The sequence below is a fragment of the Eublepharis macularius genome, chromosome 12 (assembly GCF_028583425.1).
Source record: "Eublepharis macularius isolate TG4126 chromosome 12, MPM_Emac_v1.0, whole genome shotgun sequence".
Lineage (NCBI taxonomy): Eukaryota > Metazoa > Chordata > Lepidosauria > Squamata > Eublepharidae > Eublepharis > Eublepharis macularius.
Genome location: NC_072801.1, coordinates 67,713,629 through 67,774,576, shown reverse-complemented (window position 1 = coordinate 67,774,576; position 60,948 = coordinate 67,713,629). Strand labels below are relative to the sequence as shown.

Below are 60,948 nucleotides of genomic sequence, written 5' to 3'. Positions count from 1 at the left end.
TTAATAAATTTAATTTAAAAAGGAAATGCATAAGACTGCAGATTTCATCCATTCCTGTTGCATGACATTCTATGTGAGGTGGATGTAGATAAAGACGCAGATGTACATCCCAGCGTACATTCTTCCCTAGTTTTTCATACCTAACTACAAATGACTCAAACCATCTTGCATGAAATCACCAGTGCAGGTGAAATGCATGAAATTGCATGAAATCACCAGTGCAGGTAAAATGCTTGAAATTGCATGAAATCACCAGTGCAGTTTAACAAGGAAGGGCATGATGTGGCCAACAAGTTCAGTACATGATCCTTGATTGGTTAGGATTATGCAGTGAAGAAATCCTGTAAAGTATGAAATAGCATCTAGAAAGCTATTGATGGGCAGATCAATATTTGAAAATTGTGGAACAGGTTGGAAGCTGTAAGTTTTTTAACTTACATTTTTACCACATCCATCCATACACAAATCAAATTTCAGGACCAAACTGAAACTTAATGGAAAGCAGTGTTATTGAAAAGGTAAATTTTGGAGATACTAAAATTAAAAGTATTATGTTTGTTAAAATATGATAGGTGTGGCAGAGAAAAATGGAAAATGAAACGTATTGTTTTTTGTTATTTTTAATTTGTCCTCCTTGGCTTTTTTGTATTTCTTTTTTCTTTACTTCTTATATTTCTTTGCCCTTTTTATTGGGCTTTTAATTCTATTAATGTGGGCATTCCATGTACTAACCTGAACAGCTGACCAATGCATTTCCCAGTAACAGCTTTTATCAAGGGAACACATGAAGTTGCCTTATATCACATCAGACCATTAATGCATCTAGATTAGCATTCTTTGCTCTGTCTGGCAGCATAATCCCAAAGCTCCAAGCAAACAAATGTGTTCCCCAACCCTTGTTCCTTGAGATCCTTGGACTGAAAATGCTGGTGATAGAACCAGGGTCATTTGCATTCAGATGGCATGCTCACTGAACCATGGAACATCCTTTTCCTAAATGGATGACCCCCCTCTGCACTGTCCATGGATTCATATAATTTCCACCTTAGGCAGGATGGGAGACCACCAAAGAAGACTCTGCCAAGAAAGGCAATGGCAAACCACCTTTGCTTCTCACTGGCCTTGAAAACCCCAGCAGGGGTCATTATAAGTCTTGATAGGGCCAGGGTACCCATTGAAACAACCCAAAGGATGGATAAGTCTTGGTAGGGTCAGGGTACCTACAGAAGCCACCCAAAGGATGGAGCCACCCAGCTCTAAAAGACTCCTTGGTAGGACTCTGACCTTTGAGTCCAGGTGAATATTCCTAAACCACACATTCTTCTCTCCCTAATTTTTCAAGCTAGTGCATTTGCAGAAGTGGGAAGAGCTTAAATTCCCTCAGAGCACTTGCGTTTCTGGTTGAGTGTTCTGAACCCAAGTCAGAGGGTCCACATGTGTCTAATGATACATGTGAAAGGGAGCATGTGTGGTAACAATTGGTGGCACTCCATTCTGGATGGCACCCATGCTGAGTGGGTTCGTAGCTCTCTGAGACCTAGAATGCCTCCTTCCCAGCTCTCACAGTTCCTGTGTACAGTTTTAGGTGGGTACTGGGTAGATATGTTGGTATGGAGTAGAACCGCAGGATTTGAGTCCAGTGGCACTTTAGAGACCAACAAAATTTTCAGAGTGTAAACTTTCATAAGCCCGAGCTGCCTTCTTCAGACATCGGAAGAAGGTGTCTGAAGAAGAGTTCTGACCCTCAAAAGCTTACTCTCGGAATATCTTGCTGGTCTCTAAGGTGCTACTGAACTCAAATCCTGCTGCAGAAAGCTTTTGCATTGACTCATTTTCAGCTGTCAGCCTTTAAGTCTGTGACCGCCATCTCCCAAGCAACTGCGCTGATGAATTTCAAAACAACACGCTGGAATTCTGGAGTGAAGAAACTCTGAGAGACACTGAGAGATCTCTGTCTTTTGGTGCTACACCTCTGAAGATGCCAGCCACAGCTGCTAGCGAAACGTCAGGAACTACAATGCCAAGACCACGGCAATACAGCCCGGAAAACCCTCAACAACCATCGTTCTCCGGCCGTGAAAGCCTTCGACAAAACATTGAAGAAACTCTATTTAGTAAAACCTAAGGAGCAGCTGGTTGGTGGATCAATAGCTATAAACATTCATGAAACACCTGTGGGAAAAATTAGAAAGGCAAGGACATTTTCATCACATACAAACCTACCAGATTTCATGAACCTTGTGAAAGGAGGGGTATTCTCTGTGCATACTGGAATTTCTGATAATAAATTGAACTGCTGGCCAGTTCCAGAGGCTCTCACAGTAGAAATGCTGGAATAGAGCATGACCTACCTGGAACCATAAAATGTCCAGATAGGAAAGAGTGAAAAAACAGTTAAGGGAAGAATATGAGTGACGCTAGAAGGATGTAGGGACTCGGGAGATTAATATTAGTAGTAAAGGGGGGCGTGGCGTCGGAGCCTTTGGGTATGGACACACATTGAAAGATCTCCATCTCCTTCCTCCCTGTAAACCCCGGAAAACAGCTGATATCGCTTACCCTGCATTATATATTTGAGAAAGCAGACGCAGAAGGAAAAGAAGATCTATCCAAAATCGGCAAGAAATTTGCAGCAGCTCTTTTACAGCACAACTCAAACTATGCCTCAGGAACGCAGCAAGGCCGAGCTATCCAAAATGGCGGACAGGAAACTTGTAGAAACAAACACAGCAGCAAAAACTAATAACCACTCCCTCGAGGCACAGTTTGCAAAATTTGAAGAAAACCTGCTCAAGCAAATGACGCTGCTCATCCAACCGCTATCTACACAATTAACAGAAACCAAATTAGAACTTCAAAAGACAAACAGCTGAAAGTGCTATGGAACTTAATATTAGTAGTAAAGGGTGGAGAGGAGAAATGGGGGGAAATGTGATCAATAATCCTGAGTCAGTTTCTCTCAGCAGAATATTCATTAGGCAAGCAAACAATAACATCCAGAAACAAATCAAACTAGGGCTGAAAAGCGGAAAGCTGCCCAACTAATTCTATAGTAGAAATGCATTATTTCCATCCATGCTACTTGGGGGCATCTTTATGTAGAAAAACAAACATGGAAATTACTGATTTTCCCAACTGAGACAATTAGTTTCTAAGGAGGTCTTTTTTTGATAGTAAGAAAAAGGACTACAGACTGTTAATAAATTCCCAAGATCCATTCATTTCCTGAAGGAGAGCTTCTGCAAATCTTTTAAAAATGGATTCATACTCCATAGAGAACCCACAACCAACCATCCTTCCCTCAACCTACAGTGCAATCTCTCTGATCTCCACCACCAAAACCAGTTTGCATCTTGAACCTGTGCATTGCTGAGATACATGGAAGCAAAAAGGGATTGAGACATCCTTTTTAGAAGGTTAATTTTTGATAAGATGGAGCCAAGGAAGAGCAGAATGAATCATTTGGGGTTGTTTGCCTACTTCTTGTTAAGACTATTGTTTGATCCAGACAAACAAATATTGCTGTTTTTTAATTACTTAACTAGCCATATATGTGAAGGGTGCGCAGAAGGAAGATCGCCATGTGCACATTCACCAATTTTCCGTGGACCCCTGTTGTCTGCTGAACAATGGGATCTTTGGAAATAATTTCAGAATAAGGTGACTGCACTCAGGTACAGCAAGGCGTGTGTTCAAGTAAGGCTGCATATTCCATACTGACCTTTCAATGGCCATCTTTACAAAACAGCAGTCTTTAGCTCAGTATTAGCAGTATCCTCTGAGTAGAGGAGGACTCATCTTCTCAAAAGATGTTCGACTATGCCAAGAGATGGAGTGGAAGTAAAGCTGAGTGGCTGGACATATCATTGCTGTTTAGGTTAAGTGGTAGATGAGAGATGATGGGGTAGGAGGATGGGACAGGAGGTAGAAGGCTGGTTGGGTGGTGGAATCACAGAGTCACTGAGCTGGAAGGGGCCATACAGACCTTCTAGTCCAACCCCCTACCCCATGCAGGATGAGCCTAAAGCATCTCTGACAAATATTCATCCAGCCTCTTCTTGAAAACTTCCAGTGAAGGGGAGCTTCGGGTCCTATCCTCTGCTGCCAACTGGAACAGCTCCTTGCCCTCCTCCACTCGGCCGTGGAGAGTGCGGCCAAGTCACAGCTGACTTATGCTGACCTGTGCTGGGTTTTTCAAGGCAAGAGACTAACAGAGGTGATTTGCCATTGCTTGCCTCTGTGAGGTCTTCTTGGGGGGTCTCCCATCCAATTATTAACCAAGGCTTAGCTTGGCTAAGCTTGGCTCTTCTTAGCTTCAGAGATCTGAAGAGATCAGGCTTGCTTGGACTAACCATGCAGAGGTTGAATTCCTCCATCTGCCCTTCTTTTCATATCTATGAAGGACAACATTTCCCAGACAGCCTATATAGCAGCAGCCAGTTTTTCCTATTTGAAATGCAGATTGGATCCAGACTTAATCTTCCAACAGCAGAATGGAATATCTTGCCTCGGCCTACCCACTGCAGCCCACCAATCCCCCTCCCTCCAAATGATGTTTCTGGGAGGATAGGGGACCCAGTTTGGTATGGATCCAGCTTTTTGTTTCTTACAGCTTTCTACTTCCGTCAGTGATCTTCCTCTCTGCTCAACTATAACAATGTGTTTTTCTCCCATCAAAAGTTTTGTTGTTGGTGGTGAGGAGTTATTTCTCAAGCTTTCCTTCTATGATGGTTCCTTAAACCTAGACTGAAGTATCTTGGTTACGGAGGGATGAAAACGCTTCTTTGGGTAAAATTGAAAAATGCATGTGTATGTTATGAGGTCGTAGATTATATAGGTTTTGATTCTTTTTTTCAAAACAATAAATCAGTTCTGCATTATTTGAACTGACATGTCACGTCAACATTCAGCAGCAAGGAGGGAGACGAGAAAAATTGGAGCAAAGGAGAGTAGATTCCTGGATATATTCGAAATGTTTTTTTATCATATTTACATTCAACACTTTGTGGTTTAGCAGCATCAGTTTGGATGCTATTTTGCAGAATTAAAAGGTTCACGTTGTGAGATGCTCGCTGTTAGAGAATTTTGGATAGCCTCTATACAATTCAATCTCATTGATCAGGGCTGCTCAAAGTCTTTTGATAAAATTCTTCTTTATTCCCTGTGTTTTGTATTTCTGTTTTTGCAGTAATTATCATGATATTCTACTATGGTGGCCATGAAAAGAGCACAACGAGGTACTTCCACTGTGTGCTGAAAGTTAAAACGTGTTTATATCCGGAGATATTCAGTCCCAGCCTTGCGGATTCTTTCCCAGTTACATTTTGAAATTAATGGCACCAGCCAGAAATGTTATTCTTACTATATTCTTTTAATTGCTGACTGTGACCTGTCACTCTCCACTGTCCAGAAGATCATGTAATTTGAGTTGTTTGTCTACAGAACTCCATGAGATCTTATGAACTGTATACAATCTTTTCTATGGGGATTGAAAGGTATAAAATGCAGGTGATGTTGCTTCTCTGTATGCGTTCAGATACCAAACCCTGATTGCATAAAGGCTTATTGCAAATAAACATTTTTTTTCCTGAATTTATACCTTGAGTAGTGAAGTGGGGAAATCAACAACTGGCTGAGTGTTGGTTTAAAATCCTCCGTCACTCACAATATGCAATTTAAGAGAAATGAATCACCCAAGGGAGGTGAGGATACCTGGGAAGATTTACTTCAGTTCAGTATGATTCATCTTGGCTTCAGGAAGGAAGAGGTGGGGACTTATTTCATAGGCTTCATGGAAACTGTGTTTTGTATAACTGATCGGAAACGTAGTCACATGGGACCTCAAAACGGAGTGTAGTAGGAGACTTGGTGAATGATCCTTCTTAGCATTTTAGGAGAGGCAATCAACATTTGCTCCTGCTATGTGATGATGACCGTATCATCTGATTCCAGATGGAGTTGGGTGAATTGATCAACGGGACCACAGTGAAGGAATTCATTTTGCTGGGATTTGGCATCGGGCAACAGGAACGGTTCCTGCTCCTCATCTTTTTTACTGTTCTCTATGTGATCACATTGGCTGAAAACTTCATCATCATTGCGCTGGTACTTCTAGATGCCCACCTGTCCCGGCTTCCCATGTACATCCTGCTGAGCAACTTCTCCTGGCTGGAGATCTGTTACGTGACCATCACTGTGCCTCGTATGATCTTTGACCTGGCATCTCCTCAGGGGATCATCTCTTTCAGGGACTGCTTCCTCCAGTTCTACCTATTATTTTCTCTTGGCACTAGTGAAGATCTCTTCCTCTCAGCCATGGCCTTGGATCGGTACTTGGCTATCTGCCACCCACTGCGCTACCCACAAATCATGTCCATAAATTTCTGCTGTGCTCTGGTGGCTGCTTGTTGGGTCCTTGGCTTCATGGCCTATGTTGTTCCAATGACTATGATCTTGAAGTTGTCGTTCTGTGGCCCCAACATCATTGACCATTTTTTGTGTGATGCTGGGCCCCTCTTGTCCCTGGCCTGCCCACCACTTGGAGCTACTCCCTTTGTCTGTCAGATGTTTGTCAATACTTTTGTTTTAAGCAATGTCTTATTTGTTGTGCTTTCCTACGGCACTGTGATTTTCACCCTGATGAAACCCTCTTACCAAGGTAGTCGTAAGAAGGCCTTCTCCACCATATCCTTCCATCTGATTGTAGTGACACTTTTCTATGGCTCTGTGGCAGGAATGTACATATGTCCAGAGGGTGAAAATCAGTCTGAGGTCTCAAAGGCTGTAACGCTCTTCTACACTTCCATTACACCTTTTCTCAACCCCATGATTTACTGCTTGAGGAATGATCAGGTGAAGGAGGCTCTGAGCAGGCTACGGAGAAGAAAGGTGTCATTATTGGGGAGAAATATGACAGTATAAAGGTGGGAGGGGGAGAGGAAAGAAGAAATCCTAAACAAACTAAACTCCCACTGTGAAATTAATGACATGGAACTAATGCATTGTCTTTACTATACAATCATACTAGCTTGATACCCATGCATTGCTACAGTATTTAACCACTTTAAATCCAGTTATAATACTTATGGGTATGTAACATTTTTTGGTTTGGTTTCTTCAACTGTCTGCAGTTTCCTTTAGCTGATTTTTACCTCAGAACAAAGAGTTCCACAACTGACCATTTGCATGTGCGGGCTGATTCGGGCTTACAACACTGTACACCTCATCCACCCCCTAGAGACAGTGGGAACACAGAGGTCATTGGTATATGTGGCCTGATTCTAAAAAAACCATTCAAAATGCTATACAGTTGCTATTGGGAGTCATTGAAACCCCCAAACAAACCCACAAACCAAAAAATGTTACATACTCATAAGTATTATAAGTGAATTTAAAGTAGTTAAATACTGTAGCGAAGCACGTGTATCAAGCTAGTTATATATATAGACTAGCTTGATACTTGTGGTTCGCCATGGTATTTAACTACTTTAAATACAGTAATAATACTTACGGGTATGGTCGTGCATCATCTCCCCATGAACATTTAAAAACTCAGTTGCCATACTGACTTTTATATAAAATCCCTATTCAGAAGTCTTGTAATATCTTTCTTCAACTGTCTGCAGTTTCCGTTACCTGATTTTTACCTCAGAACACAGAGTTCCACAGCTGACCAATCAGAGAGAGGGTGGTGCAAGCAGGCAGGAGCCTGCCAGCCACATACAAAACCAGGCCCCACAGGGAGATTGGCAACCCTAGTGAACTTTTAGGGGAAGACTGGGAGGTGCATTTTACCTCAGGACACATTCAATGACTCCCAATAGCAACTACAGACTGTTTAGAATGTGGGAGGTGAGGACTAAGCAGGCCGCATACACAAATAACTTCTGTGTTTCAACTGTCTCGGGGGGGGTGGAGGGCATACTATTTCCTTAAAATTTACCAATCAAATCTAAATTATTTTTTTTTAAGGAGAACCCCTCAAAAATCAGATTTCTAAAGTGGAAGCTGCAGTCTAAACACTGAATTTCTGAACTTCTCACACAATTTTGAGTATGTCCAAAATTCCCTTTCAAAGAGCAGGAATAATGATAATATTGTCTCTAGTAGATTAGAAACAGACTGACTCACGTTAGAGGATATAGTATGTGTTTGGCAAGAGGCACTGAATGAACCCATAATGGCTGGCCTCTGATTATCTGTGTAGAATTAACGGATGGTATTAATCAGTGTTAATAGCTACAATTTCATAAAGAATAAAATGGAGCCCAGATTATCTAAGAGTATCGACTTGTATATAATACTCAGAGTGAACCAAACATGTTGATGGGTTTACCTCTTGGCAGAAGATTAATGAGCGGATATAGGAAAGCTAACCAAAACCCCCAATTAAGTGGGTGGCCATGTTGGTCTGCAGTAGAACAGTAGGATTTTAGTCCAGTGGCACATTAGAGACTGACAAGATTTTCAGAGGGTAAGCTTTTGAGAGCCAGGGCTCCTTCATCAGACAGCCCTAGGCTTCTTAAGAAGATGTCTATACCCAAATCATGTCTAACAAGGGCCATCTGAAACAGTGGCCAGGGATTGTACCTGGATAGTTTCTAGGCTGCAGCTGTGATAGTTTCTAAGCCATTCCACTGTGTGACAGCTTCATAGACCGCCCCCCTCGTAGTTCTGGGGTCTATGGATAAGATCGGTGGGTTTTGCACATGGCACACTCCCAAGCAGTATCGTCTGTGCTGTTGGGATTCCAATTATTCTTTTCATTTTTCATGTTTGGGTGTGTAGAGAAAAATGCTTAACTATTTTTGAATTTAGCTTTTCAGAAGTAGAATGGTTTCTTAAAACTTTGGTCAAGAGGCCCTGTTTTCCTAAGACATTCTTTAGCCCATAAACTCCCCCTTTTCTGCTGCTAGCCACTTCTCTTGAGAACGGAGCTGCCTTTCGCTTCCTGAATGCTCTGACCTTGCAGGTTAGATAAGACATTCTGAGGGAGAGAGCCTCCATGGCCAGACAGTTTACCAATTAACATTCTTGCTTTATGAAACTAATTGCACCTGCAAGATAGGACGTGGGTGTCTCGGACTGCAGCCTTGCACCTAACTCCTTTTTCTACACAGTCACTTTTGACTATGATATCACTTTCTCGCTAGTTGATTGGAGAATGGGCCCTCCCCTCTCGGGTGGCAAGAATGGCATAAAAACCTATTATCCATAATGGAGACTTCAGACCTGTGTGGGTTATAGTAACTACTATTGTAACTTGCTCAGTATCTCAAAATCTGTCTCTGCCTGGGGATGGATGTTCCTGAACCCATCCATTTTGCTATGCTATGAAGCCTGACTGATTTGCCTCTGTGACCAGAGATTTTGCCTTTTGCCTTCTTGACCATTTTGAAAATCAACTTCTGCTTTGATATTGGTATGTACAGGGCTTTTTTTCTGGGAAAAGAGGTGGTGGAACTCAGTGGATTTCCCTCGGTGAAAATGGTTGCATGGTTGGTGGCCCCGCCCCCTGATCTCCAGACAGAGGGGAGTTTAGGTTGCCCTCCACGCTGCTCAGCGGCGCGGAGGGCAATCTAAACTCCCCTCTGTCTGGAGATCAGGGGGCGGGGCCACCAGCCATGTGACCATTTTCAAGAGGTTCCGGAACTCCGTTCCCCCGCGTTCCCCCTGAAAAAAAAGCCCTGGGTATGTATAAGTTAGAGCAAATAAAGCTATAGGTATTTTTGTTTTAATCCTCACAGTCTGTCTTGTACATTTTGATGTGACCTTGTACCTTAATAAATAATTATATTATATTCTGTGTTTGGGTGTGTGACTTTGGAGTCTCAAAACTCAAGGTACTTTGCTGAACCCATTTTTGCAGTTCTCGTGAACCACCTACCTTATAACTATCTTTGGCTATGAACTCTGTCTGCAACCCTATTCTTGCAAGGTAGACTTTGCTACATTTAGCTCCCTTATAGGCCAAGAGTGGTGTCCCTCTCCTCCTAAAGCTTTGGGAACCTTGAGGGACTGGTGGCAGAATTTGAGGGCATTTGAGGGACTTTCCTTCTCTTGCCACTTTGGTAATTTTGTTTAGCCCAGCTGATAGACCTTTGCTGGCTATTCCCCTTAGCTGGGTCGAGGCACCAGGGGCCTGTAGCTGTGACAGGGTGGTCTCTGGTTTTTGCTCTGTCTCTATAAAAAGGTTTGTTTGGAAGCTGCTGAAATCTGGAATTGGGCTGTGTAGGGCTATAAATTACTGTTTTATTTGACTCCTACAGTCATTTATGGTCCTGCAACCAAGTCCCATCATCAAGGGCTCCATTGACAAAGACTCTGTAGGTTCATCCTGGGAATACGGTACAATTACCATTCATAATTTTCTGCTCGACATGACTTGATGTTAAAACAGAACTGTCATAACATACTTTACAACCTTGAGTTCAGTTCACACATATTCCCATTTTTCCAATTCGTGCATGTAAAGATATCTCGAGCCAAAACAAGGAGTAGGAGAACTCCAAAGATATGTGCGCAGGAAGAAGCATGAAAGATCTTGGGAGCTGCTAGTTATCCCAGCTGAGGCACTTACTCCCCAAGGTGATTTGGAAATAGAACCACTTTTCTCAGAAAACTCCCCAAGCAAATTCCCACATGAAAGCATCAGGAAAAGTCCTTTTAAAAGGTTGTAGTCCTCATATACACAACCCATAATCAACCTGCTTGCAGTCAATTTTCAGTGCAGTCGCTTCTCCGTCCTCTACTGAAATAATATAATAAGTCATTATAAAAAGAATAATATGTGCCCTCTAAATGCGACCAGCTTCTCTAAATCATGGCTATTGCTGGTGCGCGAAGTGATCTTACACTACTGAGGTATGAAGACGTGGGCTCTTCCTAAAAGGAAAGGAAGTCTGGAATGTGACTCCCAGAAGGCTCGATTTCCTAAGGCGGCATCTAACAAGATTGGTATGAAATTTTTTGTTACTTTCTTCTTCCCATTAACAACATTAATTGATACAAGTGAACTAATACTGGGGTTTATTTTAGTTTGTGCCATATAAACAGTGGATGGGCAGAAGGGAAAACCAATCTCTAGCGGATCACTTATTCTTTGCGAGATGAGGAGATTTTTGCAAATAATTCTGGACTAATTTGAATCAGGAAATGGATCCAGGTAGATCCAGGAAAGCACTTCTCACACTTCCATGCAGGGCAGTGTATTTCACGCAACCAAATTATGCCAGGAACTGTTCAGAAAAGTTGAATATGTATTACTGCTTTATAAATTTAAAATATTAGTGGGCTGTTGGGGTAATAAAACAATTACTGAACTCAGCACAGCCCTTCTATAAGATTTTGATGAAGACTCTTATTTTTTTCTAAGGATCAGTTTTCCTCCAGTTCTGGTTTCCTTCCAGAAATTAGCACTGACCTATCCCTTGGCCATAGTTACAAACAGCTCGGTATCAATGGCATCCTCTGGGTGGAAGATCACCCACCTTGTTAAGAGATGATTCAATACAACACCTTCGTTTCCCCATGAACAATGTGATGGTTTTATGTTTCCCATGGAACTGAGTACACAGATTCATTGAGCTGTAAAGTTAGGAAACGGGGTGGCTCCTTCCTCCCAAATTCTAATGCAGCATCCAAACACCTCAAAGTGGAAGTCCTGAGTTCAACTCTCAGCTCATTTATCAGGCCTCTAAGCAGTGGCAGGCAAGCTTCCAAAGACCCTTCCTCACCTTCTGGCAGCTCAGGCTCTAAAGCTGGGAGGAAGATGGACACAGCAGTCTGCCAGCTACCCATTTTCTCTCCTGGCTTCAGGCACATGGATGGAGACGCCAGAGATGAGTAGGACTGGAAGTAAGGCTGGGTGAGCGGTCATGCTGTTGCCGTTTAGACTGAACAGTGGGAGAGAGATGGTAGAGAGAGGGAATGATCGAACATGAGGCAGAAGTCTGGTGTGCAGAGCTTGAACTCCACCCTTCCCATGGACATCCATGTACCCTTGGATCTATGGATCTATGGTGCATGCAGGACTGCATCTCCCAGCAAGTTCCAGACAATCTAACAGCAACCAGTTTTCCCATTTGAAGTGCAGACTTTTAAAAAAATCTTTTGTTTCCTATACCTTTTCACTTCTCCCAGAGCAGTTTCCTCTTCGCGTAACCGTTACAAAGTGTTTTTCTCCCCTCAAAAGGGCTTTTTTCCTTGCTGAACTGTAGGTGAAGAGTTGCTCCTCAAGGTTTAATTTTGTCTAAGCGGCTTCCTTAAAGCTAACCTGATGTGTTACTGTTTGAGGGGGAAAGAACAGTCGTGAGTTCTTGAGCTCATGTTTGGGTGTAGGTCTCCGTCTCTCTGGGCACATGCCTAAAACACCAGCTGAACACTTGAGGAAAAATTATTTATTTTATTTTATTTATGTCATTTATAGTCTGCCTTTCTCACTGAGACTCAAGGTGGATTACACAGTATGAGATCAGTACAGTCAATGGAGGAGCATAGGGAGGGATTCAGTCCCATAAGTATGGCAGACCAAGGCCGTGAAGTGAACTGAGCATGGTAACTGATAGGTAGCCAATGGAGTGACTGAAGGATGAGAGTGATGTTCATGCTCCTGCTCGCTCCAGATAACAGTTGAGCCACAGCATTTTGCACCAATTGGAGTCTCCTAATTTGTTTAGATGGGAGATGTATGTATACTTCTGTATGCTCACCAGAGCAGCTGACATTCAACCAGGATAATGCTTCCTATCTGGGGTGATCCCAGAAGGAGAGAAACTAGAGTTCTGTGTGAGTCCAAGAAGGCAAATATTGATACAATTATTTGTTGTTCAGTTTACCTATCTTTATTTATATCATGCTTTAAATGCTTTAGTTAGGGAACTATTGCACCCTATATTATACTTTAATTAAGGGGAGAAATGACTTTACTCGGTCAAAACGGAAATACATATCTGAGTTTTTAGGTGAGGTAGTTTACTTAGCTTTTATTTGATTTTTTTAAAATAATAAGTTTGTTCTGTCTTACTTGAATTGGCATCATGTCAGCATCCAGCAGCAAGCAAGAGGAAACTGATATGATTGGATTGGGGAGGGCAGATTCCTGAGACACTTAAAGTGTTTTTGTCATGTTTAAGTTCTATACTTTGTGGTACAGCAGCCTCAATGTGGGTGGTGTTTTACAGAATTAAAAGGCCCCTGCCCTGAGGATCTCACAATATACAATTTGACATAAAAGAGACATCAATGGGAGGAGGAGGTGGAGATAAACAGGAGAAGATTTGTGTTTATTTCAAGCAGGAAGAGGTGGGGAGTTGTTCCAAAGGCTTCCCCTTAAAAAGTGTTTTTTTATGTTAATATGGATCAGAAACGTGGTTGAATGGGATTTCCAAATACAGCGTGGTGGGAGACCTGGAGAAGGATCCTTCTTAACATTTTAGGGCAGGCAGACAATGCTTAATTCTGCTATTATCTGGTTCCAGATGGAGCTGGCCAATGGGAGCGCAGTTCAAGAATTCATTTTGCTGGGGTTTGGAGTCGGACAACAAGAACGGTTCCTGCTCCTCATTTTCTTTACCATTCTCTACATGCTCACATTGGCCGAGAACTGCATCATCATTGCATTGGTGGGACTAGACACCCACTTGGCCCGGCTTCCCATGTACATCCTGCTGAGCAACTTCTCCTGGCTGGAGATCTGTTACGTGAGCACCACGGTGCCCCGGATGCTGTTTGACCTGGCTTCCCCTCAAGGGATCATCTCGTTCAGGGACTGCTTCCTTCAGTTCTACCTCTTATTCTCTTTTGGCACCACTGAGGACTGCTTCCTCTCAGCCATGGCCTTGGATCGGTACATGGCCATCTGCCACCCGCTACGCTACTCACAAACCATGTCTATACATTTTTGCTATGTTCTGGTGGCTGCTTGTTGGGTCCTTGGTTTCATGGCCTTTGTTGTCCCAGTGGTTATGATGTCCAAGCTGTCCTTCTGTGGCTCCAACATCATTGATCATTTTTTGTGTGATGCTGGGCCCATCCTGTCCCTGGCCTGTCCGCCATTGGGCATTGCTCCCATTCTTTGTCAGATTTTAGTAAATATTTTCCTTTTAGGTAATATATTCTTTGTTGTACTATCTTATAGCGTTGTAATTCTTACCCTGATGAAACCCTCTTTCGAAGGCAGTCGAAGAAAAGCTTTCTCTACCATTTCTTTCCATCTAGTGGTGGTGACCCTTTTCTATGGCTCTGTTGCAGCAATGTATGTAATTCCAGATGGAGAAAATCAGTCAGAAGTTGCAAAGGCCGTAACACTCTTCTACACTTCCATTACACCCTTTTTGAACCCCATGATTTATTGCCTGAGGAATGATCAGGTAAAGGAGGCACTAGGCAGGTTGCAGAGAAGAAATGTGAGATTCCTGGGAAGAAAGACAAATGTATAAAAAAATTATGCCGTTACCTGTAATGAAACTAGTAAGAGTAACCTTCATTAGTATCTTAAAGTAATTTCTTCTTTAGTATTTTAAACTGCCCAGTCGTTATGCTGAAAAACTCAGGCAAGGCAAAAGTAAGGGAGGAATTTAATGGGTGCCCACCAACCATTTTTCATCACAAGGCTGTCTATTCCTCATTTTAGGAACCAGAGCACAAAACTTGAAATGGCATTTTTAAATGGCTCATGTTAGACTCTGAAATGGCAGTAGTATCTCTGCAGAACCCTGTCATACCTAGTTTGGCCCTCAGACATATGATTTTTTTTTTTGGTGCATGATCCATTAAATTCAATAAAAATAGATGCAAACTTCAGTGATGTTTGTTTATATTCTCTGGTTGTGGATAACTGCAATGCCTGTGTAGACAGATAAATAGAAAGATGTGTGGATATTTTTGTAGGGGATTAGTGACAAACTGCCCTCTTCACTCTCTCCAAGTCTAAATGCTCATGGATTCTGTCTCCTCTCTCTTTCTTTTTTGTTGTAGAAATTGATCTTATTGGGAGTTTTAAATTGTATTTGTGGTCCCAAAAATCTGGGGTCTTTTCACACTGCTTACCTTCAGTCGCAATGAGCCGGAACATCATTCAAACAACACAAAAGATCGCATTTTCTCATGCGAGATTTGCGCGATGTCACACAAATCTCGCATGAAAAAACGCGCTTCCATGTTTTTTTGCGCGATGTTCTGGCTCATTGCGGCTGAAGGTAAGCAGTGTGAAAAGGCCTCTGCTTTCAGGCTGTGAGCAAAGGTGGGACATAAACAAGGAACTAAATACGTAAATAAAATACAGGCAGCAAGTCCAGTTAAAAATGGCATGGCAGGAGCAGCAGATTTGGGGAGAAACAACTCCAAAGAGGCATGGGAGAAATGTATGGAAGAAAGGAGAGGAGGTTATTTTTCACAAGTGTCTCCCCCTCCCCAACATACACAACTGCAACTGTACTGTGGAAACTGAACTTCACAAAAACTCCATTCAGCACTCAGGGGCATAAAAATGGTCCTGGAGCAAGACAAGTCATTTGGCCAGTGCAATGCTGGCAACATCCCAGAGGCCAGTCAGCTCAGGTGACTATTAACTACTAATGGATCTCGAGGTCAGAAGCCCACCTGAATGTTCCCACTAAGTATCTGCTCTTGACAACACTGATTCTCATTAAGATTCCCGGTCTTAAACTGAACTGATAGATGCTCGGTTTATTGTTACCAGCTTACCACAAAGGGGCAGCGGTAGAGCATCATGTAGCTCTGTTGATGCAACATAGCATGTGAAGCCAATGGAATGGACCCAGTCAACTTTTCTGCTAGTGAAAAGGGGTGGAAAATCCAAATAGGCAATGCTAGCAAACATAGGATCTACATGAATAAAACCCGTCTGGAGCTGGGGTTTTAATAAAGAGGGGATCTGACAGAGACTAAGCAGAAAGATGGTTGGATCCAACCCAATCTGTGATTTGGGGAAGGTGGCGTAGCATTGCAGGGTCAGCTGCCAACCCACATGTGTAGTTTATGTGTGAACAGTCCTTGCCAATGTAGCAACCACATAGGCACAGGCTTGTCTGTATTGCTGACAAGCTTACATACTCAAAACCTGAGCTTTGGAACTGTACACATTAGGGTTCCCCAACCAAACCTGGCTACCAGCGGAAGGATGGGGGGTACACGGGGGGCAGCATCAGAAGTGTGATGATGTCACTTCTGGAAAACACCTGGAAGAAATGGCAATAGTTCTAGAAATCATCAGAATCTCCATGATAATCATGCTCACAACAGCAGTGAGTTTTTTTTTTTAAATCTTCACTGTCACTTGAAGTGGTGGTGGGCAACAGAAGCTCAGAATGGGGCTGCCTCAAATGGGGGCTTGGCAGCCCTAGTATACATGACTCGGGGTGCCGCAACAGTTATTGCAGCATTCTAGGTCATGTGCCGATTCCCCAAGCATTAATTGTTTGTGGGTACGTATAGTCTCTTCGGAATGTCTGCTGAATGCATCTAGGCAGACCAGCAAGTGCAATATCTCTCTCCGCAAGTGTTCATTAAGCATATCATGTGGTGTAAACAGAGATTCTTTCATCATCCATAAGAAGCCATCATATCCATTTATTTTACCCATTTGTATAGGGTGGGGAAGGGAAGGCAGCATGATATAACCCAGTCTTGTCAGATCTCAGATGCTAAGCAGGGTCATGGGAGACCACCAAGGAAGACTCTGCAGAGGAAGGCAATGGCAAACCACCTCTGCTTCTCACTTGCCTTGAAAGCCCCAGAGGGCGGTGCCATCAGTCAGTTGTGACTTGACAGCACTTAGGCAGGGGGAAATAGCTGGAAGGATAATAGTTAAGCAGCCCCCATTCCATTTCTCCATTGAATACTGGAGAAAACAAAGACCTAATAAGTTACTGGTTCTCTAGTGAGGAAGTAATTGGTCTCCAAAGAAATCTTGTTCTGATGGAAATCTATCCTGGGTAGACCAGGACCCAATGGGCCAGTTCATTTCTTGAAAGAAACTTCAGCAAACCATTTCAACCAGAATAAAAGCACTTCAGCCACACAGCCATCCTGCCAAAAGAAAGCCGTCAGCGTAATCTCTGCTCTTTCCACCAAAAAGACCATATGCAGTCCCAGAGTAATACAAGGAATGAGGCCACAATGTTAGGTTGACTGCACGTTCCTGGCTGGTTTTAGGAGAATGCTGTGAACAATTGAGGAACAAAACTTTGGAGTACTACACAAAAGGAGCTGACATGTGAATCCAAGGAGAAGAGGTTTGCCGAGGCATCCTATCCGAAAAAAGATTTGTGAGATTGTGAAACTTTTGGCATTCCCAGCAGACCAAAGATGTTTGCTGGGTTAGTCTAGCAATGCACTTCTTTCTTTATTAGGAAGAAGTGGGAACTCAGATTTCATGGACACAGATTGGCTACGTCAGATCATCTAAGCCTGCATTCTTGCTTTGACCCACCAGTTAGAGACTTTAGTGCACTGAATTGTGTACTGAATTAAAGGATACACCCTACCATCCGCCCTGAGCCCCCCTGTTTGGGGAGGGCGGACTCTAAATTTAAGACAATAAATAAATAAATATTATCACCACCATCCACACCAAGAATCAGATAAAGAAGTTTTGCTTCCCACAGTTTGCCTTGTTGCCAATAAGATCTGTCCTCCAGAAGAAGTTGTACAGTGGGGCCACAGTGCAGAAGTTCTTGCTACTGATCTTCAGTGCTGAACCACAGGGATTCCTGCTTCCTCCCCAAATTTTGACAAAGCCCTGAGTCTGAGGCCTCTGCTAGACGGAGCAGCACTTTGAAAGAAATGGAAAGGTAAAGAAATGGGGGATAAAATCAAGAAGACTGAAGTGGGGAAGGTACGGGGAGGGGGTTGAACGGATCCAAGAGAAAGGATTTGGGTTTCTTCAATGAAATCTGGATAGATTATTATAGACTGTTGACCCAAAGGGGGAGCAGATAACAAGAAAATTATTTCTGATAGCACGTCCCTGTCCTATACTGGATTCTGGGCAGTTTGTGTTAACAGCAGAATAGAATAGTTTCCTTGTTGAACAGAAGTTTTGATTAATACATATGAACGCATGAAGTTGCCTTATACTGAATCAGCCCGTTTGTCCATTAAATCAGTATCATCCACTCAGACAGGCAGCAGCTCTCCAGGATCTCAGGAAGAGATCTTTCACATCAGCTACTGTGATCCTATCCACTGGAGGTGCCGGGGATTGAACCTGGGGCCATCTGCATGCCAAGCAGAGGCTCTTCTACTGAGCCACAGCCCCTCCCCATCTTCAGATCGGGAAATTTCTGGAGATTTGGAAGGGGAGGGAGCTCAGAAGATACCTGATAGTATAAAGTCCGCTTTCCAAAGTTGTCACTTCCTCCAGGGGATCTGAGCTCTGAAGTCTGAAGATCAGTTGCAATTGCAGGAAATCCCCAGTCCCCACCTGGAGGTTGGCAACACTACTAAACAGTGGTTCTAATTGGCACTTATTGTAGGAGAGTGAAATCCCAGGGTTCAGCTATGCAGGATGACTTCTTGAATTTTCAAACACCCTTCTTTTCTTTAGCCTCAGCAATTGCATAATCAAGGAGGGAAACAGGATATTCATGAGCTTTTACTTGATGAATTTAAAGCATTTGGTGGGGGAGTTTTTTTCCAGTGTGAAAATGCTGGGGGGGGGGGAGAGGATAAAAGTATTTTAAAAAGAAAGCATTGGTTAAAACATAGGTTAGCTAGATAGGCTAACAAGTCAAACTAATGTTTTTTTTTTAATACTTCCATCTAAGCAGGTCTATTCACAATCCTTTTAAAGTCCACTCAATGGGGCTTACTCCCAGGAAAGCATAGGGTTGAAAGTAAAAGGTATCCCCATTTCTCCCCAAAGGACAAAATCAGGACAAAATAACAATTGTGTTTTCCCAGGAACAGATAATCGAAAATAAACTGGAACTTAGAGGCAATCTGAGTTTTAAAACCTTCTATCATTAACAGACTTGCTCAGATCCTGCAAACTGGAGGATGTGGCTACTTTTATTGAGTCAAGCCATCTCATTTTAGGTCTTCCCCTTTTCCTACTGCCTTCCACTTTTCCTAGCATTATTGACTTTTCCAGCAAATCTTGTCTTCTCATAATGTGACCAAAGTACAATAGCCTCAGTTTTGTCATTTTAGCTTCTAGCGAGAATTCAGGCTAGATTTGATCCAGTTCCGACTTACCTGTCTCTATAATATAATATGACCTGACTGGATCTCTGTGGGGTAAGGGAGCGAGAAAAGGCCCATGGGGATGACAGGAAAGATGGCTCCCTGGGAGAGCTATGCTACTTCTGTTGCATAATATTGCCATTTTCTGAGGAGCAATTCTCATGTGTGACCCAATCAGATCATAGACCACAGGAATTTTGTTTCTAAGCACCACTGTGAAACCATCCTCTGCCCCCGATCAAGGTTATCAAGCTCCAGATGGGGCCTGGATTTCTCCCAAAATGACAGTCTCCAGACTAGAGTATTTAGTCCCCTTGGAGAAAATGGCAGCTTCAGAAAGTGTGCTGTATGGCATCCCATTCCTGCTAAGCATCCTTTCCTCTTCAAATTCTACCACAAAATCTCTAGGAATTTTCCAACCTGGAGTTGCCTCAAATGCCTGAGGGAGAAAGATCTTGGTACACCCCACAAGGCTCTTTTGAGGCACAAGCAACTGCTTAGGAGAGCATGTCCATCAAGGAACATGCATCACAAAATGTGCTCAAGCCCTCCTGATTTTAAAGCTACTGTTTTGTCTTTCTCTACAGCAGTTAAAGCCAAGAGATATATGTGCTGTGCATCTATATCTCCCTCTCCATTTGAGACATACACTGAAGATATGGTTGGTGGCACCCAAATTAAATGTTGATGTCATGCCTATTTGATCCCATTCCTGGAGAAACTGATATAGTAGGTAACTTTTCCTCACTGAATTCCACCCCCCCCCCAATATTATTATGACATGTAAATTAGTTCACTCTGCCAGGCTACTGAGAATCCAGGCCGAGCTACATTGTGTAGGAGAAATAGAGTTTCCTTAGTCTCACAGATCCAAAGGAGTTAGCCAGGTTAGTCTGTAGTTGTAAAATAGTAGAGTCCAGTAGCACCTTAGAGACTAACCAACTTTATTGTGGCATAAGCTTTTGAGAACCACAGCTCTCTTCTACAGATGCATCTGATGAAAAGAGCTGTGGTTCTTGAAAGCTTATGCTACAATAAAATTGGTTAGTCTTGAAGGAGCCACTAGACTCTTTACTATTTAACCGCACACTTTTTTATCAATAACAACGAATGTTTTAAATATGGTACCGGCAGGAAGGAAAGGGGGCAGCTTGTGAGGATGAAGGGTAGAGACAGAAACAACCAGCAGTGAGATGTCGTGATTCTCACTCTGATGAAACCCTCTTTCGAAGGCAGTCGTAGGAAGGCCTTCTCCACTATTTCCTTCCACATAGTGGTGGTGACCCTTTTCTATGGCTCTGTGGCAGGCATGTACTTAGCTCCTGACGGAGAAAATCAGAGAGAGATTGCTAAGGCGATAACACTTTTCTACGCTTCTGCTACACCATTTCTGGACCCCATGATTTATTGTTTGAGGAATGATCAGGTAAAGGAGGCATTACGAAGGTTGTCCATAGGAATTTGAAGGAACATTTTAAAAATAAATCAAAAAGCTTTGTACGATCTTTAAAAAATCGTTGCAGTACATATATATAAAGTCTTTAAAATACAAAAGAACATGTCAGAAAAATAGAATTCATTACACCAAGGAGAACCTTTGCATCTTCCTTGTTAACGTTTAAAACCACCTCCATCCTTCTCAGAATCCTACTATATAATTCCCTTAGTGTCTTCTCGACGACGCACGTTTAAGCTGGTGCGCGTGCATAAAAGGGCGCACCAGCATAAAAGGGCGCTGGGGAAGGCTGCCAATGGAGGGTGCGGGCTAGGTAGCCCAGCTGGAGGAAGAGGGCGGCGCAGGAAGAACGACACGCTGAAGTCCCGGTGGAGCCCGGGTGACGGCGAAATGCCTGTCCCCCTCAGAGCCCCGCCAAGCCACGCCGTGGCGCACTTGGCAGGGCCCAGGCAGGAGAAATACCCATCCCCCTTGGAGCCCTGCCACGCAGTGCCGCGCTGCTCTCGGCGGGGCCTGGGCAGGCAAAATGTCCATCACCTTCGGATCCCTGCCCAAACGCTACTGCCTCCTTACCTGCCATTCCTCCCCACACCCCCACCTGCCTCTGAGCCCTCCCCAAACCCCCATTGCCACCCTACCTGCCATTCCTCCCCACAACCCCACCTGCTTCTGAGCCCTCCCCAACCCCCCACTGCCACCCTACCTGCCATTCCTCCCCACACCCCCACCTGCCTCTGAGTCCTCCCCAAACCCCACTGCCTCCTTATCTGCCATTCCTTCCCACACCCCCACCTGCCTCTGAGCCCTCCCCAAACCCCCACTGCCACCCTACCTGCCATTCCTCCCCACACCCCACCTGCCTCTGAGCCCTCCCCAAACCCCCACTGCCACCCTACCTGCCATTCCTCCCCACACCCCACCTGCCTCTGAGCCCTCCCCAAACCCCCACTGCCACCCTACCTGCCATTCCTTCCCACACCCCCACTTGCTTCTGAGCCCTCCCCAAACTCCCAATGCCTCCCTACCTGCCATTTCTCCCCACACCCCACCTGCTTCTGAGCCCTCCCCAAACCCCCAATTCCTCCCTACCTGCCATTCCTCCCCACACCCCCACCTGCCTCTGAGCCCTCCCCAACCCCCACTGCCTCCTTACCTGCCATTCCTCCCCACACCCCCACCTGCCTCTGAGCCCTCCCCAACCCCCACTGCCTCCTTACCTGCCATTCCTTCCAACACCCCCACCTGCCTCTGAGCCCTCCCCAACCCCCACTGCCTCCTTACCTGCCATTCCTCCCCAAACCCCCACCTGCCTCTGAGCCCTCCCCAACCCCCACTGCCTCCTTACCTGCCATTCCTCCCCACACCCCCACCTGCCTCTGAGCCCTCCCCAACCCCCACTGCCTCCTTACCTGCCATTCCTCCCCACACCCCCACCTGCCTCTGAGCCCTCCCAACCCCCACTGCCTCCTTACCTACCATTCCTCCCCACACCCCCACCTGCCTCTGAGCCCTCCCCAAACCCCCATTGCCACCCTACCTGCCATTCCTCCCCAAACCCCCACCTGCTTCTGAGCCCTCCCCAACCCCCACTGCCTCCTTACCTGCCATTCCTCCCCACACCCCCCACCTGCCTCTGAGCCCTCCCCAACCCCCACTGCCTCCTTACCTGCCATTCCTCCCCACACCCCCACCTGCCTCTGAGCCCTCCCCAACCCCCACTGCCTCCTTACCTGCCATTCCTCCCCAAACCCCCACCTGCCTAGAAGCCCTCCCCAAACCCCACTGCCTCCTTATCTGCCATTCCTCCCCACACCCCCACCTGCCTCTGAGCCCTCCGCAAACCCCCATTGCCACCCTACCTGCCATTCCTCCCAACACCCCACCTGCCTCTGAGCCCTCCCCAAACCCCCACTGCCACCCTACCTGCCATTCCTCCCCACACCCCACCTGCCTCTGAGCCCTCCCCAAACCCCCAATGCCTCCCTACCTGCCATTCCTCCCCACACCCCCACCTGCCTCTGAGCCCTCCCCAACCCCCACTGCCTCCTTACCTGCCATTCCTCCCCACACCCCCACCTGCCTCTGAGCCCTCCCCAACCCCCCATTGCCACCCTAACTGCCATTCCTCCCCAAACCCCCACCTGCTTCTGAGCCCTCCCCAACCCCCACTGCCTCCTTACCTGCCATTCCTCCCCAAACCCCCACCTGCCTAGAAGCCCTCCCCAAACCCCACTGCCTCCTTATCTGCCATTCCTCCCCACACCCCCACCTGCCTCTGAGCCCTCCGCAAACCCCCATTGCCACCCTACCTGCCATTCCTCCCAACACCCCACCTGCCTCTGAGCCCTCCCCAAACCCCCACTGCCACCCTACCTGCCATTCCTCCCCACACCCCACCTGCCTCTGAGCCCTCCCCAAACCCCCAATGCCTCCCTACCTGCCATTCCTCCCCACACCCCCACCTGCCTCTGAGCCCTCCCCAACCCCCACTGCCTCCTTACCTGCCATTCCTCCCCACACCCCCACCTGCCTCTGAGCCCTCCCCAACCCCCCCTTGCCACCCTACCTGCCATTCCTCCCAACACCCCCACCTGCCTCTGAGCCCTCCCCAACCCCCACTGCCTCCTTACCTGCCATTCCTTCCAACACCCCCACCTGCCTCTGAGCCCTCCCCAACCCCCACTGCCTCCTTACCTGCCATTCCTCCCCACACCCCCACCTGCTTCTGAGCCCTCCCCAACCCCCACTGCCTCCTTACCTGCCATTCCTCCCCACACCCCCACCTGCCTCTGAGCCCTCCCCAAACCCCCCTTGCCACCCTACCTGCCATTCCTCCCAACACCCACCTACGTCTGAACCCTCCCCAACCCCCACTGCCTCCTTACCTGCCATTCCTCCCCACACCCCCTCCTGCCTCTGAGCCCTCCCCAACCCCCACTGCCTCCTTACCTGCCATTCCTCCCCACACCCCCACCTGCCTCTGAGCCCTCCCCAACCCCCACTGCCTCCTTACCTGCCATTCCTCCCCAAACCCCCACCTGCCTCTGAGCCCTCCCCAAACCCCCACTGCCTCCCTACCTGCCATTCCTCCCCAAACCCCCACCTGCCTCTGAGCCCTCCCCAACCCCTTCTGCCTCCTTACCTGCCATTCCTCCCCACACCCCACCTGCCTCTGAGCCCTCCCCAACCCCCCATTGCCACCCTACCTGCCATTCCTTCCCACACCCCTCCTGCCTCTCAGACCTCCCCAGACCCCCTTGCCCCTCTACCTGCCAATCCTCCCCAGACCCCTTCTGCCTCTCCACCCTTCCCAAACCCCCATTGCCTCCCTACCTGCCATCCCTCCCCAGTCCCCTCCTTCTTTTCAACTCTCCCCAGACCCCCCTTTCCCCCCACCTGCCAGTCCTTCCTAACCACCCCCTTCCACCAGCCCTCCCCAGCCCCAATTTTCTAGAGCCCGTTGTATTTATTTGCACAACGGGCTCTGTTTCCAGTAATAAATAGTTCTGAAGCATTCAGGGAGGAGAAAGAACTGCTCCCAGCCTTCCCTAAATGGCCTGCCTTCTTAGCATATGATGAGTCAAGAGAATGCTAGACAATGGTTGTTGTGGGTTTTCCAGGCTGTATTGCCGTGGTCTTGGCATTGTAGTTCCTGACGTTTCGCCAGCAGCTGTGGCTGGCATCTTCAGAGGTGTAGCACCAAAAGACAGAGATCTCTCAGTGTCACAGTGTGGAAAAGTTGTTGGCAGGTCATTTGTATCTACTCAGGAGGGGTGGGGTTGAGCTGAGTCATCCTGTAAGAGTTTCCCAGGGTGTGGAATGCTAATGGCGGGAGGCTTCACTGTATCCTGAGGAGGTTCTTTTGCATATGGATTGGTGCTTGATGTGCTAATCTTCTCTGCAGGGCTATTGTCGAGTATAGAGTGTTTTGTTAGCCTGGTGTTTTTCAGAACTGGAAACCATGCTCTGTTCATTCTTAAGGTTTCTTCTTTCCTGTTGAAGTTTTGCTTATGCTTGTGAATTTCAATGGCTTCCCTGTGCAGTCTGACAAAGTAGTTGGAAGTGTTGTCCAGTATTTTGGTGTCCTGGAATAAGATACTGTGCCCTGTTTGAGTTAGGCTATGTTCAGCCACTGCTGATTTTTCAGGTTGTCCAAGTCTGCAGTGTCTGTCATGTTCTTTTATTCTTGTCTGGATGCTACGCTTTGTGGTCCCGATGTAAACTTGTCCACAGCTGCAGGGTATATGGTATACTCCTGCAGAGGTGAGGGGATCTCTACTGTCTTTTGCTGATCGTAGCATCTGTTGTATTTTTCGGGTGGGTCTGAATACTGCTTGAAGGTTATGCTTTTTCATAAGCTTTCCCATCTGATCAGTAATTCCTTTGATATATGGCAAAAACACTTTTCCTGTAGGAGACTGTTTTTCCTTGCTTGTTTGATTCATCCTGGGTTTGATTGCTCTTCGGATTTCATTTCTGGAGTAGCCATTTGCCTGAAGTGCGTGGTTTAGATGATTAATTTCATCATTGAGAAAGTGCGGCTCACATATCCGTCTTGCACGATCCACTAATATTTTCATTATGCCTCTTTTCCGTCGGGGGTGGTGATTGGAGTTTTTGTGTAAGTACCGATCAGTGTGAGTTGGTTTCCTGTAGACCTTGTGACCTAACTGAAAGTTTGCTTTGCGGATGACCAAGGTATCCAGAAATGGGAGTTTTCCCTCGATTTCTTTCTCCATTGTGAATTGTATGTTCAGGTGGATGTTGTTGAGATGATTCAAAAACCCCATCAATTCTTCCTCCCCATGGCTCCAAATGATAAATGTATCATCCACAAAGCGCAACCATACACTGGGTTTGTGGAGTGCTGATTATAGAGCTGTTTTTTCAAAATGTTCCATGTAGAAGTTTGCTATAACTGGGCTGAGAGGGCTCCCCATGGCCACCCCATCCATCTGTTCATAGAATTCGTTATCCCATTGGAAGTAACTGGTTGTCAGACCATGATGGAATAACCTTCAAGCAGTATTCAGACCCACCCGAAAATACAACAGATGCTATGATCAACAAAAGACAGTAGAGACCCCCTCACCTCACCTCCACACTGTGACACTGAGAGATCTCTGTCTTTTGGTGCTACACCTCTGAAGATGCCAGCCACAGCTGCTGGCGAAACGTCAGGAACTACAATGCCAAGACCACGGCAATACAGCCCAGAAAACCCACAACAACCATTGTTCTCCGGCCGTGAAAGCCTTCGACAATACAATGCTAGACAATGTTTGCTTATGGTATATGTTTTTTCTGTTATTATATTCCAGATGGAACTGGCCAATGAGACCAGAGTTCAGGAATTCGTTTTGCTGGGGTTTGGAGTCGGGCAACAGGGACGGCTTCTGCTCCTCATCTTCTTTGGCATTCTCTATGTGATCACGTTGGCTGAGAACTTCACCATCATTGCACTGGTAGTTCTAGACTCCCACTTGTCCCGGCTTCCCATGTACATCCTGCTGGGCAACTTCGCCTGGCTGGAGATCTGTTTTGTGAGCAATACTGCCCCCCGGATGCTCTTTGACTTGGCATCCCCTTATGGGATCATTTCCTTCCGTGACTGCTTCCTGCAGTTCTACTTCTTCTTCTCCTTCGGTGTCACTGAAAATTTCTTTCTCTCAGCCATGGCCTTGGACCGATACTTGGCCATCTGTCATCCCCTCTACTACCCACAAATTATGACTCCAGAGACCTGCCACAATCTGGTGGTTGCTTGCTGGATCTGTGGGTTCTTGGGATATCTTGTTCCAGTGCTTGTGGTCTCGAAGCTGACCTTCTGTGGTGCCAATGTCATTGACCATTTTATGTGTGACACTGGGCCACTTCTTTCCCTGGCCTGCCCTCCACTCGGAATTGCCCCCCTTGTTTGCCAGATTTTTGGGAGTTTTCTAATTATAGTCAATGTGTTGTTCGCTCTATTATCCTATGGCAGTGTGATTTTCACCCTGATGAGGCCCTCTTTTGAAGGCAGTCGTAGGAAGGCCTTCTCAACCATTTCATTCCACCTGGTAGTGGTGACACTTTTCTATGGCCCTGTGGGAGGGATGTACTTACTTCCAGATGGAAAACATCAGTCAAATGTTACAAAGATTGTAACACTCTTTTACACTTCTCTCACACCCTTCCTGAACCCTATGATTTACTGTCTGAGGAATGATCAGGTAAAGGAAGCAGTGGGCAGGTTGCAGAGGAGAAAGGCGAGATGCTGGAGAAGAAAGGTGTTGATGTAAAAAGGGGCAAGGAGTTAAGCAAGCAAAGGGAAAATAACTTTGCTGTGGAAAAGATAACATTTTTATCTTTTGAATGTTGATGGAGTCTGGCTTTTGCTCTTTCTTATCACAATGTTCCGATATGAAGCTGAAAGGTGAGTTGGGGAAGAATTTTTCAACATAAGTTGAAAATCAGAAGATAAGACAGAATTCCTAGGGTGAATGGTCCAACCAGATGCACTTTTGGTTTAACATTTGGTAAAGGATGGTTGTGCATGCAAATGGAACCATATGCTCCACATATAGAATTGCCCATTCCATTTGAAACTGATAGTTTTTGCTCATATGGGATATGATAAACAGATTGCTCATGACTCTTGTGATTTTCTTTCTGCATATTAATAAAATCCCTTTATTGTGTTTTTGCTCCTGTTGTCAATCCTTTCAGTATGCTTTTAACATTTATTATTATTGTTTTGCTGGGTATTAAAAAAAAATTATGTATACCTAGCTTTTCTCCTCCAAAGGGTTTGGAAGCATCTTGCAACAATACAGCTATATGACATAAATAAACCAATCCAACAAACAAAGCAAGAATGAATATCTTCAGCCAGCCATGGATGCAATGTACCACCAAAGAGCCATGGTCAAAGAATCAATGACCGTGAGCCTTTGTCTCTTACTCTTCAGCTGCAAGAAAGCCTTATGCTTCTTTATACCTGGAACAGGAAGGGAAAGCAAAAGCTCAGCAAGTATGTTCCTCTCCACCTTCCTCTCTCTGCAGATATATATATAATTTGCTTATAATCAGGGCTTTTTTTCTGGGAAAAAGAAGTGGTGGAACTCAGTGGGTTGCCAGCACAGTGGGCAGCTCCTGGAGGGAGGTGGTGCCCCTGGTACCAGATGCATACACACAAAGTGCATGCATGCTCCCAGGCCCACACAATGATGTCACTTTGAGTCCGCTGGAACAAGGGGGGAGTTTTTTAAAGTTTAAATCACCCTCAGTGAAAATGGTCACACGGCTGGTGGCACCGCCCCTGATCTCCAGACAGAGGGAAGTTTAGATCGCCCTCCATGCCATGGAGCGGAGAGCAATCTAAACTCCCCTCTGTCTGGAGATCAGGGGGCAGGGCCACCAGCCATGTGACCATTTTCAAGAGGTGCCGGAACTCCATTCCATCACGTTCCTGCTGAAAAAATGCCCTGCTAATAATACAATTTATCATATTATTTTAGGATAAATTGGAAAGCCAAAAAAGAAAATATGTATTTATTTATGTTATTTAGTGTTTCAGCATGGAAAGTTGTGACTTTGGTGATGTTCATTTTTTGAACTGTTTAGTTATTTTCCCTTCATCCCTTAAGGCCAAAAGCCTGAGCCGTAGTTTCAGTTTCACTTCCTTTTCTCGTTGTTGGCTGTTTGTTTCTACTCAGCGGAGGCCAGGAAGGCTCTGCTTTTGTTCTAATAAAAATTTCAATATTCCTGGCATGGTGCACTTATGGAATTATTACATTTAGAGTCCGTCTTTCTTACTGGGACTCGAGGCAAATTTTGGGTTTGACATAGGCTGATTCTGCACACATTGGATAATGCACTTTCAATGTACTTTATCAATCGTTTGAGGTGGATTTTTTGTTCCGCACACAAAAAAATCCATTCCAGATGATCTATAAAGAGGGTTGGAAGTGCATTATCCAACATGTCATATAGTCAATTTCAAACACAGTTCAATACATGTGTAATAGTGTATATCTTACATACCAAAAGCCAAATGGTCTTGACCTGCCGATGCTTAAATCCAGAGACTGGAACCATGAATGGACAAGACAGATCTTCCTACATGCCTCAAAAAAGCCCCAGGTTTGTATAAAAATCTGAAATGAGGTATCAGTGGGTTATCTGTGTGTAAAGTTTCATCAAGTCACGACTGACTTGCGGTGACTCCAGGAAGGGGTCTCAAGGCAAATGAGAAGTAGAAGTAAAAAATCCAAAATTATAAAGGGAGCCTCTACAGCTTTAAAAAGCGTAGGCACTTGTCTGTATTGCTGACAACCTTACATACACAAAAACTGTGCTTAGGGACTGTACACTTTAGGGTGTTAAACATCGTACACTCCCAAGCAGTTTCGTCTGTGCTGTTGGGATTCCAATATTTTTTTTCTGTTTTTGGCTCTGTCTCTATCAAAAAGTTTGTTTGGAAGCTGCTGCAGTCTGGAATTGGGCTGTGTGGGGCTATAAATTGCTACTTTATTTGACTCCTACAGTCATTCATGGTCCTGCAACCAAGTCCCATCATCAAAGGCTCCATTGACAAAGACTCTGTAGGTTCATCCTGGGAATACAGTGCAATTACCATTCATAATTTTCTGCTCGACATGACTTGATGTTAAAACAGAACATCATAACATATTTTACAACCTCGAGTTCAGTTCACACATATTCCCATTTTTCCAATTTGTGCATGTAAAGATATCTCGAGCCAAAACAAGGAGTAGGAGAACTCCAAAGATATGTGTGCAGGAAGAAGCATGAAAGATCTTGGGAGCTGCTAGTTATCCCAGCTGAGGCACTTACTCCCCAAGGTGATTTGGAAATAGAGCCACTTTTCTCAGAAAACTCCCCAAGCAAATTTCCCAGATGAAAGCATCAGGAAAGGTCCTTTTAAAAGGTTGTAGTCCTCATATACACAACCCACAATCAACCTGCCTGTAGTCAATTTTCAGTGCAGTCGCTTCTCCGTCCTCTACTGAAATAATATAATAAGTCATTATAGAAGGAATAATATGTGCCCTCTAAATGTGACCATCTTCTCTAAATCATGGCTATTGCTGGTGGGAGAAGTGATCTTACACTACTGAGGTATGAAGACGTGGGCTCTTCCTAAAAGGAAAGGAAGTCTGGAATGTGACTCCCAGAAGGCTCGATTTCCTAAGGTGGCATCTAACAAGATTGGTATGAATTTTTCATGACTTTCTTCTTCCCATTAACAACATTATTTGATACAAGTAAACTAATATTGGGGTTTATTTTAGTTTGTACCGTATAAACAGTGGATGTGCAGAAGGGAAAACCAATCTCTAGCAGATCACTTATTCTTTGCTGGATGAGGAGATTTTTGCAAATAATTCTAGACTAATTTGCACCAGGAAATGGATCCAGGTAGATCCAGGAAAGCACTTCTCACACTTCCATTCAGGGCAGTGTATTTCACACAACCAAATTATGCCAGGAACTGTTCAGAAAAATTGAATATGTATTACTGCTTTATAAATTTAAAACGTTAGTGGGCTGTTGAGGTAATAAAAAAATTACTGAACTCAGTCCAGCCCTTCTATAAGCTTGTGATGAAGACTCTTATTTTTTGTAAGGATCAGTTTTCCTCCAGTTCTGGCTTCCTTCCACAAATTAGCACTGACCTAGTTTTTAATTTCTTTCAAGTCCGCTCCTTCCTTTGGTATTAGTGAAATCATGGCTTCTTTCCAAGTCTCTGGTAAGGATTCTGTATCCCATATTTTTTCCATCAAGCACTTGAATGGGGCTATTAGGGTCTCTTCAAAACATTGGTAGAATTCAGCTGGAATGCCATCTGGTCCTGGAGATTTCCCCTTATTTTGTCTTTTAATTGCCTGTGCTGTTTTGCTCATTTAAAATTTTTCTCTGTTCTTCCTTAAATTTCTTCAGTCCCATGTTCTTTAAATATGCTTCTTGTTGCTCTGGATGGACAGTCATTTTCCCGTAAAGCTTCTTATAAAAGAATTCTACCACCTTCTTTATTTCCTCCTGGAGTATTTTCTCTTCTCCTTTTCCATCCCTTAATGATATCATTTGTCTTTTACAGTTTTCTCTTCTTAATTTGTAAGCTAGCCTCCTTGTGGGTTCATTTGCATTTTCAAAGTAATCTAATTTTGCAAATTTAATTTTTTTCTCCATCTCCTCCGTCAATATCAAGTTAAGTTTATGTTGCAGTATCTTTATCTTCAGTTTTACTGTATCTTTTCCAGAGGTGTCTTTTAGGTTATCTTCCTCTTCTTTTAAATTCCTTTCCAATTTCTGGTAGTCTTTGTTTCTCTTTCTTTTTCTGTGCTGCGTATCTGATTGCCGAGTCCTCTAAAAAAAGCTTGACTTACATCCCACACTATATCCACAGTTGTTTCATTTTTTAGATTTTGTTTAAAACACTATTCCATTTCTTTGGAAACCGTTTCTTTAAATTTTCTGTCCTTTAATAGGCCTATATTCAGCCTCCACCTAAATTGTCTTCTTTTTTCTTTTATCCTTATTGTCAGAGGGTTGTGATCTCCAATCACTTGCAGTAAAGTATCTATTTCTTCCATGTCCGCCACTGCTGATGTGGAGGCCCAGCACATATCTATTCGTGACCAAGATTTGTGTCTATCAGATTAGAAGGTATAATCGGTTGAATTCGGGTTTCGTATTCTCCATAAATCCACAAGGGCCATTTCCTCTGCAAATTCAAAAAATTCCTTGAGGAAGGTTTCCCCGCCCCCCTTTTTCCTGTTCTTCACCTGTTTCCTATGCAAACTTTTGTCTACCACCACATTAAAGTCTCCCATTATATATATGTCATTGTAATTCAAGTGGGATATACGCTCTGAGAGTTTTGGGTAGAATTTTTCTTTTTGTTCATTTGGGGCATAAATGTTCACAACTAAAGTTTTTCTTTGGCCTTTCTGGAATTCAGTCATTAAGATTCTTCCTTGGTAACAAGCATAAATTAGTTTTGGATTCAATCTTTCCTGTATATATGTTACTAATCCTCTTTTCTTTACTTGTTCTGCCGCGATAAATGGGGATCCCAAATTCTTGCAGTTCAGCAACCTTCTTTCTTTATCCTTAATATGCCTTTCTTGAAGACATATTATCTCTACCTTAATTTTTTTCAAATATGCAAATGTTCTTCTTCTTTTTTGAGGGGAGTTCCATCCATTAACATTCATTGAAAATATTTCTAGAGAGTTTTTGGGCATTCTTTCTTGTCTCTCTTACTACTTGGTTTGTTTTCCTCCTTGCTTTACTTTCTAGTCTTCACACCACCCCTTGCTTCATCTTTTTTTTCCGATTCTGACAATGAGCTTGCATCTTCTCCTCCTTTATTCTCCTCCAATTTCTGGTTCTGCAACAAGTTCTTTTGGATGAATGATTGAGCTTTATGTATCGAGTTAATATTGAATCTTTGACCTTTAAAGTTGAAAAGTAGTCCCTCTGGTATCAGCCATCTGTATTGTATACCATTTGTGCATAACAGGTCTGTCAAAAATCCATATTCCCGTCTCTTAATCCGTACCTCCCATGGGATGTCTCTTAGAACTGTTATCTCTTCATCTTGGTACTTCAGTGGAGTTTCTCGTGTTGCTTTAAGGATTTCATCTCTAATTCTGCACCTAACAAATCTTACGTGAATTTCCCTTGGCTTTTTGTTCTTCCTTGCAAAGGATGAGTTTACTCTGTAGGCCACGTCTATCTCTGTTTCCATTTCTTCTGACTGTGTATTTAGTGCCACTGCCAACATTCCCGCTGCCAACTCTAAAGTGTTTTCTCCTTTTCCCTTAACATTCTGCAATTGCAACAACGTTGCCGACTTCTCCATCTGAAGAGCTATCAATTTAGCTTCCATCGTCATTTGACTTTTTGTTATTCCCACTACCTTATCTTTTGTTTGTTGATTCTTCTCTTCTATATTTTGAACTTTACTAGTTAGTTCAGCTGCCTCTTTTTTAGCTTCTCTCATCTCAGTCTGGAACCCCTCAAATTTCTCATTCATGGTCTTTATTTGGTCCAATATTTGGGCCATACATACTTCAGTTGTCTGAACTGATGTTTGTGAGAATAATAATAATAATAATAATAATAATAATAATAATAATAATTATTATTATTATATTTTTTCCTTCTGGATATGTGCATGTATTTTTTTTCTTTCTCTCTCTTTGTTTTTCAATTTTTAACTATTGCTGGTCATTACATTGTTAACATCTGATTGGATTATAAAGCTGAGAAAATTTGGGACTGGATTAAACTCTTCAGTGAATTCTAAAGTGATTAACCCCCCCCTTCCCCCCCCTTCTCTTTCTTTCTCTTTTTTCTCATTTTGGCTGGTATGTGTGCTTTGAGCTTTCAAAATGGAATGCAGCCTGATTTAAACTGCGTAGTGATTTTTTTGTTGGCTACAGCTTCAAAGAAGGGAAGACCTTTATGGTAACAACTTCTGGGACATAATTGGGTGGATGAGTCCATGTTGGTTGTCTCTTTTAGAATGATACCTAAACACTGGCTGGGTGTTTAGATTTGATGTGAATATTTGGGAACATTGTGGTCTGTGAAATAATATTTTCTTTGCTCTTTAAGCTAGTAGAAACAGAGGAATGGAATAACTTCTGCGACTGAGTTGAGGGAAGATAGTAAAATAAAGAAGGGGATCTTCTAATTAAAGATGATGCCAGCTAAGGAAAAGAAAAAGACCATTTCAATTCACTCCTTTCCTCATTTAATCTACTTAAATAGAGATAGTAATCAGTTAGTTTCCTCCACTCAGGTCATCAAACACCAAATTTTCTGTGGAATCACAGAATTACTGAGCTGGAAGGGGTCATAAAGACCTTCTAGTCCAACCCCCTGCCCCAAGCAGGATGAGCCTAAAGCATCTCTGACAAATATTCATCCAGCCTCTTCTTGAAAACTGCCAGTGAAGGGGAGCTTCGGGTCCTATCCTCTGCTGCCAACTGGAATGGCTCCTTGCCCTCCTCCACTCGGCCGTGGAGAGTGCAGCCAAGTCACAGCTGACTTATGCTGACCTGTGCTAGGTTTTTCAAGGCAAGAGACTAACAGAGGTGGTTTGCCACTGCCTACCTCTGGGGCGGGGAGGGGGTTACACAGGGGTCAGCATCAGGAGTGTGATGATGTCACTTCTGGGGAACACCTGGAAGCAATGGCAAAAGTTCTAGAAATCATCAGAATCTCCATGATAATCATGCTCACAACAGCAGTGAGGTTTTTAAAAAAAATCTCCACCCTCACTTGAAGTGGTGGTGGGCCACAGAAGCTCAGAATGGGGCTGCCCCAAATGGGGGCTTGGCAGCCCTAGTATACATGACCTGGGGTGCCGCAACAGTTATTGCAGCATTCTAGGTCATGCGCACATTCCCCAAGCATTAGTTGTTTGTGGGTACGTATAGTCTCCCAGCAAATGCAATATCTCTCTCCCCAAGTGTCCATTAAGCATATCATGTGGTGTAAACAGAGATACTTTCATCATCCATAAGAAGCCATCATATCCATTTATTTTACCCTTTTGTATAGGGTGGGGAAGGGAAGGCAGCATGATATAACCCAGTCTTGTCAGATCTCAGATGCTAAAGCCAAACCAACAAGGGAACCACCCGGATAGTAATTGCAAACCAAACAGGTCTGGGAATACACAATAAGCCAACAATTCCGTTTGGAAATTATGGAGGTATGGTTGGCAGCAGCAGCAGCAGCAAATAGGAAGAGCGGTTCTATTTCTTCCTTTCTGCCATGGCCTTGGACCGGTACTTGGCTATCTGCCACCCCCTTCACTACCCACAACTCATGACTCAAGAGTCCTGCTACAACCTTGTCATTGCTAGTTGGATCTGCGGTTTTATGGGATACGTCATCCCAGTGATTATGATGTCCAAGATGTCTTTCTGCGGCCCCAACATCATCGATCATTTTTTGTGTGATCCAGGTCCTATTCTGTCCCTGGCCTGTCCCCCATTAGGAATGGCCCCCATTGTTTTCCAAATTAGTGCAAATGTTCTTATTATGAGCAATGTGGTTTGCCATTTGTGTTACTAAATACGGATCAGAAACATGGTTGAATCGGATTTCAAACCACAGTGAGGTGGGAGACCTGGAGAAGGATCCTTCTTAACATTTTAGGACAGGCAGACAATGCTTAATTCTGCTATTATCTGGTTCCAGATGGAGCTGGCCAATGGGAGCGCAGTTCAAGAATTCACTTTGCTGGAGTTTGGAGTCGGACAACAAGAACGGTTCCTGCTCCTCATTTTCTTTACCATTCTCTACATGCTCACATTGGCCGAGAACTGCATCATCATTGCATTGGTGGGACTAGACACCCACTTGGCCCGGCTTCCCATGTACATCCTGCTGAGCAACTTCTCCTGGCTGGAGATCTGTTACGTGAGCACCACGGTGCCCCGGATGCTGTTTGACCTGGCTTCCGCTCAAGGGATCATCTCATTCAGGGACTGCTTCCTTCAATTCTACCTCTTATTCTCTTTTGGCACCACTGAAGGCTGCTTCCTCTCAGCCATGGCCTTGGATCGGTACTTGGCCATCTGCCACCCACGACGCTACTCACAAACCATGTCTGTAAATTTTTGCTATGTTCTGGTGGCTGCTTGTTGGGTCCTTGGTTTCATGGCCTTTGTTGTCCCAGTGGTCATGATGTCCAAGCTGTCCTTCTGTGGCTCCAACACCATTGATCATTTACTGTGTGATACTGGGCCTATCCTGTTCCTGGCTTGTCCACCATTGGGCATTGCTCCTCTTTTCTTTCAGTTTCAGTGAATATTTTCCTTTTAGGTAATATTTTCTTTGTTATGCTATTTTATAGTATTGTAATTCTTACCCTGATGAAACCCTCTTTCAAAGGCAGTCGAAGAAAAGCTTTCTCTACCATTTCTTTCCATCTAGTAGTGGTAACTCTTTTCTATGGCTCTGTTGCAGCAATGTATGTAATTCCAGATGGAGAATATCAGTCAGAAGTCGCAAAGGCTGTAACACTCTTCTACACTTCCATTACACCCTTTTTGAACCCCATGATTTATTGCCTGAGGAACGATCAGGTAAAGGAGGCACTAGGCAGGTTGCAAAGAAGAAAAGTGAGATTTCTGGGAATAACTGTATAAAAAAAATTATGCAGTCACCTGTAATGAAAGTAGTAAAAGTAACCTTAATTAGTGCCAACTGTTCGCCAACAGGGCTGGATCAGCCCGCTGTTGGGTGCAGGATCCCTCCAGGGCACCTGGTGCCACCCCTGGCAGCTCCTCCTGCCTGTGGCTGCCTGATCTGTCCCCAAGGAGGCCAGAATGGGCCACTGCTGGTCGCAGGCACCAGCCATAGCACCTGCCCCCCCATCAGAGTGCTGGGGAGAAGCCAATGCCTGGCCCACCTGCCCTGCACTTTCTAGAGCCTGTTGTATTTTTTCCCACAACAGGCTTTGTTACGATTGTTCAATAAAAATAGATGCATACGTCAGTGCTGTTTGTTTATATTCTCTGGTTGTGGATAACTGCAATGCCTGTGTAGACAGATAAATAGAAAGATGTGTGGATATTTTTGTAGGGGATTAGTGACAAACTGCCCTCTTCACTCTCTCCAAGTCTAAATGCTCATGGAGTCTGTCTCCTCTCTCTTTCTTTTTGTTGTAGAAATGGATCTTATGGGGTTTTTTTTTATTGAATTTGAGGTCCCAAAAATCTGCTTTCAGGCTGTGAGAAAAGGTGGGAGTGGGACATAAAAAAGGAGCTAAATAAGTAAATAAAATACAGGCAGCCATTCCAGTTAAAAATGGCATGGCAGGAGCAGCTGATTTAGGAGGAAACAACTCTAAAGAGGCATTGGGAAAATGTATGGAAGAAAGGAAAGGAAGTTATTTTTCACGAGTGTCCCCCCCCCCTTACCAACATACACATAAGATTGCAAATGTACTGTGGAAAGTGAACTTCATAAAAACTCCATTTAGCACTCAGGGGCATAAAAATGGCCCAGGAGCAAGACAAGCCATTTGGCTAGTGCGATGCTGGCAACATCCCAGAGGCCACTCAGCTCAGGTGACTCTTGGCCACCAATGAGTCTCTAGGTCCGAAGCCCACCTGAACATTCCCACTAAGTATCTGCTCTTGACAACACTGATTCTCATTAAGATTCCTGGTCTTAATCTGAACTGATAGACACTCGGTTTATTGTTACCACTCCAGCTTATCACAGAGATGTAGAGATAGAACATCCCCTAGTATTGCTGATACAACATGGCAAATAAAACCAATGGGCTGGACTGAATCAGCATTTCTGCTAGCGAAAAAGGGAGGCCCATCCAAAAAGGGCATGCTAGCAATCATGGGAATGGCATGAACAAAACCCGTGTGGGGTGGATGCTTTAATGAAGAGGGGACTGACAGAGACTAAGCAGAAAGATGGCTGGATCCAACCCAATCTGTGGTTTGGGGAAGGTGGTGTAGCATTGCAGGCTCAGCTGCCAACCCACATGTGTAGTTTATGTGTGAACAGTCCCTGCCAATTTACCAACTCTATGCATAGGCTTATCTGTATTGCTGACAACTTTATATACACAAAAACTGAGCTTAGGAACTGTACACATTAGGGTTCCCCAACCAAATCTGGCCACCAGTAGAAGGAGGGATGGGACATGAGGTAGAAGGCTGGTTGGGTGGTGGAATCACAGAATCACTGAGCTGGAAGGCCATTCAGACCTTCTAGTTCAACCCCCTGTCCCTTGCAGGAGGAACCTAAAGGATCTCTGTCAAATATTCATCCCCCCTCTTCCTGAAAACTACCAGTGAAGGGGAACTTCGGGTCCTATCCTTTGCTGCCAACTGGAACAGCTCCTTGCCCTCCTCTACTTGGCTGTGGAGAGTGCGGCCGAGCCTCAGTTGACTTATGCTGACCTGTGCTAGGTTTTTCAAGGCAAGAGACTAACAGAGGTGGTTTGCCACTGCCTACCTCTGGGGCGGGGAGGGGGTTACACAGGGGTCAGCATCAGGAGTGTGATGATGTCACTTCTGGGGAACACCTGGAAGCAATGGCAAAAGTTCTAGAAATCATCAGAATCTCCATGATAATCATGCTCACAACAGCAGTGAGGTTTTTTAAAAAAATCTCCACCATCACTTGAAGTGGTGGTGGGCCACAGAAGCTCAGAATGGGGCTGCCCCAAATGGGGGCTTGGCAGCCCTAGTATACATGACCTGGGGTGCCGCAACAGTTATTGCAGCATTCTAGGTCATGTGCCGATTCCCCAAGCATTAATTGTTTGTGGGTACGTATAGTCTCTTCGGAATGTCTGCTGAATGCATCTAGGCAGACCAGCAAGTGCAATATCTCTCTCCCCAAGTGTCCATTAAGCATATCATGTGGTGTAAACAGAGATACTTTCATCATCCATAAGAAGCCATCATATCCATTTATTTTACCCATTTGTATAGGGTGGGGAAGGGAAGGCAGCATGATATAACCCAGTCTTGTCAGATCTCAGATGCTAAAGCCAAACCAACAAGGGAACCACCCGGATAGTAATTGCAAACCAAACAGGTCTGGGAATACACAATAAGCCAACAATTCCGTTTGGAAATTATGGAGGTATGGTTGGCAGCAGCAGCAGCAGCAAATAGGAAGAGCGGTTCTATTTCTCTCTTTCGGCTTCATCCTAGTCACCAGCATTGTCATTGGCCGGCGACAATTCAGGGATTCCCCTCCGCCCTCTTCCCTTCAGGAGTCCAGTTAGAATTGTGCCCGGAGGAAGTGTGATACGAAACGGGAATTGTATAATATGCCCGCATAATCCCGTCGGCACGTTTTGAATTTTCCAGATCTGGACTGGAGTCACCCCCCTTTTGACATCGTGACTTCTTGGAGACCTATCAATGAGCAACTTGCTCTATTCAGGACATTGTTCTTACCATAACGACTTGGACACAAGACAAAGAAATTTGACTGTATTTATTGTATTCTATACATATATATATTTATTTGCACTTTACACACTTGCACTTTTGTATGTATAAATAATTTCCAAACGGAATTGTTGGCTTATTGTGTATTCCCGGACCTGTTTGGTTTGCAATTACTATCCGGGTGGTTCCCTTGTTGGTCTGGCTTTGGACTTTATAGTAGGGAAGTATGTCGGAATTGGCAGAATGTTTCACCTACTCGGCGGAGGAAAGGGACTCCATTTTGGCTATGAATAAATCCCTGTTTGGCAGTGAAACCCCTATACCGATGGAGGATTGGACCACCCTTGAGTAGCTAGAAATGAAAAAATGCCGCATGCTGCTTAATGCAGCATCTCTGACAGATTATTCGATTAATAAATTCATTCCGAGAGGCTTACGCATGCATAAGCCCCCAGGAATGTTCAAGGACAATGAATAATTTACACAACGCTGGGCAGCTATACTGAATAAGTGCTCTTTCGACCTAATGTTATTGTTGATTAGAACGTCTAACTCAGAAGCAGACAAAATTACGGTAGAAATCACCAGGATGGAGGACCAGCTCAAAGCTAAGGTGACGCTGGAGGAGTTTGAGGCTCATAGGGCTGAACTCGACCGCACTATTGCGGAGAGCAAGGAGAAGCTGAAAGAACTAAAACTGAGAAAGTTTGAGAGGGACAGGAAGGATTACACCTCCGGGAGAATCTATACATGGAAGGAAGACTTCAATGCTAGACCTCGCAAGAGAGTCTCCTGGGCATGAAATCTCCAAACAGGTTCAGATTTTGAAACAACAGAACCCTCGGAAACAGATACTTCTGGTGACGAGGGCACCAGCACCAAAAGTCTGCGCAATCGCAATGTTTCTTACTCATTTAGGGGCACCCGGAATTTTTTAGGGAAGGGTCCACCACGTCCCAAGAAATCATACAAACCGAGGACTTAGTTTTTAACTTGTCCTCAAGGCAACTTACTGAGGTTGAGAGAAGGGTATTAAATAGGGGTTTTGGCTTTGTGCCTACACCCAGTTATAAACCTTTCAACATGAGACTGGATATTTATAAATTGTTTAGGCTTATAAAATTAAAGATTTTTTTTGGAAATTCTACCAATTTGACACCAGATACTAGTATCAGACCAAGATCTACTTTTTGCCCTTCTATTTCGGACTCTTCCATAGATTGTTTCGAGAGAGTTGTTCTCAGGGATATTGAGAATCTAGAAAGCCAGCGGAGATCTCACAGATATAATTTAGATCGTGGTGAATGGGAAGCTTTAAATTCTTTGAAGAATGACCCCAATATCGTCATTAAGTTGGCTGATAAGGGCAGGGGCATAGTTGTCCAGGATACTGACCATTATCGGCAGGAAGCGATTAGATAACTCTCGGTTACCTCCAACTACATGGTAATCGGGAGGGATCCGCTGCCCCAGATACAAAAAATAATTAGGATAGTGTTGAATGAGGGCCTGACACATAATGAAATTGATGGAAAGACTTATGATGGGCTGCAAAACAGGAGCCCTCGGAACCCCCTTGTTTTATCTCCTTCCGAAAATACACAAAGGGGGTATACCACCACCTGGAAGGCCAATCATCTCTGGCAGTAATTCAGTACTTGAACCTCTCTCGATATACTTGGATCGTTTTTTACAGCCGCTGGTGGGTCAGACGGAGGCATATCTATGTGATACCATGCAACTTATTGCTTCTGTGGAACAGTTACAGCTCCCCAATTCGGCTTATTTAATGACACTCGATGTTGTATCCTTATACACATCTATCCCCCATGAAGGGGGCAGGACAGTGGTGGAAACAGCTTTATTGACAAGAACATCACAGAGCCCGTCTACCCCTTTTCTACTTAACATCTTAGATGTGATTTTGGAACGTAACTATTTCAAGTTTGATGGGATTTTTTACTACCAAACTAAAGGGGTAGCTATGGGGTGTGCTGCTGCCCCTTCCATCGCCAACCTTTTTATGGCCCAATTAGAAAGGGATTTCATTTTAAATGGTGAGAATAGTCCTTACAGGGATTCCATCTTATATTATTGGCGGTATGTAGATGATGTCATAGCCCTGATTACTACTCAGGTGGTGGCGGAACAATTTGGCCACTGGATCAACACCATTAGCCACGATATAAAATTTACCTGGCAAGGGAGCACGGAATGCATTAACTATTTGGATGTCACCATTTTTAAGCTAAATGATAGGAAATTGGGGGTATGACCCTTTAAGAAGACTACGGATAGGTGCTCTTATCTCCATTTTTCCTCCTTCCACCCGCAGCGGCTGAAATATAATATTCCAGTAGGACAGTTTTTGCACCTCAAACATAATTCTTCATATATTGGTGATTTTAGTTCTAATTGCACTCGGATGGAAAGGGCATTTCTTAGTAGAGGCTATCCCCCGTCGTCTATCATTTCGGCAAGAAATAGGCACTCCCGGTGCGTGCGCGTGCGCGCGCTTACCCGGGTGCCTGGCTTTGCCCTCATGCACGGAGGGAGAGCGGCTGGCTTTCCCGGGCATCCGGGAGCCTGACGTGGGCGGGGCTTTAGAGCCATTATTGGCTCTGCCCGCCTTCCCCCTCCGTGCAGTTGCGGGCTGGCTCGTGAGGGGAGAGGACGTGCGGCCGCGTCTGTTGCTGGCGCTTGGGCCGCACGCCGAGACGCTCTTGGGCCAACGAGGCTTTGGGGCGGTTTGCCCTCCCGGTTCTGGGGACGGCTGTCGGCCGCGAATTCAGGCTTGCCGCTTGGGCGTTCGTCGCTCCAGCCCCCTCCCCCCTCCTTTTTCCTACCTGGGCACTGGGTTCTGGGTGGGTTGGAGGCGGCGGGGTGGTTGTGCGCCCCCCCTTGCCCGGTTCCGTTTTTTCGGCGTTTCGTCGCCGTTCGCCCCTCGGGGCCTGTCTCTGGGGTCCGTTAGGGAAGGGCCGGTCCCGTCGCCCATCTTGCCGGGCCGCTGCAGCTGGGCGGCGGCGCCTCGCCCTATAGGGTAGCCGCCCTCTGTGGGGTCTTGTGGGCACCCCCCCTCTTGCCACCCCCCCTTATTTCCCTCTGGTGGCTGTAGGGTGGCCTTTGCCTTTTTCCTCTCTCAAAAAAACAAAACAAAACCACTACATAAAATAAAAGAGAGAGGGAAGGGGACAGAGAGAGGGGGAGAGAGTGTGGGGGAAAGACTGGGTTAGGAAGAGGCTCACATTGGCTGTTCTAGTCACGTCTGCTGGGAGTTTTCGGCCGTGACCTTAGGGCACGATCTGCATTACTGGCCCGGGTATTATTGGTACTTTGAGTGGGGGCCTAGTGCCAGGTGTGTTGGTGGGCAATTGCCCCCCCCCGATTGTCATCATGCCTCCAAAAAAAGGGGTAGGCAACAGCAAAGGCAAGCAGCCTGCTAAGCGCCCCAGAGTGAGTGGGCCTCCCCCTGCGTCGTCCTCTGATGAGGAGGATTCAGGGTTGCTCCGGCAGGAGATTTTGGCCAAGTTAGCCTTATTGGAACGGGCCAAGGGGGTTTCTCCCGGTCAGGTAGTTCCCAACAGGGCCGGTAGGGCTTCTAAGAAGGTTTCCCGGGCCACTTTTCAGCGTGACGTCCTCACGCGTCTTTCTGTTCTGGAAAGTTCTACAGATGGTGAGATGAGCGGCGCGGATGTGCTTCAGGAGGACCTGGACCGAGTGGGACCTTCGGCACAGTCAGAGGATGACACAGCCGAGGTGTCGGAGGTTCCTCATGTAGCGGTGGCCGTGGAACAGGTGGAGCCCGAGGGTAAGTCCGCTTTGCCACAGACATCTCAGACATGGCCCTGGGGGCCTATAGGGACATCATGTGGTCCCACCAGCTGGGGATCTCAGTTGCCACATTCTTCTTATTCTAATCATCCGGCTTGGCCAGGAATTCCTGGGCAGCTGCAACCTTTTGGTGTTGGGCCATGGCAGCCTTGGGGTCACGCGCCTGTCCCGGCTCAACAGGGACTGGGGGGACTTGGTCCAGCCCCTGTTACGCCTGTTTCTGTACCCACAGCGCCTGCTTCTTCAGCCGCTGTGGGGGGTGGCTTGCAACCATTTGGGCAACCGGCGGCCTTATGGCCCCCCTATCTAGGGGGTCCTTATTATCAGCCCACTGCCTTGGGGTTGTTGCCCTACCGGGCCATGCCGTTTGGGGACGCGGCCCTCCCATTGGGAGACCACCTGACCCCTGCCACCAGGGACAAGATACTGCGTGGTGAGTTCGTCAACGTCTTTACTCTTCTTTTCCGGGAATTGGAAAAGAAGGATAAGGAGGACATGGATGAACGCGATAAGGAGAGGATGAAGAGGCGTAAGGTGGACCGATCTTGGTCCAATTGGCTGCCGGGTATGTTGATCTACGCCGGGGTTATTGCCCATGCGCAGCCTCACAGGGCTGCCCCCCTGTTTCAATATATTGACATAATATACAGGGGATATACGGATTTCGTTGGTGCTGCTTAGATGCAGTACGACGAAGAGTTCCGTATGCGTGCAGTCTCTGACCCTACCTTGCCGTGGGACCGCATACATCAGCAGCTTTGGCTGCAGTTGATGGCCCTGGCCAAGCCCAATTTGGGCGATAGAGCCGATAGTGGGCATTTGTTGCATAGGCCTGCCTCCACCTCTGGTACCCGTGCCTCAGCGGGGCAGTCGGTTCAGCCCCGGCTGCTTTGTTGGGACTTTGCCTATCAGGGCGTGTGTTCCAGAAAAGGGTGCGGGTTTAAGCATGAGTGCCCACGATGCAGGGGCCCCCATTCATTTCCGGCCTGCCCCCACCCCAAGCCTCGGGGTGGCGGGTACAGGCGCCCAGGTGGCGGCTCCGGACAAGTTGCTCCTGACAAAGGGTCCTTCTCCCATAAAACTGAAGGTTCTGGCTGAGGCCTTGCGGTCTTATCCTGACCGAGTTTCATCACGGTTTTTGTTAGACGGTTTCATTTATGGTTTTAGAATTCCGTTTCAGGGCCCGCGGGCCCCTTTCATGTCTCAGAATTTGTGTTCAGTTAAGGGTTTGGAGGACGTAGTTAGGCGTAAGATAGATAAGGAATGCAGGGAAGGGCGCGTCTTGGGCCCATTTGCCGCCCCTCCGGTGCCCAATTTGCGGGTTTCCCCACTGGGAGTTGTGCCTAAGAAGGCAGCTGGTGAGTATCGGCTGATACATCACTTGTCTTTTCCCAAGGGAGATTCAGTTAATGACGCCATTCCGGAGCATTTGTGTTCCGTCCGGTATACGTCATTTGATGAGGCGGTTAGTATGGTTAAGAAGAATGGTTGGGGTGCGGAAATGGCGAAATGCAACATAAAGTCAGCATTTTGTCTCCTCCCTGTGCACCCGGAGGACTTTGAGTTGTTGGGGTTCTCCTTTGAGGGCCAGTTTTACATGGACAGGGCGCTCCCAATGGGGTGCTCTGTGTCCTGTTCGGCCTTTGAGAAGTTTAGTTCCTTTTTGGAGTGGGCCTTGCGTCAGAGGCTGCGAAGCCGTGACTCCGCCCACTACCTTGATGATTTTATTTTTTGTGGGCCCCAGGGGTCTGGTCAATGTGCCCGTCTATTGGCGGGTTTTATGGCGTTGGCGGATGAACTGGGTGTTCCGCTGGCGCACGAGAAGACCGAGGGGCCCACGCAGGTGTTGACTTACCTAGGGATCGAGATCGACACGGTGGCGCAGACCTTTCGTCTCCCAGCAGCCAAAGTGGCTGATTTGCGTGAGAGGTTGTTTGCCATGCGCAGTAAACACAAGGTGACGCTTCGTGAGCTACAACAGCTCGTGGGTCACCTGAATTTCACTTGTAAAGCTGTGGCACCTGGGCACGCCTTTTTGCGACGCCTGTGTGAGGTCATGGTGGGATTGCGTTTGCCCCATCATAAGGTTAGGTTGTCTATAGGTGTTAGGGAGGACCTTCGGGTGTGGGAGGATTTTCTTGCCTCATTCAATGGAGTGACTTTATGGCGGGAAGAATTGCTACTGGAAGTTGAATTGCGGGTGGCTTCCGACGCTTCCGGGGCTTGGGGCTTCGGTGTCTTTTTTAGGGGACACTGGTGTGCTGAGCCTTGGCCAGCTGTTTGGCACGCTACGGGAGTCACTAGGGATCTCACGTTTTTGGAATTCTTTCCAATCCTGGTTGCGCTTTGGTTGTGGGGGGATGAGCTCGCCAACCATGTTGTCCACTTTTGGTGTGACAACATGGCAGTGGTGCACGTGATCAATTCCCTTTCTGCCAGGTCTCCCAGGGTCATGGGGTTGGTCAGGCCATTCACGCTCCGCTGCCTTCGCCTGAACATTTTGTTCAAGGCTAGGCACGTCCCTGGTATTGACAACGGGGTGGCGGACGCTCTGTCTCGCCAGCAGATGGAGCGCTTTCGCCTGCTTGCACCCGGCGCAGATCCCTCGCTGTCTCCAATGCCTGTGGAGTTGTGGAGTCTTGGAGGGAAGAAGTGCACAGAGCCATCCGTCTAGCCATCGCACCCAGCACGAGAAGAGCGTATGATCGCGCTGTGCGTCAGTTCATGAGCTTTCGTATCGAGGCTGGTTTGGAGCAGAGCTGGCCCATTCCGGCTGAGCACCTTATGCAATTCTGCGTTGCAAGGAGGGCTGGCGGCCTATCTGTTAGGTCCATTCGGGGGCTCTTGGCTGCCCTTGCCTTTATTAGTAAGGCTAGGGGAGTTCCGGATATGACCGGTGACTTCAAGATTCGTAAGATGCTTGAGGGTTGGTCCCGGGAGGGTGGTGCGCGGCAGGATGCCAGGCAACCTATTTCACCAGCCATACTGAAAGGCTTGGTGGGTGCCTGGCAGTCGGTTTGCCGATTGGGCTATGCAGCGGTGTTCTTCCATGCTGCGGCGCTTACGGCCTTCTTTGGGGCTCTCAGGGTCGGTGAGTTGGTGGCTCAGTCTCGCTTGGACCTCTCTCAGCGGGCGCTGCTACTTCAGGATGTACAGTTCGTGGGAGAGAAAGTCTCCTTAAGGATCCGGTCGTCCAAGACTGACCAGCATCGTAAAGGGTCGACCGTTTGGTTGGGCTCTTGCGCTGATGCCGAGTTGTGCCCGGTTAAGGGATTGCGTGCGTATCTCAAGAAAAGGGGAGAGGGCGAGGGTCTTCTCTTTCGCCATTGCGATCAGTCACCTCTTACCAGGTATCAGTTCTGGTCTGTCACTGGGCGGGCCTTAGCTAAGTTGGGCCTGGAGGGTTTGGTACCCATTCTTTCAGAATTGGGGCGGCTTCTACCGCCGCTGCTATGGGTTACACTGATGCGGCTATTCGCAGAGTGGGGCGGTGGCGTTCGGCGGCTTACCGGGGGTATGTCCGCCCTCTGCCTGCCCCGAGGTGAACTGTGTTTGACTGTTCTTTCTTTTAGGTGCTGTGGTTCGCCATGGGAGGTGTCGGATCCTCATCTGCGGGCACAGCATGGTCTTCTGGGCTGCCCATCAGGCCAAGAGGACCCACCTCGGATCCCAGCTTGGCCTCAGCCGTTGGGCCCAGATCGAGTGGCAGAGCCGTCGGGGCCTACGTTGTCCGGGCCTGTTGCCTCTCCTGTTTGAGGGGAGGTCTGCCCCTCCGCCTCATTTTTTAGTTATACATTTAGGGGGTAATGACTTAGGTTGGGTCAAGGGGAAGGCTCTTACGCTGCAAGCGCAAGCGGACCTTCGGTTTATTCTGAGCCGGTGGCCAGGCGTTCTTATTATCTATTCGGCCATCCTCCCCTGGCGGGTATGGAGGGAGGCTTTGGACCACGATGCTGTTGAGCGGACTAGGCGTAAGGCCAATAAGGCCATATTTAAGGCTTTGGATGAGGGCCTGGGGGTTTATTTGCCCCATCCTCAAATTAGGGACACGTACGCTGACCTCTTTAGGGGGGACGGTGTGCACCTGTCCTTTAAAGGTAATGAGATCTTCCTTACGGATTTGCGACAAGGGTTGTGGTTGGCCCTGCAGGAGATGTGGGGCGTTAGGGCCTAAGCAGAGGCTTGGCCCTAATGGTGGCAGGTTAGCTGGGGTAGGTAGAGCGGGCTGGTGAGCACCCGGTGGCACATCCCCATTGGTGGGGAATGGGGGTCTGTCTCGGATCGGCTGGCGGGCCTTACGGTTGCCAGCTGAGAGGGCAGACTGCCCTTGGGACCCCCCGGAAAAGGCATTACCTCGGGCCTTACGGCTGGGGTGCATGGCGCTTTAAAGGGGGGAACCATTAGCCTGGTCGGCTGGGTTATAGCCATGCAGTGGATGGCTTGCGCCTAGGGCACGGGGTGCTCGCCCATGCAGTACGAGGAGCTGGTCACAGTGACCCCCTTGCTCGAACTGTACCGCTAGTTTCACCCTTGCCGTTAGTTAAGTCTTAGTTCAAGTGTTCATGTTGAATTGGTCAATAAAAGGCCCTGTTTCACCCAAGCCTTGTGTCCATCTCTTCTTTCCGAATATGTGGGCAAATAGGCACTCCCGGTGCGTGCGCGTGCACGCGCTTACCCGGGTGCCTGGCTTTGCCCTCATGCACGGAGGGAGAGCGGCTGGCTTTCCCGGGCATCCGGGAGCCTGACGTGGGTGGGGCTTTAGAACCATTATTGGCTTTGCCCGCCTTCCCCCTCCGTGCAGTTGCGGGCTGGCTCGTCCCACCCTCCTCACCCTTGGATTGGCAGTACAGGTATAGCCGGTCGCCGTTTTAGGGGCCAGGTAGGAATTTTTTCACCCCTCACTGGATTGGCAGTTTGTGGGGTGTGTTTTTCGCCTACCTTGTACTGCCTGGTTTAGGTGTTGGTTCTGTTTTTGGCAGGTTAGCTGGGGTAGGTAGAGCGGGCTGGTGAGCACCCGGTGGCACATCCCCATTGGTGGGGAATGGGGGTCTGTCTCGGATCGGCTGGCGGGCCTTACGGTTGCCAGCTGAGAGGGCAGACTGCCCTTGGGACCCCCCGGAAAAGGCATTACCTCGGGCCTTATGGCTGGGGTGTATGGCGCTTTAAAGGGGGGAACCATTAGCCTGGTCGGCTGGGTTATAGCCATGCAGTGGATGGCTTGAGCCTAGGGCAGGGGGTGCTCGCCCATGCAGTACGAGGAGTTGGTCACAGTGACCCCCTTGCTCGAACTGTACCGCTAGTTTCACCCTTGCCATTAGTTAAGTCTTAGTTCAAGTGTTCACGTTGAATTGGTCAATAAAAGGCCCTGTTTCACCCAAGCCTTGTGTCCGTCTCTTCTTTCCGAATATGTGGGCAAATAAGGCTGCCAGCACGCCAAGAGAGGTATTACTGTCTCCTAAAGCCCATACTGATAATAACCGTATGAAATGGGCATTAGACTATACCCCTCTAGCCACCCCTATATGTCGCATTATTCGCAAACACTGGCACTTAATAGAGGATATTCCCGGGTGTGAGAGTTGCCCTGCCATCGGCCTCCACAGAACAAGATCACTTAAAGATATACTAACCCAGTCTGAATTTGTCTGTGAGAACTCCATTCCTAGGACCCCGAGAGCTGCACCGAGAGGTCACCACCCCTGTGGTAACTGTAATGTTTGTCCCTATATGATTAGATTTGAAGACATGTTTCCAAATAGATCAGATGCTCCTCGGGGTTTCAGTACATGTAAATCCACATTTGTGGTATATGTAATTCAATGTAGCTGCCCACTGTTTTACGTGGGCAACACTATATGCTCCCTTAGAATTAGGATACAAGGACATGTTTCTAGACTACGAAACAAGGTGAGGGAGGCACCATTGGTCCCGCATTATTTAAATTGGAGCCACAGTCTGGGAGACCTAAGAATTACTGTAGTGGATTCCATTCAGGAACCATTCTCTGATGATAGCCCTAGGAGGTTGTTGCAGCTTGAGACCAGATGGATCTTTAAACTCCGTAGCCTTGCCCCTCATGGGCTTAACAATGAAATGGATTTTTCCTGCTTCCTGGGATAATGGCTTGTATGGTTTAAGTCCTATACCCTTACCTATACAAAAAGGAGACTAATGGGATCAACAAAACGTTAATTTCGTTGCCTGGCTTGCGCTGGTCCATTCATAAGTGGTGTTGTGCTTTAAGGGGTCCTAGGATGTGTAAACGAGATTGATTAACTGGTTCGTGCCCGCCCATTTAAATAATCCCATTCCTTGTAAATTTTCTGTCCATTTCATTTGATGTATGTGCGTTATGGATTGAAATTGAAGTTAAAAGGAAATGCTGTCGGTAGTCACTGGGGATTGTTCAACATTTTGGTGATCTGTGAGTAAATAAGAATTTTTATGTATAATGTAGGAATGGTGTTGATAATATGAGGCTTATGTATTCATAATTGTGTATTTTATTGCAGTCCAGTTAGAATTATGCCTGGAGGAAGTGTGATACGAAACGGGAATTGTATAATATGCCCGCATAATCCCGTCGGCACGTTTTGAATTTTCCAAATCTGGACTGGAGTCACCCCCCTTTTGACATCGTGACTTCTTGGAGACCTATCAATGAGCAACTTGCTCTATTCAGGACATTGTTCTTACCATAACGACTTGGACACAAGACAAAGAAATTTGACTGTATTTATTGTATTCTATACATATATATATATTTATTTGCACTTTGCACACTTGCACTTTTGTATGTATAAATAAGATCTCAGATGCTAAGCAGGGTCATGGGAGACCACCAAGGAAGACTCTGCAGAGGAAGGCAATGGCAAACCACCTCTGCTTCTCACTTGCCTTGAAAGCCCCAGAGGGCGGTGCCATCAGTCAGTTGTGACTTGACAGCACTTAGGCAGGGGGGAATAGCTGGAAGGATAATAGTTAAGCAGCCCCCATTCCATTTCTCCATTGAATACTGGAGAAAACAAAGACCTAATAAGTTACTGGTTCTCTAGTGAGGAAGTAATTGGTCTCCAAAGAAATCTTGTTCTGATGGAAATCTATCCTGGGTAGACCAGCACCCAATGGGCCAGTTCATTTCTTGAAAGAAACTTCAGCAAACCATTTCAACCAGAATAAAAGCACTTCAACCACACAGCCATCCTGCCAAAAGAAAGCCATCAGCGTAATCTCTGCTCTTTCCACCAAAAAGACCATATGCAGTCCCAGAGTAATACAAGGAATGAGGCCACAATGTTAGGTTGACTGCACGTTCCTGGCTGGTTTTAGGAGAATGCTGTGGACAATTGAGGAACAAAACTTTGGAGTACTACACAAAAGGAGCTGACATGTGAATCCAAGGAGAAGAGGTTTGCCGAGGCATCCTATCCGAAAAAAGATTTGTGAGATTGTGAAACTTTCGGCATCCCCAGCAGACCAAAGATGTTTGCTGGGTTAGTCTAGCAATGCACTTCTTTCTTTATTAGGAAGAAGTGGGAACTCAGATTTCATGGACACAGATTGGCTACGTCAGATCATCTAAGCCTGCATTCTTGCTCTGAACATTTTTAAGTATTCATTGTCGAAGAGCGTTCAAGTAAAAACAGGTAAACCATGTAAGGGGGATGAAGTTTTCCTTCCCCTGTTGTGATGCCCCATCAGTTCCACTCCAGTACCAGCTTCATTCTTTGCAAACTGACCCACCAATTAGAGACTTTCGTGCAGGGGAAACTGTGTACTGTGTTGAAGGATACACCCTACCATCCACACCAAGAATCAGATAAAGAAGTTTTGCTTCCCACAGTTTGCCTTGTTGCCAATAAGATCTGTCCTCCAGAAGAAGTTGTACAGTGGGGCCACAGTGCAGAAGTTCTTGCTACTGATCTTCAGTGCTGAACCACAGGGATTCCTGCTTCCTCCCCAAATTTTGACAAAGCCCTGAGTCTGAGGCCTCTGCTAGACGGAGCAGCACTTTGAAAGAAATGGAAAGGTAAAGAAATGGGGGATAAAATCAAGAAGACTGAAGTGGGGAAGGTACGGGGAGGGGGTTGAACGGATCCAAGAGAAAGGATTTGGGTTTCTTCAATGAAATCTGGATAGATTATTATAGACTGTTGACCCGAAGGGGGAGCAGATAACAAGAAAATTATTTCTGATAGCACGTCCCTGTCCTATACTGGATTCTGGGCAGTTTGTGTTAACAGCAGAATAGAATTGTTTCCTTGTTGAATAGAAGTTTTAATTAATACATATGAACGCACGAAGTTGCTTTATACTGAATCAGCCCGTTTGTCCATTAAATCAGTATCATCTACTGCCCTCCAGGATCTCAGGAAGAGATCTTTCACATCAACTACTGTGATCCTATCCACGGGAGGTGCTGGGGATTGAACCTGGAGCAGAGGCTCTTCTACTGAGCCACAGCCCCTCCCCATCTTCAGATCGGGAAATTTCTGGAGATTTGGAAGGAGAGGGAGCTCAGAAGATACCTGATAGTATAAAGTCCGCTTTCCAAAGTTGTCACTTCCTCCAGGGGATCTGAGCTCTGAAGTCTGAAGATCGGTTGCAATTGCAGGAAATCCCCAGTCCCCACCTGGAGGTTGGCAAGACTATTAAACAGTGGTTCTAATTGGCACTTATTGTAGGAGAGTGAAATCCCAGGGTTCAGCTATGCAGGATGACTTCTTGAATTTTCAAACACCCTTCTTTTCTTTAGCCTCAGCAATTGCATAATCAAGGAGGGAAATGGGATATTCATGAGCTTTTCCTTGATGAAGTTAAAACACTTGGGCGGTGTTTTTTTTCCCAGGGTGAAAATGCTGGGGTAGGGATAAAAGTATTTTAAAAAGAAAGCATTGGTTAAAACATAGGTTAGCTAGATAGGCTAACAAGTCAAACTAATGGGTTTTTTTTAATACTTCCATCTAAGCAGGTCTATTCACAATCCTTTTAAAGTCCACTCAATGGGGCTTACTCCCAGGAAAGCATAGGGTTGCAAGTAAAAGGTATCCCCATTTCTCCCCAAAGGACAAAATCAGGACAAAATAACAATAATGTTTTACCAGGAATAGATAATAGAAAATAAACTGGAACTTAGAGGCAATCTGAGCTCTAAAACCGTCTATCATTAACAGACTTGCTCAGATCCTGCAAACTGGAGGACGTGGCTTCTTTTATTGATTCAAGCCATCTCATTTTAGGTCTTCCCCTTTGCCTACTGCCTTCCACTTTTCCTAGCATTATTGACTTTTCCAGAGAATCTTGTCTTCTCATAATGTGACCAAAGTACAATAGCCTCAGTTTTGTCATTTTAGCTCCTAGCGAGAATTCAGGCTAGATTTGATCTAGTTGCCACTTACTTGTCTCTACAATATAATATGGGGGTAATAAAACAGGCCTGCTTCATGCAAAAAGTGCTATAAGGATCGCTCAATGTACTGTGAAGGAAAATCTGTATATCACTTCATATGCTCAATTTAAATAGGGCATTGTCTGTGTAAGTTTAACAAGGGATCCTAGAATGCTGCCATCTGGAGGAAGGGAAAGACATGGGCGTGTTTGTGTGTGAGACTTTCTGTGAGGTATTGCCTAGCAACAGGGAACAGGAGACCTGACTGGATCTCTGTGGGGTAAGGGAGCGAGAAAAGGCCCATGGGGATGACAGGAAAGATGGCTCCCTGGGAGAGCTACGCTACTTCTGTTGCACAATATTGCCATTTTCTGAGGAGCAATTCTCACGTGTGATCCAATCAGATCATAGACCACAGGAATTTTGTTTCTAAGCACCACTGTGAAACCATCCTCTGCCCCCGATTAAGGTTATCAAGCTCCAGATGGGGCCTGGATTTCTCCCAAAATGACAGTATCCAGACTAGAGTATTTAGTCCCCTTGGAGAAAATGGCAACTTCAGAAAGTAGGCTGTATGGCATCCCATTCCTGCTAAGCATCCTTCCCTCTTCAAATTCTACCACAAAATCTCTAGGAATTTTCCAACCTGGAGTTGCCTCAAATGCCTGAGGGAGAAAGATCTTGGTACACCCCGCAAGGCTCTTTTGAGGCACAAGCAACTGCTTAGGAGAGCATGTCCATCAAGGAACATGCATCACAAAATGTGCTCAAGCCCTCCTGATTTTAAAGCTACTGTTTTCTCTTCCTCTACAGCAGCTAAAGCCAAGAGATATATGTGTTGTGCATCTATATCTCCCTCTCCATTTGAGACATACACTGAAGATATGGTTGGTGGCACCCAAATTAAATGTTGATGTCATGCCTATTTGATCCCATTCCTGGAGAAACTGATATAATAGGTAACTTTTCCTCACTGAATTCCAACCCCCCCCCCCCAATATTATTATGACATGTAAATTAGTTCACTCTGCCAGGCTACTGAAAATCCAGGCCGAGCTACATTGTGTAGGAGAAATAGAGTTTCTTTAGCCTCACAGATCCAGAGGAGTTAGCCAGGTTAGTCTGTAGTTGTAAAATAGTAAAGAGTCCAGGAGCACCTTAAAGACTAACCAACTTTATTGTGGCATAAGCTTTTGAGAACCACAGCTCTCTTCTACAGATGCATCTGATGAAAAGAGCTGTGGTTCTTGAAAGCTTATGCTACAATAAAATTGTATCACATTGTTTGGATCACATAGTTTCAGGCAGGGCTTTTTTTCAGGGGGAATGTGATGGAACGGAGTTCTGGAACCTCTTGAAAATGGTCACATTGCTCGTGGTCCCACCCCCTGATCTCCAGACAGAGGGGAGTTTAGATTGCCCTCCGCGCCCCTCAGCCATGTGACTATTTCTCTGAGGGCAACCCACTGAGTTCCATGACCTCTTTTCCCAGACAAAAAGCCCTGGTTTCAGGTAAATGGAAGGTAACCAAACAAGGTTAAAGTCTGGTCAAAGACATTCCATTTATTAATAAAGACGCATAGGATCCATCTACACCTCACTGGAAATTGTGCTATCACAATTGTTTACATCTCGATTTTCATGTGCTAATAAGACTGTGATTCTCAAAAGCTTATGCTACAATAAAGTTGGTTAGTCTTAAAGGTGCTACTGGACTCTTTTTGATTTTGCTACTACAGACTAACACGGCTAACTCCGCTGGATCTACTTACAAGTGGGAAAGCAAGATTCAGGTTGAGCAGTAACTGAAAGACCAATGAGTGCTGCTGGACTCGAATCTTGCTCTTCTACTACAGACCAACATGACCACTCATAGCATCTTAACCTAGTCTACCTCGCTGCCTTACTTTGTGGATAAATTGGAGAAGAGATGGATACCCTCTTTGTTTTACCACCTAAAGCAGTACGTTGGGTAGATCGCTGGACAGTTGGTCCTGCTTCTTCTTCATCCTTATATTAATTGGACCTCCAGGAAGTTGGCTTGGTTTCGTCTCAGGAATCATTAATCAGAAGGAATGTGAAGAAATGTTCCTGCATTGAGGGACATAGTTCATAACAAGCTATAATGTTCCATGGTTGGGTCCATTGAAGATTACATGGCCCCCTGTTGTCTATCAAACTGTATTTGCATTGCAGGCCAGGCAGTGCCTAGTAAAGAATAAGAATAATAAATAGTTCTGAAGCATTCAGGGAGGAGAACTGCTCCCAGCCTTCCCTAAATGGCATGCCTTCTTAGCATATGATGAGTCAGGAGAATGCTAGACAACGCTTGCTTATGGTATGTCATGTTATTTCTGTTATTATATTCCAGATGGAACTGGCCAATGAGACCAGAATTCAGGAATTCATTTTGTTAGGGTTTGAAGTTGGGCAACAGGGACGGTTCCTGCTCCTCATCTTTTTCGGTATTCTTTATGTGATCACATTGGCTGAGAATTTGACTATCGTGGCACTGGTAGTTCTAGACACTCACTTGTCCCGGCTTCCCATGTACATCCTGCTGGGCAACTTTGCCTGGCTGGAGATCTGTTATGTGAGCAATACTGCCCCCCGGATGCTCTTTGACTTGGCATCCCCTTATGGGATCATTTCCTTCCATGACTGCTTCCTGCAGTTCTACCTATTATTCGCGTTTGGTGTCTCTGAAAATTTCTTCCTCTCGGCCATGGCCTTGGACCGATACTTGGCCATCTGTCACCCCCTCCACTACCCACAAATCATGTCCCCACAGACCTGCTACAAACTGGTGGTTGCTTGTTGGACCTGTGGTTTCTTGGGATATCTTGTTCCAGTGCTTGTGGTCTCCAAGCTGACCTTCTGTGGTGCCAACGTCATTGACCATTTTTTGTGTGACACTGGGCCACTTCTTTCCCTGGCCTGCCCTCCACTCGGAATTGCTCCCCTTGTTTGTGACATTTTTGGAACTGTTCTGATTGTAGTCAATGTGTTGATTGCTTTATTATCCTATGGTGGCGTGATTTTCACCCTGATGAGGCCTTCTTTCGAAGGCAGTCGTAGGAAGGCCTTCTCGACCATATCATTCCACCTGGTAGTGGTGACACTTTTCTATGGCCCTGTGGGAGGGATGTACTTACTTCCAAGTGGAAATAATCAGTCAAAGGTTACAAAATCCATAACACTCTTTTACACTTCTGTTACACCCTTCCTGAACCCTATTATTTATTGCCTGAGGAATGATCAGGTGAAGGGTGCACTGGGCAGGTTGCAGAAGAGAAAGGTCAGGTTCCGGACAAGAATCGTGATGATGTAAAAAGAGGAGAGAGATTTAGAAAGTAAAAGGACAGTAACTTTACAGCAGGATAGGTAACTGTTAAGGGATTTTCTCTGAGGCCCCATCTCCTAAAATCCAATGTGAGCCTTATTTATAAGCTGGACACCTGCGCAAGAGGCAAATTTGCCTCAGTGGGCAGATTCTTTCTGTTTCACTTTAGAGATTGTTCTGCAGATCAAGTCAGACTTGCAGTGAGGTGAGGTTTTTCCTTGTTTTCGTTCTGTAACTAAGATTTTAGGCTTGAACGTGTTGCTTCACAGAAGCATTTCAAACCCATAACAGAAGTATGATTTCAGCATTTAGGTGTTTATATTACAGTGAGATCTGACTGTCCTGCCAATCAGGCTTGTTGGCTGCCCTGCATCCTGGGAAATGTAATCCTGAAGAAGTGTTGGTATTAACCCTTTTGATCTTTTATTCCGTAAACAATTAGCAATTATCCTGTAAACAATTAGCACTAAAGGTATGTAAGATTCTCTGATGTAACTGGTCTTTACACATATGAGCCAGAGAGAGACAGTATGTGTCTGAGTTTTATCTGAAACACAATAAACCTCATATTGCTTTGTAGATCACTGCGTTTGGTGTCTTGAATATATTTGAGTAAATGGTAATAGGGAATTTTTAATTGGCAGCAGAGTACTATGACAAAAACTCCACTTTCAGTAACATTTTTAATCTTTTGAAAGTTGATGGAGTTGGGCTTTTCCTCCCTCTAATCAGACTATTCTAATGTGAAATGAAGAGGTGAGTTGGGGAGGAATTTTTCAAGATAGGTTGAAAACCAGAAGGTAAGACAGAACTCTTAACATAAAAGCTGTCAAGGCAAATGCCCTTTTGTTTTAACATTTATTGGTAAAGGATAAATGTGCATGCAACTGCAACCACCTGCTCCACCTGTAGAGTTGTCCATACCATTTGAAATAGATAGTTTTTGCTCATATGGGATATGATATAAACAGATTGCTCACGAGTCCTGTGATTTCTTTTTTGCATATTAATAAAATGTTTTTATTCTGTTTTTTTGCTCCTATTGTCAATTCTTTCATATGCTTTTAACATTTTTTATCATTTCATTGGTTGGTTGGTTTGTATAGATAGATAGATAGACAGACAGACAGACAGACCTAGCTTTTCCCCTCCAAAGGGGCCCACAGCAACTTATCTTACTATCTAATTAAGCATATTTCAAACAACTCACTCTATATCCTAGTGCACCACCAGAGGGTGCTGCCTTAGAGGGATGCCTAGGCAAGGCCCTCTAGAAAACATGCCTTGGTAGGAAGCCCAGACTGGCAGCAGGTGGCAATACCCACCCCCCTCCATCACCCATTTGGGATCAGGAGTGGAGTAGGCGGCAATGCCCACATTGTTCCTTCACCTGGCTGGGATCAAGCACGGAGGAGCAAGCAATGCCTTTCTTCCTTTCACTTAGCTGGGATAAGGAGCAGAGCAGGTGGCAATGCCCACCTTTTTCAACCTACCAGAATAAGCTACTGAGCAGGCAACAATGCCTATCCTGTCTTCGCCCTGCTCGAGTCAGGAGCCATGCAAGCAGCAATGCCTGTCCCTCCTTCAACCTGCCAGAATCAGGAGCAGCAAAACAAAAGAATGGCTGTTCCCGTATCTGTACAGCACTAACAAGAGGGAAACCTCACGGGAACAGAAAAAATAATAAACTTCAAGTAGAAACTATTACAAAGTGTATTTAAAGTGCAAGTGCTCAATTAATTCATGACATTCATATTATTCATAAATAAATATTTGTAAAGAGCTAAGAATCCAAACCATGCAAATTAATCACAAGCCAGGTGTAAACCACGTCCTTCAAATAAAGAGTAAAGTCTCTTTCAAGTCTTTTAAGTCTGTCTTGCTTCTTTTTTATCTCTCCCTCTTTCACATTCCTCCATACTCCTACACAAGAGGGTTGCAGGGCTGATGACGAGTGTACATGGAGCCGATGGAGAGGGCTACCAGTCACGCCCAATCTGAGGCCGGCTAATTAGAGCAGATTTCATATTCTGCATCAGGAGCGTGCACGCTAGCATGAATGTAATTTTAAATCCATCAGCATTGCTAACTGTTAACACTGTATTAAATATTGTTCAATTATAAGTACTTACATAGCATCATCAAAAAGGGAGGCAGAGTTATCTCTTGCACGCCAATCATTGTCAACAATTCACTTAAATCCATTACTGGCTAATTAACGGTGTGTGGAAGTTATAAGGCTCCCATATAGCAGTCCCCCTACATCTTTCAAAGATAACAATTTAGAGATAGCTCACTATTCAGGCCATGAGGCTTAACAGAGTCCAATTTAAAGATCCATAACGCCTCACGCTGAAGAAGCATCTGGGTCAAATCCCAGTGACCAACATTAATCACTTCCAGGATCACTACCTTAAATGCATTCTCCCTATGCTGATTCTCCCGAAAATGCTGCGTCAGTGGGGCTCCTGAACGTTATTCCGAATACGCGAAATGTGCTCAAGGACCCGCACCTTAATTGGTCTAGAGGTACAGCCCACATACACTAATTTGCAGGGCATTCTAGGGCATACACCACCCCCTGAGTCTGGCAATTTGTAAAATGGTCTACAGTGAATCTCCGTTCCTTAAGGACGAAGTACTTTCCTTCCCACAGAATACCACAAATCTGGCAGTGGTGGCAGATTTGAGGCAGTCTCAACAATGGTTGTGCTTTTTGAAGTTTCAAGTGTGAGGGAGTAATTGGTCTCTAAGGATATTTTTTTTTGATACGAGGGTGCCGTCAACAGACCAGTTTCCAGTGGTTTTCAACCCTAGTGACATATATTATCCCTCCCTCCCTCACTCCCTCCACTTCATTCTCACATAAATCCTATAAGGTAGGTTAGGCTGAGAGAGAACTAGTGGCACAGGGTTAGCCAGTAGCCACTGGACTTCATGATAGAGTAGAAATTTAAGCCCAAGGCTGCCAACCTGCTGGTAGGGCCTGGAGATCTCCTGTAATTTCAACTGATCCACAGGTTACAGAGATCAGTTCCTCCGGAGAAAATGGCTGCTTTGGTAGCTGAATTCTGTGACATTATACTCATGTGACATCCCTCTCTGAACCTTGCCCTCCCTGGACTCCACCCACATATTGTTACCAGAACTGCTATTTTATGGGGGAATTAGCACACAGTCTGGATTAAATTAGTAAACTGAAGAGAACCATACAAGATTTAAGTCTGGCCAGAGCCGTTCCATTTATTAATAAACACATGTGTTCCAACTACACCTCATTGGAAATTGTGCCATAGCAACTATGCACAAGACAATCCAGTCATGAATGACCGCTTCCCTGCAGCAATGGTGCAATATCCAACAGTGAGGATACAGGAGGCAGCCTTAGTAAATGCACATAGACAATGATTCTCCTCCAAAGTCGGTTTCCTTCATCTGCATATCTATTTTTACATACAATGGTGCTATCTTCAAAGACAGCTCCATCATCTGCTTGGAGTATAAAGCATGCCATATTGGCAGACGCGTTATCCCTTCCGAGCATCAGATGGAGCAGCATTGGTTTACCATTGAACATTAGAAGACTAGCTCAGTCTAGATTGGTTCTGTGCTCCAGCTGCAGCTGGCCAGGGGGATCATAGTGCAAGAAACTTTTCTACTAGGCTTCAAAATCAGATCATTTTGGCCCTCTAAAATTCTGATCCAACATTTGTGGCGAGCCTTCTTCTGGATGGGTTGATGGTTTCATTGCAATTTGAGGTACAGGAATGAGAAGAAGTATTCGGGCAAAACTGAAGTGGGAACCACAGAGGCATGGATATGAATGAATGCAACCTTTCAGAAAAATAAATGCTTTCTGCAAACAAATGTTGATATTCCTTATAAAATTATGACCAGAGTGTCAGAGACAGAAAGGAAGAATGGAGAGGAAAGGTCATGCAAAGAACCACCAATTGCCAGTGGCATTTCTGATTTTCCCTGATTATCAGTTCAGATAAATGCTTGGATCAATATGATCATCATCTCAAAGAATGGTGTGTATTAAACTCTTGGGAAAATATTGGTGGGAGAAGGCTAGAATGTGAGAAAGAGAATAGGTCAGTAAGGAAGAGACATGTGAGGGAACCTGAGGGCCAAGGAAAGTGGGGGTCCTTAGAGAGGGGGAAAGGGTGCCTGTTTGCCAATGCTACAAATCTCCAAGCCAAGATGGGGGAGCTGAAGTGCTTGATCTAAGGCACAATGTAGTTATAGCGGGCGTGTCAGAAATGTGGTGCAATGGGGAAGATCAATGGGTCACTGTGATCACTGGGTAAAAAATCAATAGACATAAGAAGGAGGAATGTGCGTGGGGGTGGTATGGCACTGTGTATCCAAGAGGAATAGAGTTAAACAAGCCAGATAACATTAGGGAAGTGAACTCCCTGGTAGAAGATCATGGGCAGAGATACCAGACCCTAAGGTTTCTTTATAAGAAAGAGAGCAAGATCCAGGTCCAGCAACACCTGAAAGATAACATATTGTTAGGGAATGGGATCTTGATCTTCTACTACGGACCAACATAGCCACTCAGAGTCTTAACTTAGCCTACCTCACAGTATTGTTATGAAGATAAAGTGGAGAGGAGAACAATGAGACACTGACTTCATTTTACCACCTAAAACTTGCTTGGTTAGCTTGGCTGGACAGTTGGTCCTGTTTCTTCCTCATCCGTATAATAAATTGGACCTCCGGGAAGTTGCTTTGGTCTTGTTTTAGGATTGATTAATTTGAAAGAGTGTGGAGAAATGTTCCTGCATCAACAGACACTGTTCATAACAAACTATAACATTTGCTATCTAATTCCAGATGGAACTGGCCAATGAGACCAGAGTTCAGGAATTCGTTTTGCTGGGGTTTGGAGACGGGCAACGGGGACGGCTTCTGCTCCTCATCTTCTTTGGCATTCTCCATGTGATCACGTTGGCTGAGAACTTCACCATCGTCGCACGGGTAGTTCTAGACACCCACTTGTTCCGGCTTCCCATGTACATCCTGCTGGGCAGCTTCTCCTGGCTGGAGATCTGTTACGTGAGCAATACTGCCCCCCGGATGCTCTTTGACTTGGCATCCCCTTATGGGATCATTTCCTTCCATGACTGCTTCCTGCAGTTCTCCTTGTTCTTCTCCTTCGGTGTCACTGAAAATTTCTTTCTCTCAGCCATGGCCTTGGACCGATACTTGGCCATCTGTCATCCGCTCTACTACTCACAAATTATGACTCCAGAGACCTGCCACAATCTGATGGTTGCTTGCTGGATCTGTGGTTTCTTGGGATATCTTGTTCCAGTGATTGTGGTCTTCAAGCTGACCTTCTGTGGTGCCAATGTCATTGACCATTTTATGTGGGCCGCTGGGCCACTTCTTTCCCTGGCCTGCCCTCCACTCGGAATTGCCCCCCTTGTTTGCCAGATTTTTGGGAGTGTTCTAATTATAGTCAATGTGTTGTTCGCTCTATTATCCTATGGCGGTGTGATTTTCACCCTGATGAGGCCCTCTTTTGAAGGCAGTCGTAGGAAGGCCTTCTCGACCATTTCATTCCACCTGGTAGTGGTGACACTTTTCTATGGCCCTGTGGGAGGGATGTACTTACTTCCAGATGGAAAACATCAGTCAAAGGTCACAAAGGTTGTAACACTCTTTTACACATCTCTTATACCCTTCCTGAACCCTATGATTTACTGTCTGAGGAATGATCAGGTGAAGGAGGCAGTGGGGAGGTTGC

General features: G+C 45.6%; 3 protein-coding genes and 1 pseudogene across 3 annotated transcripts; all 4 read left to right on the top strand.

The window, feature by feature from the left end:
- The first annotated feature begins 5,952 nt into the window (after positions 1–5,952).
- Positions 5,953–6,921, top strand: LOC129339607 (olfactory receptor 11H6-like). The gene has a single exon (XM_054994189.1). The coding sequence runs from the start codon at positions 5,953–5,955 to the stop codon at positions 6,919–6,921; it is 969 nt and encodes a 322-aa protein (XP_054850164.1).
- A 6,557-nt stretch (positions 6,922–13,478) lies between these two features.
- Positions 13,479–14,438, top strand: LOC129339606 (olfactory receptor 11G2-like). Its single transcript, XM_054994188.1, has one exon. The coding sequence runs from the start codon at positions 13,479–13,481 to the stop codon at positions 14,436–14,438; it is 960 nt and encodes a 319-aa protein (XP_054850163.1).
- Positions 14,439–25,983: 11,545 nt separating this feature from the next.
- LOC129339605 (olfactory receptor 11G2-like) lies at positions 25,984–26,943 on the top strand. The gene has a single exon (XM_054994186.1). The coding sequence runs from the start codon at positions 25,984–25,986 to the stop codon at positions 26,941–26,943; it is 960 nt and encodes a 319-aa protein (XP_054850161.1).
- Positions 26,944–34,888: 7,945 nt separating this feature from the next.
- Positions 34,889–35,841, top strand: LOC129339604 (olfactory receptor 11G2-like; annotated as a pseudogene).
- Positions 35,842–60,948: the final 25,107 nt, after the last annotated feature.

Coding starts and splice junctions, on each gene's coding strand:
- LOC129339607 (XM_054994189.1), top strand. CDS start 5,953: ATGGAGTTGGGTGAATTGATCAACGGGACCACAGTGAAGGAATTCATT.
- LOC129339606 (XM_054994188.1), top strand. CDS start 13,479: ATGGAGCTGGCCAATGGGAGCGCAGTTCAAGAATTCATTTTGCTGGGG.
- LOC129339605 (XM_054994186.1), top strand. CDS start 25,984: ATGGAACTGGCCAATGAGACCAGAGTTCAGGAATTCGTTTTGCTGGGG.